The sequence below is a fragment of the Miscanthus floridulus genome, chromosome 1, assembly GCF_019320115.1.
Source record: "Miscanthus floridulus cultivar M001 chromosome 1, ASM1932011v1, whole genome shotgun sequence".
Lineage (NCBI taxonomy): Eukaryota > Viridiplantae > Streptophyta > Magnoliopsida > Poales > Poaceae > Miscanthus > Miscanthus floridulus.
The window spans coordinates 75,299,244-75,368,462 of NC_089580.1; the positions used below are offsets into that span (position 1 = coordinate 75,299,244).

General features: G+C 45.8%; 3 protein-coding genes across 3 annotated transcripts; 1 reads left to right on the forward strand and 2 right to left on the reverse strand.

The window, feature by feature from the left end:
- Positions 1-36,354: 36,354 nt before the first annotated feature.
- LOC136536295 (long-chain-alcohol oxidase FAO1-like) lies at positions 36,355-44,876 on the forward strand. The gene is made up of 3 exons (XM_066528641.1): positions 36,355-36,783; positions 36,975-37,250; positions 42,900-44,876. Exons 1-3 carry the CDS (start codon positions 36,502-36,504, stop codon positions 44,670-44,672), a joined length of 2,331 nt encoding a protein of 776 aa, XP_066384738.1. The 5' UTR covers positions 36,355-36,501; the 3' UTR covers positions 44,673-44,876.
- Positions 38,294-40,113, reverse strand: LOC136510371 (uncharacterized). Its single transcript, XM_066504847.1, has 3 exons — positions 38,952-40,113; positions 38,627-38,875; positions 38,294-38,545 (listed from the first exon to the last, which is right to left on the reverse strand). Exons 1-3 carry the CDS (start codon positions 39,063-39,065, stop codon positions 38,294-38,296), a joined length of 615 nt encoding a protein of 204 aa, XP_066360944.1. The 5' UTR covers positions 39,066-40,113.
- A 5,208-nt stretch (positions 44,877-50,084) lies between the features above and the next one.
- LOC136487305 (glutamate--tRNA ligase, cytoplasmic-like) lies at positions 50,085-57,889 on the reverse strand. Its single transcript, XM_066484468.1, has 7 exons — positions 57,766-57,889; positions 57,231-57,372; positions 56,717-56,813; positions 56,468-56,621; positions 55,307-56,382; positions 54,765-55,229; positions 50,085-50,552 (listed from the first exon to the last, which is right to left on the reverse strand). The coding sequence occupies exons 2-7, from the start codon at positions 57,365-57,367 to the stop codon at positions 50,334-50,336; spliced, it is 2,148 nt and encodes a 715-aa protein (XP_066340565.1). The 5' UTR covers positions 57,368-57,372; positions 57,766-57,889; the 3' UTR covers positions 50,085-50,333.
- Between the last annotated feature and the right edge of the window lie 11,330 nt (positions 57,890-69,219).

Below are 69,219 nucleotides of genomic sequence, written 5' to 3' on the forward strand. Positions count from 1 at the left end.
GGGTTTTCTAGTTTTTGTGAATGTCTAGTTACTAATGGTGCTAAGCATGGTGTATATTGGCAACTCCGATTGGTATCACGCTTTAAAGGTCCATTCTTTACACCTTAGCATCATTTGGTAGCTATTACTCTCCCAAACTTCTAATCCATGCATATGTGCAAGCTTTCAAATCCAAACTCTTAGCACATATGTAGGGGGAGCTAATACTACCAAATTGGGTTGATAAAACTTGTCCATAATCTTTGCACATGGTAATATGATTGGGAAAGCAACATGAATCCAAGAAAATTACATTGAAAATCTTTGTAAATAGGTTGTCATCAAATACCAAAAAGGGGGAGATTGAAAGCCCCTGTTTTGTTTTGGATAATTGATGAAACCTAGCACCAACCTTTGTCATGAGCGATGATATGAGCTAGGTTGGTGCAATCCAAGTGATTGAGCAAAATGAGGTCCATGGTGATGGAGGTGGACATGAGATGATGATGATCAAGCTCAACATGGAAAAGAAGAAAGAGAAAAACAAAAACCAAGAAGATCAAGGCAAAGGTATAAGATAGGTTTTTGTTTTGCACTCAAGACACCATAGAGGGTGTGATTGACTTAGGATCGATAGCCGTACTATAAAGAGGGGAAATCTTTGGCTAAATGGTTTATCGAGTGCCACTAGGTGACATGATTCTTGCATATACATTTAGGAACCTAGTGTGCTAACCTTGACCCTTGTAAAATGCTTTGAAAAATGCTAACACACGTGCACACAAGTTTTACACTTTGTAGTTAGCAAGTTAGAAGCAAGAGTGAAGCGGTTGTGGACTTAGAAAAAGAAAAGGAGGAGACTGTCCACGACCGAATGCTGGCCGTGGGGTGACCGGACTCACCCCGACACATCTGGTCAATTATAGGCGACGGTGCTACACTGGCCGAGAGGGTCGCAGAGCGACCGGATGTAGGGACCGGCGCGTCCAGTCACTTCTTCGGGCGAGCGGACGCAGGGTTTAGCGTGCGACTGGATGCGTAGGTGTTGTGTCAGGTCATGGCCGATGTATACTGGCGTCAGCAGCAAGAGCACACGGTGAAGAACGTTGCGCTGACTGGACTCACCGGCGCATCCGTTCATCCTTGACTTGACGCATTCGGTCACCTTTTCTGTGCTCTGGGAGCTCTCTGTTGTTGACCGTACTCTGCGTGGCCAGAGTCAGGTCGATTTCAACGTCGAGTCCAGTCAAACATTAACTTTGCGACCTGATCATTTTGACCGTTGGAGATCGATGGGTAGAATTCAAAGGCGCGACACGTGGATGGCCAGGGCCAATCGGACAAAGTCGACCGAACGCTGGGTGCATCCGATCAAGCGAGTTCGGTCGCGCCTACGTAGAGCCAACAGCTCTATTCGTTTAGGGATGTCTATAAATAGTGTTTGGTCACCTCCAAGGTATATCTCTATTGGCATTTTGACATACTTGACATCCTTGTGAGCCAAGTGAGATTGGGAGTGATTCTAAGTGCATTCGCTTGAGTGATTGTATCTAGTGGCACCAGGGGATCGTTGTGGCTATGGATTTCTTGTTTCTCTTGGTGATTGCCGCCACCTAGACGGCTTGGAGCAGTGGAGGAGTTTCAGCATGAGTTGGTGACTATTCGTGGCCAGCTCCGGTGATTATGAGGGGTCTTGTGCCTTCCCCGGTGAAGAGCCAAAAGGTAACTCTAGTGGATTGCTCATGTCATTGAGTTACCTCACTTGTGGATAAGTTCTTGTTGTGTCCAATTGTGTGGATGAGGTTTGTGCAACACATCTTAGCCACCGAACCACCAAGTGTTGGTCGACACAACGGGGACTAGTGTGTCGGCAAGCACGTGAACCTTAGGAGAGAAATAGGTTGTCTCTTGCCCCTTGGTATTCTCCCGGTGATTGAATTGGTATTCATCTTGTGATTGGTTCACTCCTCTATGCGGTGGTATAATCACCTTACTTACTCATTTACATTCTCGCAAACTAGTTGTAGCAAGCTCTTTAGTGTAGCTAGAATTGAGAGCTTGCTTTGTAGCTTAAGTTCATCTAGTGTAGCAAGTTTGAGAGCTCTTAGTGAGTAGCAACTTAGCTCTTGTGTGTGCCTAGTGATTATAGCAACTAGAATTGTTTGGATAGATGGCTTGCAACCCTAGTAGAGCTAGAGCAAAATTGCATTACGCCACTTGTTATACTAATCAAATTGCTCTAGTGATCTTGTAGATTTTTAAATAGGCTATTCACCCCCTCTAGCCATATTAGGACCTTTCAAAGAGGTATACCTCCTTTCGACAGGATGTGATCTCCAACTAGGAGGTCATAGGGTGGTATTTTCTTGTTCAAATGCAAGTGTTAATTGCCCTGGCAAGGCAATAGGGTCATACTCTTTCTGATAGGGTACTACCTCCTTGGTCAACAAGGTGGTACAATAAGCGGATCGAGAAAACTCTTCGGAGGACAACACAATAAGCCAATAGAAATCCCCTCCACGTTAGATCTTTCTCTCACCCTAGGTTTTTCTCTCTCTCTAGGTTTCCCTCTCTAGCTTACTCAAATCTTGGGGACGAGATTCTTCTAAGTGGGGTAGATCTATAACACCCGTGTTTTTGCATCATGTTAAAAACCACTAAAAATTGGAACTTTTTAAAACTTTACAACAAACTAAAACCTAATTAGTTTATTTTTTCCAAAACCACTTTTAAAAGAAAAATGCTTTCTGAAAACCCTGCATCAAAATTTCACCATATGCATTTCTATATCTCATAGGATTTAGTTGTAGTGCTTGGAATGTTTCAAATGATTGTTTGCTTGATTGTATGATTGTTTGCTCTAGAATTTATTTTGGCACTAAATTATTCTCCTTGGCAATTTCCCTTGATGTTCTCCACCCAAATAATTCCTGGACCTCTCCCTTTATTTACCAAGTCCACCACATTTCAAATCCCCCTTGAATTCAATTTATATCCCATTCAAATTGTGCTTAGTTCATTTCTAGAATTGAAAAGGGAATTTCAAAAATGGAAAAGGCACCCGGGCTCCCTCTCCCTCTCTTTATGTCCCACACCGTGGCCCACTCACCTTCCTTCTCTCCCCTCTGCATTGGGCCACCGTCGTGCCACCAGCCCGGCCTAGTGCAGCACACGCCGATAGCCCACTCCTTCTCCTCAGCTCGCTTTGCTGACGGACGGGACCTGCTGGTCAGCTTCGTCGTCTACCTCGCGACATCGACGGAAATACCGCATCGCCTACCTCCGCTTCGAGCCCATCGTCACTGCCTCTTCCACGGCCAAAAGCGGATAAGCACACACTGTTCCACACCGCCTTTGAGCTCTGGAGCACGTGCGAAGGAATCCAAGGCACGACAAAATATCTCGCCATGGAGAAAAGATCTTAGCGCCGTGAACCGACGTTGGCGACCTATAAATAGGCTCGGCCGGCAAGCCCCCACCTCAATGATCAACACCATAAGCTTTGCCTAGCTTAGGAACACCCTCTCTCCCTCTCGCTTTCCCTTCTCCCTTCCCCTATCAAGCTCTAGCTTGATTCTCCCCAATCCGGCCACCATGGTTGACATGGGAGTCGAGCTCTGAGGTCTCCCTCCCTAGTGCGTCTTAAGTCAATAACCCATTTTCCTGACATTAGAAAGTTCCCAAAAATTCCTAAATAAACTAGGTACACCCCAGATCCTACCCAAACATTTCCATCCCATTTTCATTATTCCAGTTTCCAGAAATAATTCCCAAGTTATATTCCACATATACTTTTCCTATTTAATCTTTGATAAATCATACCTTCTCCACCCTAACTCCAAAATTACATGATTCTTCCACCAAAAATCTTCTAAATTCAAACTCTACTTGTTCATACCCTTTGTTCCATTATTTGGTGCCCATTTAAATTCTAGTTTGATTGCTTTTCCTTCCTATATTTAATTTAAATACTAACCGTAGTAATACCCTTCACCATAGTTGTAGCTGACCCCGCATATTTGCATATGTGCATGTACAATGACACATACTTGAATATATCCACACCCAATCACCTAAAATAATAGGATATCTATATATACATGGATACGCCCGATACCCGGGTATATGCCTATGTATGGCTAACTTTATCTCCCACCTTTTTCCATTCTAATTAATTTGGGCATATACATATGCATGTGCGTATTTGTCACTAACTCGGTGGACCTAGAGATGTCAGACAGGACATCTATGATGTCTTGGTCAGGCTTTCTCTTTCACGTTCACATAATAGTGAAGCCTAATAATAATGTGGTCTGGTTTTCCATCAACAATCCATTCCACACTAACCTAACCCATAGAAGCCCTACCCTTTGGATCAAATCCCTTCATCCAAACCTTACTTCAAATTGACATAATAATGATAACCCTAGATAGCAACCCATCACCCAATAGGAACAACATGTCTAGGATCATTGCCCTTCCCTGATTGCTTATGTTTGTTTTACATGCTTTGCTTGTTATTTTTCTTGTTTGTGTTTTCCTGCTTGCCGACGCTAGACCACGTAGGATAGAAGACATGGAGAGAAACTGACAGAGTCCAAAAGATAGGAGCAGGACACACAGGAATTGGAGTCTTGAAGTATGGATATGATTGTCAGCGAATGGAGGCAAGTCCTAACACCCACCTATCCCTTCCCCCCCCCCCCCACTTTGTCCACCATCCCTTAACTACCTCCCCTTCCACCACCACATCTTGCTAGCCTTCACCATAAACCCTCCACCTTCCATCTCCACTAATTAATAAACTCAACTTATATTACCTAAATTCTCTTTTATGAATTAATGGAATTATAATGGGTCATGAGCTTGATTATGATATTGTGAACATTGATGATGATTATCTTGATATGATATAAGTTTGACTATGGTATTGTGATAAGGTAATGGTTACCTTGATATGTGATGAGCTTTATGAACCTGAGGATAAGAACTATGAACTTAAAACTGGTAAACTGGACTAAACCCCGACAGGGGGCGAGTGGGGGTAATTTATGTGGGGATAAATTATCTTGGCAGGATCGCCTGGTGAGGGTTCCTGTGGGAGATACTCGCCTCGGTCACATAAGGACCGGTTCGTAGTCCCTCTCGCTTAGTGAGATGTTTTGTACAACCACATGTCTGATATGGGCAGACTTGATCTCACACCCTGTTAGATTGAAGTATAATTTCTACTAGGAGGCCGGTGTTGGCAGCGAAATATCAAGAGATGACATGGATGTTATGTGATCTTCCGTGGTCCAGTTGGCATGGTTGCTATGTGATCCTCCAAGTTAAGCCCCCTTGATTTTGGCCATGTTCGAGCCCATATTATTATTGTTTATTTTGATGATTTGGTATCATCAGCACTATTATGTTAGGATGGTTTGGTATCGTCCAAGATTATATGATGGGATGATGTGGCATCATAAGAGATTACGAGATGGGACAATTAGGTATCCTCCCAAGATTAGTGTGTTTTCCAACCCCAGAGAAGCCTTGGTAGAGTTATATGGAAATCTGGGGTAGCACCCAAGCGGGTACGGGGTCTTGTTAGGCCTATCGCACCACTAGCCCTAGTGTCGACTACGCCTATTATGTGGAGAAAGTTGTACACCTCTACAGAGTTTATGGAATGGGTAGATGCTAGGATGGGATACTATGATTAGACTTCTACAACTGTGATAATATGGTAAGATGTATTTTACTAAATTGGTAAACTATAAGTAACCCAGAAACTAGTGAGAATGGTAATACTCTGCCAGGATCCAACCTATAATTATAATTACTTCACCCTACCTCCTTTACCTCAACCCCTTTAACCACCTCCACATATAGCCTTTCCCTGTCCACCTCACCTCCACCCAAAGTTTAGGGAATGCTGAGTACTTTATGTACTCAACCCCCTCCATTCTATGTTTTTAGGAGTAAAGCTACAGGAGCATAAACACGGATGGAACTACTAGAGCAACGCAAGGATAGGACAATATGAGAACGCCTGAAGATGGAGCCATGCGACTACACGAAAGAGCTACGCTAGGACTACGACGACTGGGATATAGGATTGCGCTTAGGGAATAAGTCTAGAGTTACATCCGCACTCCAAGTTGCATGTAGGAATGGAGCCACGTTGACATAGGACCAATGTCTTAGAACTCTGATATATGGTATAAGACCAACGGCCCAAGCTATGTAAATACGAACCTTGTAACATGTTTTCCCCATTAGCAATAAAAGTATAGTTTTTTATATCAGTCTTGTTCGAATTATGCATATCATCTACTGAACTAGGGACTGATACATGATGCACAAAGGACCCTAAAATTAGGGGCCCGACAAGGCCACACCGAGAGCGAGTCTGACATAGGTGCAAGGAGCCATCGCCTCCTTTCCAACAACGAGAGTGCGTGAGTGTCCCCATACCTGGCGCACCAACTATCATTGTTTTATAAACCAACGAGTGATTTTATGAGTGTCACGCTGCTCTAGGAAAATGATGGTATCACTCAAAGACACAAAAAATTATACTGATTTAGGCTGGAGCCCTATGTCTAGTCTCAGAGAGGGTATGGAGTTCGTGTTCCTTGTTTCAAGTGCTCTAAGGTCTTACAATGGGGTGTGTGAGCTTAGGGAATCTAGGTAGGAGGAGTGAGGAGAACAAAAGCCTAAATGGAGCCTTGAGATTTCATCCCCTTTGAAGGGGGCCTGGCCGCCCTTATATAGAGTTCGGAGGCCAGGTTACAGTAGAGAGACGGGTTCTCCTGATCCAAGCGGTTGAGAGCCCAAGGGAGAGAGAGGCGAGGAAACTTGGCTGGCAATCCATCCTATCTTGTCTTGGTGTCATCGCACGTATAGGCATGGTCATCATCATGGTCATCATGATCTTGTTCTCCAACTGTTCTGTGTGGTGTGGTCTCGTTGTGGCCTTCATCATCACCTCCTATTCTCCTGGTGGCATCGTGGTGTCAGTGAGGGAGCAGGTTGCTCCTCCTCAGGTCATCGGTCACCTTCCTGGGTCATGGTGCTATAGGCCTCGACCCTGGGTCACTAGGTCAAGGTCCCTGATGGCCTGGCTGGTCTTATGAAGTCAAGGCCAAGGTCGTGCAACCCATCCCGTAGTGGGTGGGGTTGTACGCCCATCTTGTAAGGCTAAGTTTGGATGGTGTAGTGTTATACCGGTCGTCACTTCCCCGATGTGTTGTCTTGTCTGTGTAGGGGCGCATAGGGATGGCGTCTGCCCTAAGATGGTCATCCTCTCTGTCCTGGCAGAGTGAGCAGAGCGTGCCTATCTCTGTCAGGGTAGGTGTACTTGATGGTGTCTAGCTTCTCCTTGTCCTTTCCAAGGGGTCGAGATGGGGGAGAGGTCGATCATGACTGTGTAGCATGCAGTGGAAAGAGAAGGGTGAGGTCATGGTGGACCGCTTGTCTTGGAGTTTGGCCTAGATCTTCGTGGGTTAAGTTGGGCTGTGGTTGCTTGGCTTTGGCTGGTTGGGCTACCTGATCGGCAATCTATTCGGTGCCGTGAGATACCTGGGGTATCTTGACTCCAACACTATCTCTACCGCAAAAGTGTAATATAGGTTCCAAACCTATCAATTAGCCTATCAACTAAGCTAGGAAAGTGAGCACACAACCAATGTACATAAATTAAGTGCGGAAGGTAAAGAGCAATAGATATGCAAACTCCCGTTGATGACACCGGTATTTTTACTGAGGTATCAAGAATCACACAAGCTTCCCCTAGCCCTCGTTGGAGCCCCTCGCAAGGATGCTCACAAGGGCCAAACTCCCAGTCAGGTAACTCCGTGGATAGCCCCGGGCCTTCCCTACATGCAAGTGGGTCTCTAGAATAGCCTCTCCCAGACCGCTCCTCGCCATCTTCACTATCGAGCTTCCGGCCAAACCGCCACAGACCTCGTTCCCTCCAGTACACGTGGGCGGCCAAATCACAAACGCGGTTAGTGTGGTCTCACAAGACTACAAGCCCCTCTGGTGTATAACAATAGTGCGCGCAAGCACCAAGTAATAAGAGGTATGCAAACCTCACTAAACACTAGGCCTAAACCTAGAGCAAGCACATAAGCGGTGGTCTAACTAGCCTAAGCACTTCACAAAGCACCTTTAACCAATTATAGATAAAAAAAGTATCAACTTTTATGACATCACATAAATACTATTAGATTAATTACGAAATGTATCTTCATAATATATTGATTTGGAGTCATAAATGTGAATACCATTCATTAAAAACTTAATCAAATGTGAATCACTTTAACTAACATGCAAACCATAGTTGCATTCTTTTTTATAGAGGTAGCACTCAGCAGTCCAAAGCTGGCACGTGTGTAGGGGGCACAAGGCTAAAAAAATTGATTTCATCTTGGAGTCCTCATTCTCCCAATGTGCACTTCATATGTTGCCCCACCTTTTCCTCAGGCAAGGCAATAGATCAATGCCTCTGTAAGAGGCTCTATGAGTCTATGGGACTACAATCTTGTACTCCATGAGGGCTTCCTCAACGCTCCACGGTGTCTTGTAACCCCAGCGTCCACGTATGCACACTGGGCATGTTTGTTTGCCTAGACCACGGCCAGTGATAGGCCCATAGCCTGTAGCTGAACTTTGTCTAGACCATGCATGAACCTAGGCAACATGCTTCTTTAAGCAGGCCAGAGCCAGGCCTAGGGAAACAAAAATGGAGTTCATTTTTTCTGGGCCTGGCGCGTGCTCTGTCGCAAGTTTCTTGATGTTGTCACCTCTAAAATTCCTCATTTCTCATCCACGGCTACCTCTATCTTCTCCCATACCAGAGGTGTGCCCCTGACCAGTAGGCACATGCCTAGACCTACCTCTCCATCTTTGGTCCAGACAACGATGGCACTGGTGCCAAGCACAACACACGAGGCACACCACCGCCTACTGGACGACCTTGGCCTCAAAGGTGGTGTCAACCCCCTACAATGACACTTTGAACAAGATCAGCTCTGAGCATGACCTCTTCTCCACCTTCATGGGCATTGAGACGATCTCATCCTCTAGACCCTCATACCATGATCACAACTGTGCCACCAAGACCTCATCTCCGCTGCCCCCCAAGCATCGCCACAACAGCTCCATCGACAGCTAGTGGCATCGCCCGGCCCTGCCGTCTCCCTCTCCGTCTCTAGCCATAGCTCCCTCTCCTAGCCCCCCTCCCCCTCTAACCCCATGGTGGTGGACTTCTCATGCCATGCGAACAATCTCAACCAGCATAATCATGTTTAATTTGTGCCCTTCTTGTCCAGCTCGTATGCAAGGTGTTTGTGAAAATGTCTAAGTAGAATAGTGCTAAGATTCAGGGAAGAAGTTGAGTGACATGGTGTAGTAGTAACTCTACAGACATAAGCTGATGCAAGGTGAGTGGATTAATTTGTCCAGTCTACCAAACACCAGCCATCTCAACCTGGCCCATTTCATACATGAAAAACAAACATGAGCAGTTGCACCCAATTAGCATGGTCCATTTCAACCTGTCTTGCTACCAATACAAGCCACCATGATGTAGGGAAACAAATAGGCCCACCATGTGCACAAATCACACAAAACAGTAGCCCCGCATAGAGCTGCCTATAGAGATCATGAAGGATTGGACTCACAAAATGTGGAAGCTCACATATAGCATGCTTTGGGGTGGATGGGACCCTAGTCTACACAACTTTATTCCTGGTCTGTCAGAGGTAAAAGAAAAAAGTGAAACTGATGTTTGTGATAGGAGCAGAGGCCTCACTACTATAGAAAAATTTTTGCGAGCCATTTGAGAAATAGCCTCGGAGGCGGGCGGGCATTTGAACCACCTCGATTAATGCCTGGGATTAACTGAGGTGGTCATTTTTATTAACCAAGGCGGTCAAAATCAACTGCCTCACAAAATCGATTTATGGAGGTGTAGGGTCGAGATGGCGGACCAGAGGTGGGTGAATAGTCCTTTCAAAAAATTAAACGCACCGGCTAATCGAAACAAATGCGGAATTAAAACTATCGATCTAGCCAAGACTACACCCCTCTATTTAAGTTTTCAAGCACCTTGTAAAAGATCCTAATCAAGCAATTAAGGTGCAGGGCTAGCTAGAGCTCACCAAACCAATTCTAGGAGCAAGGTCTCACAAACCTATGCCACCAGTACTTCAAGCACCGGGGAGCTCCTACACATGCTAGTAGCAAAAGAATAAAGCTCCTAAGCTCACTAGCAATGCTCAATAACAAGGCTACACAAGACAAATTAGAGAGCTCAAATGACTTAGCTACACAAGCTAAGTAAGGCAACTAATTTACTACAAAAGTAAACTAGCTACACAAGAGAGCTACTACTATGCTACACAAGCAAGAAGGTAACTAACAAGCTACACATGCTAACTAATTACAAGAGCAACTACACAAGCACAATATATGAAATGTAAATACAAGCTTGTGTAAAGGGGAATGCAAACCAACAGGAAGACAAGGATGACACGGTGATTTCTATTCTGAGGTTCACTTGGTTGCCACCAAGCTAGTCCCTGTTGTGTCGACCATTCACTTGGTGGTTAGGCGGCTAATTGGCATTACTTGCCAAGCCCACACGTTGGGCATCGCAAGAACCTACCCACAAGTAAGGGTAGCTCAATGACACGCTCTACTAGTGTTGCTCTTCGTGGCTCCCACGGGGCGAGCACGGTACCCCTCACAAATCCTTCTCCGGAGCACAACACAATCTTCTTGTGTGCTTCACGACTGTAGCCCTAAATCAGCCCTCATCAGAACACTGACCGGACTCTATGACTGGACTCACAGGTGCTGACTAGACTCACGTCGGGTCCAGCATCCGGTCATTGAGTGTTCACCACTAAAATGACCATTTTGGAAAGCTTATGTAAGGGCTACACATCCCACATGCATATTTGATCCAAAGCACAATGGATCAATACATAATTCCAATCCAAGAACCATCACTTCTCTTTTTCAACTCAAGTTTCTCCAAAACTTCTTCAATTCCTTCTCCTTTGCAAATGTGCCAACACCACCAAGTGTACACCATCATGTGCAAGTGTGTTAGCATTTTCACAAATATTTTTCAAAGGATTAGTCACTCAATTCACCACGCCACTCGATCCTAACACGTATGCAAACTTAGATCACTCAAGTGGCACTAGATGACCGAGATGCAAACAAGTTTACCCTCTTGATAGTATGGCCATCTATCCTAAACCCGGTCATAAAATTCTCTACACACCTATGATCGGTGAAATAAAATGCCCTATAGGTTATACCTTTGCCTTGCACATTCCATTCCATCTCCTCCAATGTTGATGCAACACATGCACCAAACATATCACAAATGATATGATCCACTAAATATCATCACGTGACCTTATTGGATCATCGATCTTGACTTCCTTGCTCTTCACTGCTGCTTTCATCCATCGGCGCCAAGTCTTGCTCAAGCTTCACCGCCACGCGGTCCATCGCTCCAAAGCCTCCAACTTGCCCTTCACGCTTGCAACCGGTCCATCAAGCCAAGTCTTGTCTTGATCTTCACCACCTTAGTAACATGATTCCATGTCACGTCTCATATGCAATGAGCTCCTTCATCACATGTGTGAGCCTTGCAACAAATCCAAGCCATCTTCACTGTCATGGCATGAGTTGCTCACACAAGTATACCTGTGGATTAATCACCTGTGTATCTTGCATTTAAACACAATAGTCCACCTAGATTATCATTCAATTACCAAAACCAAACTAGGGACCTTTCAATCTCCCCCTTTTTGGTAATTGATGACAACTCTACAAAGATATAGAAAATAAGCGCTTTTGGATTCATGTTGCTTGCCCAAGCAACTTTACCATGTGTAAATGATTTTGGACAAGTACCACAAACCTGAATTGGTAGTATTAGCTCCCCCTACAAATGTGCTAAGAGTTTGGATTGAAAGCTTACACATTTGCATGGATAGGAAATGTGGGAGAGTAATAACTACCAAATGATGCTAAGGTGTAAAGAATAAACCTTTGAACCATGATACAAATCAGAGTTGCACTTTTGTTTCCAAGTGATAGTTAGCTAGATATCACTTGGAAACAAAAATACTAGATACCCCGTGCCATCAACATTAGAAGCAAGGTACTAGTACCACATTCAGACCAATCACAAGTGCTTCATAAAGCCCATCACTAGCGGTTTTCGGTCTCGGTAGTAAGTTGTCGGTGGTGATGACATTCTCATCACAGGTGGTTTGCAACCGACGGTGATAATAGCTTATCATAGTCGGTTCGTATTACCAGCCGACGGTGATTTGAATTTTCAAAATTCCCAAAAATAGGCCAAAAAATAGCAAAAAAATTTATTTCAATCCTGGGAAGCCCCCCACTAGCTCCAGCTTCATGGTACTAGGAAACTACTCTAGCTCCAACTCCATGCTATTTTTCATGGTACGTGGTGCTGGGATTCAAACCTGAGACCTTTGTCCTTTGCTCCTCTAACCACTCCACCCTTAAGTCACTTGTGTATATATAGCATATCCATTCCCCTAGTATTCACTTTTTAGGATTTAAAATAAATATTTAGAACCCTAAACGGCTTCAGATGAAAAAGTCATAAACTACAAATATGTAGTTCTAATCGAGATCTACAACTTTATTTTTGTTGTTTCGCCATCCGAGGTCGTTTAACAAATTTGAATTTCAAAACTTCAAAACTTTAGCCAGACTTTTGGGACCTCGAATGATTTCAAATGAAACACTCATCAACTACAAAGTTGTTCTCATCGAGATCTACAACTTTGGTTTTGGTCAATTTTCCATCCAAGGTTGTTTGAAAATTTTGGTTTTTAAAAATTTAAAACTTCAGATACAAATTTGAGACTATAAATGATTTCTAATGAAATAGTTGTCAACTACAAAGTTTTATATCTCATCGAGATCTACAACTTTGGTTTTGGTCATTTTTCCATCTAAGGTCGTTTGTACAATTCAAAAATTTTGAATTTCAAAATTTGAGTGCTTCAAATAGAATTCTGGGACAGTAAATGGTTTCAAATGAAAAAGTCATCATCTACAAAGTTGTCAATCTCGTCGAGATCTACAACTTTTATTTAAAGTTTGTTTTCATCTGACTTTATTTGAAAAAGTTATGAATTTATTTATACTGCAGCATGGTTATCACCGTCGTATCATACAACAAGTTGGCGGTGAAAATGTCTTCACCGCTGGTTCATATGGCAAGGCATAGTGATGAGGAGCACATTATCACCACCGGTTGCTAGTGCAAAGCAGCTGTGATGATGGATCATGACTGTCGGTTGGTAAGATGAAGTGGTGGTGATAGTTATCAACCCGCACGTTCTTACGAACTGGTAGTGATACTCTCATCACCAACAGTTCGTATTACGAATGATAGGTCAATCTGTAGTAGTGAATACTTTGAAAACAAACCAAGTGTCTAGCTATCATCCTATGCATGCTAGTTTTCATTTCATCAATCAAATTCTACAACTAGCATACACCACACAAGCATGTATATTCAATTTAAAACTTATGCAATGCAAGCAAGCACATGAATATGCACATATCAAATGTAACCGATCAAGTTCATGAGCTTGCTCCCCCTACTTGTGTGCTTCTCTTGTCCAAGAATTTTGATCCTTCTCCATTCTTCAATGTTGCTCCCTCTTTGTCCATGTCCAACTTCTACTTCTCCCCATGATGCATTTACATATCTTTGTTCCAACTTCTCCCCCTTTGTCATCAATTTCCATAAAAGATGTGCTTCTTAATGATACAAAGCATTGTATTAGGGTAGATGGTTGATACTTGAATCTTGCATTTTTTATGGATAATTCTAAGTATTGGAATGACACCACTAGTAGCCCTTGAGATACCTCATGTAGGATCTTTGACCTTGATACCAATCGGTGGGTCACCTCCCCCTATGTCATAGCATGAGTCATCCACTTGATAAACTTGAGCTCTTGTATATGAGGGAATTTTCTTCATTGATGATCACTTAAAGTTGAGGATCACTTGTGGAACCATCATTTGATGTGCTAGATACCACTTGTAGGAATACCACTTGTAACAATGTGATAATCTAGATATACCACGTGTAAGAACTAACATGGAACCACTTGTACGATTTGTCAATTATAACCATTTCTTGAACACTTGCTATCTTCATGAGTACCACTTGTAGGATATCACTTATAAGTTGATCTAGACACCACTTGTAAATACCACTTGAAGAGATCAATTGAGTCTAGATACTACTTGAAATAAACAAACAAGATATCCATTTGCATTGTTGTCTTTTTCTTGTACTCTTATCACTATCATGAGCTTCTAATATGACTTGAACTAAATTGATTTGCTTGAGCTTCCAAGTCCGGTTTGAACCCTTTCTAAGCTTCTTCACACTCATTTGGAGGTTATCTTATCAAGGTTGTACTTGTCACTTGTTGGCAATTCAAAATAAATCAAGTACTTGGGTTCACTAGCTCATGAACAAATTCATATACTTACCACTAGATCAATTAATCATTCAAGCAATAGTGGTAGGCTATAAATTTAAACTTTTCATTTGTTATGCATGATCCTAATAAGCATGTACTATATGCACTAACCGCATACTAGTAATGGATGAAAATGATGATGCACATTACAATAATACCTTTGTTATGTTGGAGAAGAGGATAGTCACATAGATTCCAATTTATTTCTCCAATAGCAATGTGAAGTCCAATTATAAGCTTGGTGAAGACCAATCATCAATATGAAATCCATTCTTCACCCATATGAAATAAAAACCACTTATGATCAAGTGCACTTCTTGTTGTGGTTGGCTTGCTTCAGCATTTATCATTGCTTGCTTGAGAGCACCAAATGTGAGAATACCACTTGAACTATCATGACTTGCTCTCTTTTGGATGTTGCTTGCTTTCTAGATCAACCCTTTTGATTGCTTCAACTAAGCATCTCAAATGTTTCTTAAATCACCACTTCTATTTTAGCCTTCCAAGCCCCATGCTCGGTTTACCTAAAAAGGCGGCAAGTCCCTACACTAGGGAGAAGTGACCCCTCTCCAAAGAACCATTCTTGATACTCACTTGAAATAACTTGAATGATTGATCCGAGTAATGGACTTAATTTGATCAGTAACCTTGAATCCTTCTTTCAGTCCATTTCTTTCTACATGTTTAAGTCATTTTCTTTCTACCAAATGATATCCAATAACCATTAGAACTTACACTCTATCTTCATCTTGAGTTCGATCATGATCTTTCAATTTGAGCATCAAATGTGTGCTAAGTACACTCCACAATCAAATGGCCTTGTACCCTATGCTTTTTCATGCTTCTAGCTCATCTCAAAACCAAACTTAGGTACCTCAAACACTTATAAACATGGTTTCAACTTGAGAACCTTTCAATCAAAGTGACTCTAAATTAACCCAATAATTGTCACTTTTCTAGTAGATTTTGTACCCTTCCGAGAAATATCCATAACTCCCAATTTATAGATCCAAATACCACAAAATTTGGTAGAGATGTGATTTACTAAGTCATCTAGTAACTGTATAAATTTGAGCTTTATTTGACTTCTATATTATTACCAGATTTCATATCTTCCAACATTGTTACATGCTAAAAACTGCTGCACTAAAGCTGACAAGATCCACTCCAAAACTGAACCATTTATTATCCAATTCTCATGAAATTCATACAGAAACTTACATCATAAGTCTAGAGCATGCATACCAAATTTCAAACCAATCCAATAAGATTTGATCATTCAAACATGACTAAGATCTCAGCTAGCTTAGATTTTCAATAATTGACAGATTTCAATACTTGAGCTAAACTTCTTCAAATTGGACTAAACTTGAAATCAATTTATTTGAACACTTTCACAACACATATAACCATTCAATCCACTTACTATAAGTCATCTTGTAAACTTATCCATTCAAACCAACTCAAATTTGATCACTAATTATTTAATCCATTCAATCATCTCATAGCAAACAACATATGCATATATATCCAATTCAATCAACTCATATGCACCCAAATGAATTAGATCAACAAAGAATATACCTTGGTTAGATCATGATCATCCATTAGTAAGCTTCAACTCAAATATTTTCAAGCCACTATATAATCCCAATAAATCACCACAACTTGAATAATAGCACTTGTATGTTGTAGCACATTTAGACTTCACTTGTCTTGACTTGGCATTGGGATAGAATATGCACACTAAGCTTCAATACTTGACTCAATCTTATGATGATCAATATGAATTCAATTGAATCAAGCCTCCAATGCCGATGGTATCTACAAATAATCATCCACTTTTTGATGGTACCCAAACTAGTTTGGGTCCTCTCAAGTTAGGAGCAACATACTTAGGCATAGCCTTAGTATGAGTAGCGGGATATTTTGCAATTGCAACCAATGAGGTACCATTACCATCCTTTCTAAGTACAATATTATCATCAATTGAAATAGGCTTAGAGTTATTACCTAGGGGACATGGATGAGCCATGTGTCCCCTTTCCTGGTATAAGTAGCAATTTCTCTTAGTTAGAGCCTTCTCTTCCTTGCTCTTGTAATGCTTCTCATTGCCTTGCCTCTCATGAGTTGCTTGAGCCTTCTTCTCAAGCTTGGTATGACACTTAGAGACAAAGTGTCACATATCTTCACACTTGAAGCACTTGATGTGAGCATATACCTTCTTCTTATCTTGAGTCTTGCTCACCATCTTGGCATCTTGATCAAGCATTGGATGCATTGCTCTTTCACCCCTTCTTATCTTCTTCTTCATTATCCCCGAATTACCACCATCTTCATGGTTGGTCTTGTCCTATACTTGGGGCTTCTCTTCTTGCTCAACGTATGGCTTTGGTTGAGGCTTCACTTGTTGCTTCACCAATTGCTTGGTTGGGCACATAGAGGTGAGATGACCCCATGTGCGGCAATTGAAGCTCTTGACATGCTTTAGCCTCTCTTCTTCTTTAATCAACTTGAGATTCTCTTTGTTTGGGCAACTATTTGCAAGATGTCCCACTTCATGGCACCGATAGCACATGAAATGAGAAAGCTTCTCTTTTTCTTGCTTCTTCATCTTTCTTTCCTTTTTTCTTTCGCCCTTTGTCATCTTCTTGTTGAAACCAAGGCCACACTTGTCACCATAGCTTTTTTGAGTCTTCAACATATGCTCAAAGATAACTTTGGAGTTGTATCACCTCTCTAACTTGTTGCTCAATTTCTTCACTTCTCTTTTGAGCTTATTGTTCTCCTTCAAAAGGTTAGTCTCACAAGACATAGAAGTAGAACAAGCATCTAAATGTGAAGAGTATGGCATAGCTAATAAATCATCACAAGAGGTGGATACATGCTTCTTCCCTAAATCACACGAGTTAGTCACATGTTGCAATTGATCACTTGACTCATGTGATAAACTCTCATTATTTTTAATTTTCTTAGAAAACATTTTAATGGGAGAACCATGTTGTTCTAATAATTCTTCATGAGATACAAGAAGTCCCTCGTGAGTTAATTTTAGCTCATCATGTGAAGCTTTAAGAACATCAAGTAAGTGCTTATGTTCTTCACATGAATTCTTTAGAAATGAGTTTTCTTTTTCCAATTTTATTGTTTTAGCTTTCTCATTTTCTAAAGACATGGTCATGCTAGCAAGTCTACTAACAACCTCATCATATAAATCAACATAATAAACCACATTAGCATTAGATACATTGGTGTCACCTTGTGACATGAAGCAATGTGGTGTAGTGGATGGGCTTGTAGTAGCATCACAATCATGGCCCGAGCATTGACCATCATCATCATCATCAACGCCACCACCACCACCACCACCACCACCAAGTGTGCTTGAGGTAGAATAATCATTTGCATCACTTGGAGCATCACAATCCATCTTGTCAAAGTGATCTTAAGGTAGAATCATCATCATAATCACTTGACCATGAGGTGGAGCAATCTTCCACAATCACCAAATTATGGTCATGCTCGACACACTCATGTGCCTCCTCCTTGGGATCATCCTCCTTGACTTTGCCATCATCATCACAAGTGGAGGAATCACCATAGAGGCGGTTGATTGCCTCCCACAACTCATGTGTGGTTCCTTTGCAATCCACCCTATAAAGCACCTCCAAACCAAAGCATCCATTATAAAGCAATAAGCATGTGCATCGAGTTCAAAGCAAACCTTTGAGCTTTGGTGAGATTTTTATGATCTAGCACATGAGAAATGCCATTCATAACCATCCACCAAAACTTGGGTCCCTTTGCACGAAAATGATCAAGCATGTGATTTCTCCACCGTGCAAAGTTTGTGCCATAAAAATGTGCGAGTGACAATCATCAATCCCACTAAACGCCATCCTCTCGGGTCGGTGAAGACCACAAATGAGAGACCAAACTCTGATACCACTTGTAGGGTCAAGATGGTGGATTAGAGGGGGGTGAATAGTCCTTTCTAAAAATTAAACGCACCGGCTAACCGAAACAAATGCGGAATTAAAAGTATCGGTCTAACCAAGACTATACCCCCTCTATCCAAGTTCTCAAGCACCTTATAAAAGATCCTAATCAAGCAACTAAGGTGCCAAGCTAGCTAGAGCTCACCTAACCAATTCTAGGAGCAAGGTCGCACAAATATATGCCACTAGTACATCAAGCACCAGGGAGCTCCTACACATGCTACCAACGGGAAGACAAGAATGACACGGTGATTTTTATCTAAGAGGTTCACTTGGTTGCCACCAAGCTAGAACCCGTTGTGTCGACCATTCACTTGGTGGTTCGGCGGATAATTGGCATCACTCGCCAAGCCCACACATTGGGCGCCGCAAAAACCTACCCACAAGTGAGGGTAGCTCAATTACACGCGCTACTAGTGTTGCTCTTCATGGCTCTCGCGGGGTGAGCACGGTACCCCTCACAAATCCTTCTCCGGAGCACAACACAATCTTCTTGCATGCTTTATGACAAAGAACTTGCCACCAAGCCATCTAGGAGGTGGCAACCTTCAAGAGTAACAAGCACCACTGGCTTGCAACTCGAACACCTAGTGCCACTCGATGTAATCTCACAATGCAGTCGCACTAGAATCACTCACTTGCAATTGATTCGCACTCTTGCAAGCACAAGTGGGTTAGAGACTCTCCTGGCACTCCACAAGCATGGATACTAAGTCCCAAGGGTGCCAAGGCCGGCCACACACTCCTTTTATAGCCCCAAGGGCTAAAATAGCCGTTACCCCTTCACTGGGCTATCTGCGCACTGACCGTACCCGCTGCTCAGTGACTAGACGCGTAGGTGCAGAGTCCAGTCCAGAGTCCGGTCATGCTGTACTCGCCACATGTACTGGCTGTTTGAATATTACCGTTGGGGGCCAACTGCTCCCAACATGCGCAAACTAAGTCCGCGTCCGGTTGATCGACCGGACTCACTATCACCTAGCATCTGGTCGTGAATCAAGAAGCACCAGAGAGGTTTTTCATTGACCAGACACGTCCGTTCAACACTGACCGGACTTGCTGCGGCGTCCGATCGCTCTCCCTCAGCATTTTCAGGCCCAGAACAGTGACACAAGCGTGTCTGGTCACACCCCAGAGCCTGCGTTCGACTGTAGCCCCAAATAAGCCCTCATCGGAACACTGACCGAACTCTGTTACTGGACTCACAGGTGCTGACCGGACTCGCGTCCGGTCCAGCATCTGGTCACTGAGTGTTCACCGCTAAAATGACCAAAACTCTTAGCTCCGAAGTCCGATTTCAATGATCTTAGACATTTTGGAAAGCTTATGTAAGGGCTACACATCCCACATGCATATTTGATCCAAAGCACAATGGATCAATACAGAATTCCAATCCAAGAACCATCACTTCTCTTTTTCAACTCAAGTTTCTCCAAAACTTCTCCAACTCCTTCTCCTTTGCAAATGTGCCAACACTACCAAGTGTACACCATTATCTGCAAGTGTGTTAGCATTTTCACAAACATTTTTCAAAGGATTAGTCACTCAATTCACCACGCCACTCGATCCTAACATGTATGCAAAGTTAGATCGCTCAAGTGGCACTAGATGACTGAGATGTAAACAAGTTTGCCCCTCTTGATAGTACGGTCATCTATCCTAAACCCAGTCATAAAATTCTCTACACACCTATGATCGGTGAAATGAAATGTCCTATAGATTATACCTTTGCCTTGCACATTCCATTCCATCTCCTCCAATGTTGATGAAACACATGCACCAACCATATCACAAATGATATGATCCACTTCATATCATCACGTGGCCTTATTGGTTCATCGATCTTGACTTCACTTGCTCTTCACCGTTGCTTTCGTTCATTGGCGCCAAGTCTTGCTCAAGCTTCACCGCCACACAGTCCATCGCTCTAAAGCCTCCAACTTGCCCTTCACGCTTGCAACCGGTCCATCAAGCCAAGTCTTTTCTTAATCTTCTCCACCTTAGTCACATGACTCCATGTCATGTCTCATATGCAATGAGCTCCTTCATCACATGTGTGAGCCTTGCAACAAATTCAAGCCATCTTCACTGTCATGGCATGAGTTGCTCACACAAGTGTACCTGTGGACTAATCACCTATGTATCTCACATTTAAACACATTAGTCCACATAAACTGTCACTCAATTACCAAAACCAAACTAGGAACCTTTCATGAGGCTCCTAAAATCCATTAACGAAGGCCCGCCTCCAAAAATACCCCCCATTTTTAGTAAGGCCCGCCTCGGTTAATATTCCAGAGGCCCAGCCAAAGCCCAATCCAACTCTCTATCGGGCTTATTTAAATTGAGGAGTTAGGGTTTCTCCACCAGCCCCACACTCTCTTAGCTCTCTCTCATGGCACCAAAGCAGCGGCTTACGGCGCGACTCCCTCCGCCCTTGGTCGCACGGCGCGAGACCCTCCCTCCACTCTCTCCCTCTCTGTCCCTCCCTCCACTCTCTCTCTCTTTCCCTCCCTCGTCGGCGCTCGCCCTGAGCAGCTCGCCTCTCCCGGCGGCGCCACCCGTCCCCTCCCCTTCCCTCCCTCTAGCTCCCTCTCCCTCACCGGGAAGATCTGGAGGCCGGAAGAAAGAGCTCGCGGGCGCGGCGGCCTGGCCGTCCGGCGGCCCGGCCTCGCCCCTCCTCCCCTGCTGTTGGAGGCGCGGCTGGCCCTCTCCTTCTCTGGGCGGCTCCTCCGGAACCGGTAGTAGCAGCTCCTCTGGATCTAGCGAGGACGAGCCCTCCTCCGGCGGCAGCAGCAGCAACTCCTCCGAATCCGGTGAGGACGAGTCCGGATCCAGCGAGAAGGAGCTCAGATCCAGCGCTGCTAGTGCGGCGGCGGCGGATCCGGTGAGCGGCCCCTCCGGCAGCGGCACGGGGCGCTCCGGCGAGCGTTCTGGCGCGCAGAGCAGCGGCCCATGGGTGAGCTCGCTGGGCTTGTCCACGGGTTTTTATTTTTTTTATTTTTTTATTTGATTAGCCGAGGCGGGCAACCAACCGCTCCCGTTAAGGCCAAATTAATCGTGACCTTTCGACGGAGACGAGTGGGATGTCCGCCTCGGTTAATCATTTTTGTCGGTCTTAGTTAAGTTTTATGTAGTAGTGTATGCGTTGAGAGATTGTTAGCTTCCTTTCTTCTTGAAGCATGTGGCGTGTAACTTTTTATCCGAGGCATACGATTTCAGGAGCTGCGTTGTGGCTGTCCTGACAGAGATCACCAATGCCACCATGGAGTCTGGGACAGCACGCCTTGTGCACGGTGTCGCGTTGGGCATGGCCTTACCTCCTCACAGCTGACGACATGGTGTCATGTTAGACAAAACCTTCCGTCTAAAACTGCCTAGAGAGAGATGGGACAAAAATCGAGTTCTGTATGTGAGGAGGAAAATTGGAGATTATGAAAAGTTGAACGGAGTAGAAGACTTTTTCCTACTACTAGTAGCTAGCAATAATAATCTATACCACCCGACCTGGCATGCAGGACGTAGCGACGGCGACGCGAGAGCATGATGATCTCACAATAAACTCGATCATGCCGCGTCCGCCAAATCACAAACATCTCAACTTCCACCCGATCGGAGTGGATAGCATCTTTACACACACAGGTCAAAATGTCAAATAATCCTATTTGTGGCCCTTGAAAATCGGACGGATGTCTGATCGAGCTGGTGAGTTTCTCAGATCTGAAAGCAACGTGCCGGTACTGCTACTTGCTTTTGCGTGCCGGCGCACCGTCTTTGACACGACGCTGGCCGGGCCGCCGGTGCGAGACCAATCAGTGGCCAGTTCGATCTGACACATCAGTATATATATATATATATATATATATATATATATATATATATATATATATATATATATATATATATATATATATATATATATATATATATATATATATAGGGAGAGGCTATTCAGTAGCCGGCTACAAAATAAGTTATTCTGTAGCCACCTCCATTTACTATAATTTTATATACTAATTTACGATAATGTCAATACATATTTACGATAGTTGGGTTACTATAACACATGGGGATATTTACCGTAACGTTATATTAAACAACTTAGTAAGGAGTTACTATAATCTCGTGAATTAACATAGTAATTATCGTAACTCAAAGTGGCTACAGAATAAGTTATTCTACAGCCAGCTACAGGACAGTAGTTCTATATATATATATATATATATATATATATATATATATATATATATATATATATATATATATATATATATATATATATATATATATATATATATATATATATATATTTCCAAACGGTCTATGGGAACTTTATTTCATGACCAGTCCAGTTGGGACTTGGGAATGAAGTTAAAACATGCATGTGTTTGCATTTGCATCACATCATCAGAATTGTTTTGTATCTCTATAAGCCGAATATAATATGTCTCTTCTATTCCCAACTGATTCCGCTATACGTCCAAATATTCATGACCCTCAGGTTGGAGTCTAGCACTAATGCGGTTCGTATCTTGGCCAACTAAACAACTCTAGCAAAATCTTTCCTGATCACGTATAGATTGAGATCCCAACGGCGGTCATGTGCAAGACTCTTGCACATCATGTGTCCAGCGCTAGCATCCCTGTTCCTTAAGACGACCACCATGTTCTTTCCTGCCGGTCTCTTTGCTGGTTGCATTGACTAGCTAATAGATTAATACAAAATACTTTAGCAGCCCAATTAACTTGTTGTTCACAAATAAATAAACCAGCCAATGAAAATATTTCAGGCTTTCATCAACTAACAAACAAATAAGGTATTGCTAAAGCGAAATTTACCAATAAATCCGGCCAGCCAAATTATAGCATCCCCCGTTTCTTGCCCACCCCCTTCTTCTCCAGCGACAGAGGTGTGCCTACGTACAGCTAGCCAGCAGGCACGTGCCCGGACCTGCCAATTCTCTCTGGTCCCGTCACCGATGGCGCCGGCATATGGCGCACCACCGCCTGCTGGACGACCTCGGCCTCAGCGGCGCCGCCGGCCCTGACGGTGATGCATTCGACGATATCAGCTCTGAGGACGACTTCTTCATTTATCAGTCGACTTATCAGCTAGAATTTATAGTATTTTTCTCTCACAACTACCAGCCGAACAGGCCCGTTGACCGCGACCGCGACTCATCCTCCGGGCCCTCAGACCACGACCGCGACTGTGGCACCGAGACCTCATCTCCGCTGTGCCCCAAGCACTACCACAACAACTTCGTCGACGGTGCGGCTCTACGACGACCCCGCCGCGGCGGCAAGTGAAAATGTCTAAGTAGAATAGTGCTGAGACTAAGGGGAAAAGAGAGACATGGTGTAGTGGTAACTCTACACATAAGCTGATGCGAGGTGAGTGGATTCATTTGTTCAGGCTACCAAACACTAGCCATCTCAACCTGGCCCACTTCATACATCTACTGTCATTAAGCCGGTTTGTTTTGGCCGTCAGGAACAGCGTCCACGTCACCCGAATTGTTTCCAGCCGTCCGATCCTCCATCGTGTGGCCTAGATTGCTTGTATCCGCTTATGTTCGAATCTGTTTCTGCCGGCTCCTCATCGCTCTGGGTTCATTTTGCTAGCTTCTGCGGCTTCTCATGCGAATCCCGTGGAACAGATATATACTCCAGCTCCTGATTCTTCTTCAGGAAACTTCTCATCACCTCCCTAGTCTGTTGTACGCTCCCTCCCTCGCTCCCGACTCGCGACGCGACCGGCGACGGCGCGGGGCGGCCTCGGCGGTGGCCGGCCCTCCGTGCGGCGGCGGCCTCCCTCCTCCTCCTCCTCCACCACCACCACCACGCCACCTCCTCCTCGCGACGCCAGGCAGCGGGTCACGCGGCCTAGGGTTTGGCCCCTCCGTCGCCGGTCGTCCTTCCTCAGCCTCCCCACCGCATCACCACCAACCCCCCTCTACCTCTCCCTTTCAGAAATTCCCACGCTACTCTCCCGTCTCCCCTCCCCAAACCCCCACCCCGGACGCCTAGATCTACCCCTCCCCATTTACAGCTTCCTCTCCGGCCCTGCGTGATGCGCGTGCCATGCTGCTCGTTATGCAGCGTCAGATATGACGAGGAGGAGCGGACGCCGCTGCTCCTCCACTGCGAACATGGATTCTGCCTCTCGTGCCTCTCCTGCATGCTAGCGGCATCCCCTGGAGCCACGCTGGTGTGCCCGCGATGTCGCCATCCGACCGCCGTAGGCAACTCAGTCTCTGCGCTGCGGAAGAACTTCCCCATTCTCTCGCTCCTCTCCGCATCCCCCTCATCCCCGTCTTTCCTCCACTCCGACTCGGGGTCATCCTCCGACGGCTCCGAAGATGAGGACGACTTCTTCGTGCGCCCCAGTCGCCGCCCCGCGCCCGCGCCCGCCGCCGTGCCGCCGGGATGCAGCTCCTTTGACCTCGCCTCGCACCCGGACCTCAAGCTCGCCCGCCGCATCGGGAGCGGCCCGCCCGGGCCCACCGGGCAGGAGGTGTGGGCCCGCACGCTGTCTCATGGCGGTGGCGGCGGCGGGATCAATCGGTGCAAGCAGTGAAGAGGGTTCCCCTAGCCGCAGGGGACGGCCTCAAGGTTGTTCAAGAGGAGGTGGAGCGGCTGAGGCGCGCCTCCACATGGTGTCGAAACGTGTGCACATTCCATGGTGCTGTGAGGGTCGGCGGCCACCTCTGTTTCGTGATGGATCGCTATGTCGGGTCTGTGCAGGCGGAGATGCGGAAGAATGGTGGACGCCTCACGCTGGAGCAGATTCTCAGGTGTGGCATTGCATCTAAACGTCAGTACTTAGTAATATTGAGTAGCTATTCTTTCTGCTTTTGTCTTGCCAATTATCGCTGCAAACATATCGCATTGCAACATAGCGCTCACTTTTATTGTTACTCAGTAGTCAGTAAGAACTAAGAAGCATGCCTAGCTAGAACCTTCACTAAAGGTGGCAAATTGTGTAGTATGATAGCTTGCTTTGAGAGGTGTGAAGTGGTTGCCTTGTTAATGGCGTTATGCGTTTTGATTTTGTTGGTGCTGCTAGCTGTTTTGTTTGCTTATCTTCTATTGTTGTAAGGAAGGTAAACTTGGTCACAATTAATGCTCATCATGTCGCTTGCCATTTCTGCGCAATGCCGTGATATATTTTGTGAATATCATAACTTTGGCTTGCAATTTGCTCGCTGAGTCAATTACCATCAAGTTACCAAACTGTGGAGCTTCATATTTTTTTTATCTATTATCAGCTTACAGTGTGACTAACACTAATACATATATGCTGAAATCGTTAAAGTTCCTATGACATGCATATGTGTGAGTAAAATTTCTACGAGAATTAATATCACTGCAAGAAATTTATGAAGTGCTGTGGTTTTCCTAGCAGTATTAGGCACTGGCACATTTAACATTTCTCTGCAAGACCCATGTGGTCTTTAGAATGGAGGTTCCGGAGCAATATTCCAAACAGGTTGATCGTTTGTTGCTGTCTGCAATGATATAATCATTGTCAGCTCTAACTTTGGCTCAAAGGTTCTATGCTATATTTCGTTGCAGACGAGGCTGTTTCTGTATTTTTACTGTTGTTGGATATCTTACTATATATTAGCAAAGGCGATTCAGTCAGCAAGTTAAATATATTGCTTGTTTTAGCTGGAACCAAATCAACAGCAGTTCATATTCCAAGATTTTCTATACAGCTAACTGTTTATCAGTACATTATAGTTTAGTTTGGTCAATGCTTAATTGCATGTCATTATATGCCCATTCATTACCTTCCCCAAAATTTTCACTTTCTTAGGTATGGGATTTCATTGTAACGCTTTGAACGTTTTCCTATTCAGAGCACAGTTCAAACTGTGGAATCGACCAGCTTTCATGATCACCATTAAAGTGTGGTAGCGATTTATTGAAACTCATTGCACCATATCCACACTGACAAACATTGTAGAACATAAGTGAATGTCCTACGCTAGTTGTGTTAGCTTTCCTGACAATTTGTCCCAAAAACCTATGGAGGTGGAACAAAAAAAACAACAGTAAAACCTTTTAAACACAAGCAAGTTGTGGTAGGCTAAAAAAGAAATCCCTATGATGCTGTTTTATGGTAACCAAAACTATCTTGGGTTCAACTTCATTCTTATAATAATGTCTCCGGTGACGGATGGCCGGATCCGTCAGCTGCATGGTTGGATTTCTCCGCTCCCCATTCAATCTATGCAGTGAATCGGGGGCCCCAAAAATCCCCTTTATCTCCTTTCCTACCTTGCCGGCGCGCGTGATGAACTAGTGGAAAACAAACAATGAGCAGTTGCAACCGATTAGCATGGTCTATTTCAACCTTTCTCTGGCTATCCATACGAGCCGGGAAACAAATAGGCCCACCGTATACAGATCACACAAAACAGCAACCCCACAGTATGTCAATGCTGCCTTCGGAGGTCACAAAGGCTTGGAGCAACAAAATGTAGAAGCTCCCATATAGCACGCATTGGGGTGGATGAGACCCTAGTCTACACAGCTTTATTCCTGGTCTGTCAGAGGTAAAATAAAAAAAGTGAAACGTGTTTGTGACAGGAGGAGAGGCCTACGTTGAGAGATTGTTAGGGCTTCCCTAACGCGCCACGGTGGATGGGAGTTCTAGCGTCCGTATGTCTGATTCAATCCTCCGTGTCATGTTTGGTTGTAGCTCTGCAGTGAGCCAAAGAAGCTTGCAGAGGTAGTAGTGTCTCCACCTGACAAAAGCTGTAGGCAAACACCAGGATTGGCGTTGAGTGCGGCAAGAATCCTGTGTAACTATGAGCAAAAGCAAAAGTTGTGTTCCCAGGCATAAAAATTGTGGGTCATTGTTAAATGTGCAGCGTTATCTTGGGTTAGGAGTTTTAGGAGCCCAAGGCTCTTCATCCACCTTTTGGTTAAGCCAACATGCTTGTTAGCCTGGGTTGGTGGATCCCTTAGCTTCTTTTCTTCTTCAAGTACGTGGCATGTGACTTTTTATCCGAGGCATACGATTTCAGCAGCTGCGTTGTGGCTGCCTAGACAGAGATCATCAGTGCCAGCGTGGAGTCTTGGGGCAGCGCGCCACGTGCATGGTGTCACGTTGGGCGTGGCCTTACCGCCTTACAGCTGAAGACATGGTGTCACGTTGGACAAAACCTCCGTATAAACTGCCTAGAGATGGGACAAAAATCGAGTTCTGCGTGTGAGGAGGAAAATCGAAGATTATGAAAAGTTGAACGGAGTAGACGAAGTTTTTCCTCAGTGATTCCTCCTCGCAACAGCAGCCGCGACAGCCGTGGCAGCGCTGGGGCTGATGAGCAGCCGAACGGGCCCAATAATAACCTATACCACCCGACCTGGCATGCAGGTAAGGATGGCAATGGATCGGGTTTGGGGCGGATATCTGTGGGTTTCGGGTTCTACGGGTTCGGGTTTGGGGATGGTTTTTCACCCACGGTTTTCTGGTTCGGTGCCCCGAAACCAATCGGGTTCTGTTTCGGGTTTGGTTTTCTACCCGTGGATATCCGAAATAAATCATTTGGAATTAAAACTCATGTTTTATAATATACTAATAATAATTTGTTTACTTAGATTATTAAATTTATTTAAAGTTGACTCATAAAAATATTTATTATTTGTTGCCTCTTGTTTATACATGTGAATATGTGTATTTATATCCGCGGGTTTCGGGTATCCATTCGGGTTTCGGGTATCCGTTCGAGTTTTGGGTATCCGCGGGTTTGGTTTTGGTGATGGATTTCCACCCGAATCGGTTTTCAGGGCGGATTCGGATTTCGATTTCAGGTTTCAGTTTTGGTGCACGAAGACTCCACCCGATCCGAACCCGACCCGTTGCCATCCTTACATACAGGACGTAGCGACGGCGACGTGAGAGCATGATGATCTCTCAATAAACTCATGCCGCGTCCGCCAAATCACGTCTCAACTTCCACCCGATCGGAGTGGATCGGATAGCACGTACCTTTACACACTTACTTGAGGTGCTGTTTGGGTCCTGTGCCCATAGGCCATACACAGGTCATCAGTCCAATTTGAGGCGCTTAAAAATCAAAATCGGATGGAAGTCTGGTCGAGGTGAGTTTTTCAGCTCGGAAAGCGGTGCCCGTACTGCTACTTGCTTTTTTGCGTGCCGGCGGCGCACCGTTGGCCGTCTTTGAGACGACGCTGGCCGGGCCGGTGCGAGACCAAATCAGTGGCCGGCCGGTTCGATCTGACACATCAGGACATATACAGTGGAGGAGCCACCGGGTATGACGGGTGTGCACCGGCGCACCCCGCAAAACCGGCAGCAACCAGTATATTTTTACTATATAATATAGTGTATACGTTGTATTTGTAAAAAAATGAAAATGCATACATAGACACCATCGCTTGATGATGGGAGGCCCATGTAATGCGGCCCACTCGGCAAGTGAACCCATACGGTATGCGCGCTCTGAGTCTCCGACTTTGTACACGATGTTTCAGTTTTCTAATTTGAGTACGGAGCCACGGAGGAACACACCGCCTGCGCCTCACGCCTTGACCGGGTGAATCGAGTCGGTGCCGCCCTGCCGCCCTGGCCCCTGGTGCCTGCCGGCTGCCGCCCTCCACCCTGCTCTAAATTGGAGGATCGCCGTCTATTTCTCGCACGTCTCGTCTGCAATATTTACGGTAATTTAATCTTTGCTCTTCAGGTTTTTATCGAAAATTATTGTTTAGCCTTTTGAACGATTGTCTATCACTTTCATTGAGCGAGATATTTTTTTAAAGTTGATGAAAATGATATAGTCAAGACATTCATGTCCCTTCGTAAGCGTCGAATAAACCAGTGAGAAAAATAGCATTGTAAGTCTCTGGTACTCTTTTATGCCTATATTTGAATTATTTATATTGTATTTAGTGGATGGTCTGAATCTAATCCTTGAATTTATCGAATCACATTATAAAATTTACAATTATTATCGAATTGCTAAAATAGATTTATTAAATTATATATGAAAATTTTTGAGCGGCATACCTGAGCTAAACTCTAGATTCGCCACTGGACATATATACTACTCTACGTAGTAGTAGTATTTCCACCAAACAGTCTATAGGAACTTTTATTTATTTCATATTGTTAGAGTATATTTGGTGTCCAATCTTCCTCTATCGCATATAATAACCAGTCTGTTGGGGTGAAATTTTTGTATTTTGGTCTATTTTGAAAACATTTTTTACAAAAAGACCTACGCCAAAACGTTTGCTGAAAATAGACCATTTTTAGGCGTCTTAGAACATGACGCCGAGGTATAGGGGTCGGCGTCGACTGACACGACGCTGAGGTCTTGCCACGTCACGGACGACCCCGGTCGACGGCGACACGGTGGCGCGTGGGATCCGACACGTCGGCGTCGTGTCAGCCAACGCCACGGGCCCAACCTCGACGCGGTGGGACTACGCGCCGAGCTATTGGCACCATCCGGCGCGTGGCCCAGGCGGCCCAACAACGCATCGTGGCCCAATAGCTCGGCGCGGGGTCACTTAACGCCGAGCCAACAGACTCAGCGCGGCCCGACTCAACGCCGAGGTCTGGTCCCTTGAAGCCGCACCGAGGCCCCCTTCTTCTTCCTCCCTCCATTCTGAAGACTGCCGGCTCTCTGTCTCCCAAATCCCCCCACGGCCCCCACGAAACTCTAACCCCCAAATGCGACCCTAGGTGCCCAGATATCGTCTCCCGAAGCTTCCTCGAGGTAATGATCCCTCCCCTCCTCCAATCTATCCGCGTAGATGTGCTTGCATTGTCTCTAATCATGTGGAATCATGGGTGTATGGTGTTTTGGTATATGTGTGTTTGCATTTGCAAAATGTATGGCTTATGATGATTGAGTGCATTGTTGTTTAACTGTTTTATGTGTTGAACATGTTAGGTTAGTTTGATTTCTAGTTATTTTGGTCATTAGGGTTCTTTGTTTATTATAGGTGTCATTAGGATTAGTTATTTGTTGGTCATTAGGGTTAGTATGTATTTTAGTTATTTGTTGGTCATTACATTTCAATTTTTTATGACTAGAAATGATTATGTTGTTGGGGTTGAAAAAGATAAAATGATATATTTTAGTTTCTACTTATTGGATTGAAACTCGCATGATATATTGATATGTGACACTACTTGTTGTGTGATGGCTGTAGATGGATAAATTAGTGAGGTTGCATCATGGAGGCCGTATTGTTAGGACAAGAGATGATAGTTTGGAATTTCTGGACATGTGTGAGGAGTTGTTGATTTTTTCTGAAACACCATCTTTGACCCAGTTAGTGGAGCGAGTGAAGGTTAAGTTAGGCTGGAATGAAGGAGACGTGCATGTTCAGTTTGAAGGTGTCATAGATGTTGGGTCGTCGAAGGGTCCTTGGATCAAGCGGTTGCTCAAAATTACAAGCAAGTATGAATGGAATGATTACAAGGCAGTTGTATTGGCCTCGGAAGTACGATCTTTGGATTTAGTAGTAAGTAAGGAGTCTGGCTTAGGAAATGATAGCTTCGAAGCATGCCCATATTCCCCCGCTCACATAGGTTATGGTCTTTTGTCTGAAGAAGAAATACTTGTCACACAACTAGGCTACGGTGGAGATGAGAAGGAGAATCCGGTTGCCGATGGTGAGGGCAATCATGATAGTTATGAAGAGGATGATGATTATGTAATTGGTGATGCAGAAGAAGGTTTGGACGACGCTCGCGGAGACTTTTCTATTGAGGATGAGCTTAGCGACGAAGATGATCTTAGTGGTGAAGAAGACTTTGGTGATGCTAGGGCTACGAACCGTTTTGATATGGAGATAGCTGGAGATGATGAATCCTTCATAGGGGAGATAGCCGAAGACTCTGATGACGATCGCCCTATTGGTCGTCTCAATTTTAGGGAAATAGAGATATTGTCTAGGGTTTTGCCTTGGAGAGATCCACTAGTTGGTGATTTCGAGGACCTTAGCCATGGTCATAGGGCAGTAGCTGATGGTGGGCCAAGTGATACAACAGTGCCTGCTGTTAGCGGTTGCCTCATCATACGGAAGGGCATATTGTTTGTTACCATGGATGAGTTGAAAATCATGGTTGCAAGAGTACTCCATTGTACACAACTGACCTTTTAGGGTCATCAATTCATTCAATGAGAAGAGGTACACTGTTGCTTGTGAAGAACAACAGTGTGGTTGGAGAGTATGTGCTAGGAAGACGAAGGCAGGCAAATGGAAGATTACCTCAGTAAAGCAACCACATGTTTGTGCCACTACTGAGGCAGAAGAGAACCATCTGCAGCTCAATTCTAGGTTCATTGCAAGGCAGTTATGCCCCGTGGTGAAGCATATGCCAACCATTACGATGTCCGCGTTGGTTGAGATCATCTTCCAACGGTACAATTACTATGTCAAGTATGGAAAAGCATGGAGGGCAAAGCAGCGTGCACTGGAAATAATATTTGGAAATTGGGAAGAAGCTTATGAGCGCCTCCCTGTAATGTTGAACACAATGAGGGCTGTAAATCCTAAGATGCACTTTGAGTATTTACCTAAGGAGGGTGAAACAAGGAATGGTAGCCAGGTATTTGGAAGGGCCTTTTGGGCGTTCGGGTAGAGCATCGAAGCATTCAAGCATTGCAGGCCCGTCGTCTCAATTGACGGGACCTTTCTTATAGGGAAATTTAAAGGCACAATGCTTATTTGTATTAGGACAGATGCAGAAGACCAGCTTGTGCCATTGGCCTTTGCGATTGTTCGGAAGGAGGACACGGATAGTTGGTGTTGGTTTCTCAGGCTAGTAAGACAAGTGGTAATTGGTTTGGGACGTGATGTTTGTGTAATATCCGATAGGCATGCTGGCATTCTGATTGCCGTAGAACAAGAGATTCCTGGTTACGGCTAAATACATCACCGGTGGTGCACCAGACACCTTGCTCAGAATCTTATAAGGCGTGATCACACAAAGGACAACTTCAAATTATTTGAGGAGGTTTGCAGACAGCAAGAGGTTCAATTATTCAAAGACAAGCTAGATGCCCTGAAGTTAGCCACAAATGTTAATGGCATGCAATTCTTGAGCGAGTTGATGGCGTCGAAGGATAAGTGGTCACTTGCATATGACACCGGTGGTTGGAGATGGGGCTTCATGACTAGTAACATGGCAGAGATGTTCAACAGCCTTCTAAGAGGTTGTCGTGGTCTGCCTGTGACTGCTATTGCCTCATTCACCTTCTACAAGTTGAATTCTTGGTTCGTTTCGAGGAGGAAGCATGCGAGGTCTCTATGGACAGTAGGCAAAGCTTGGCCACTTTTAGCATCTCAGGAACTAGCTTTCTCAAAGAAAAAGTCTAAACAACAGAAGGGTTCATGTTTCGATCCGATCAACCATGGATATGAGATTCTAGAGGGTGGTGGAACTAACATTGGTGGTGAAGACCGGGGTGCTTGAAAACATAAAGTAGTGATCAATGAGAACAAGTGTACGTGTGGAAAACTGACCATATACCATAGGCCTTGCTCCCACATGATTACAGCCTATCGCCTTAGACGTGTTGACGCTGAGGTCCCTCCCCGTATGGCCACGGAGTTCTCTTTGAGGAACCTAATGAGCACCTGGAATCCTCAATTCGAGCCATTTCTTGACGAGAGTCAATGGCCTACTTATGATGGCCCCAAGTATGTGGCTGATCTTGGTTTACTCTGGAAGAGTAGAGGACCTAGGCGGCAGAAGCGGTTCAGGATGGACATGGACCGAGCCACGAAAGGTAGATCAACCACGAGTAAGGTTGGGAGACATTTTGTAGAGGACACCCAAAAGAGCCATTGCTATAGTTGCCATAAGACAGGCCACAATAAGAGAAAATGTCCTGAACTACTTAGACAATAGGTATCCACCAAGCTAGCTACTTGAATTGCTTTGTGTAATAGTACATTGGTTTACTTTTGTTTTTTTATTTTTATGTTACTTCGTACCACATACACATGCTTTAACTTATACTAATGCTTTGGCATTGCTTATGTTGCAGGATGGATCGGTTCCCCCTTCTTGATCCAAGGTTCGATGAGCACCACCGGGCTCGGAGGGTCGAGAACGGAGAGGTATATTCAATAATTCGTATGAAGGCAGGTTCACCATGAATGCTACTTGACAAAAAAACTTGTGTGCGTACTCATTTATTGAATCTGCAAAGGCTAGATGCTTCATCTGAAAAGCCTACAACCATGACTGGTCATTTTATCTGAAAAGGCTACACCTGTGTTTTGTCACTTCATCTAAATGCAGTACATCACTCTGATATTAATTCATTGCGTATACGGATACAATAGTAAACGAATCTAGGCTTTTCAGTGAGTTTTCAAATAGACTTTTCATTGACTGCAATAATACTTGTAGCCCTTTCAGCAACTGCAATAGCACAAGTAGCCTTTTCAGTGATACAAACAATAGCACTACAGTCTAGGATAGTTAACGAAGTACAGGGCATAAGACCATCTGAAATAAAAGCATAGTGCATTACAACATAATAAAAAAAAGTCCAGGGAATAAGTTCATCTGAAATAAAAGCAGAGTGCATTACAACATAGTAAAAAAAGTCCAGGGCTATACGATATCGCTCATGAATAAACCAAATACCTACTGAGTGCAACGAGGCCACTTTCCCTTCCTCTGGGCATCGGGATTCTCCTCCATCGCTGCCTTCGCTCGGCGCACACGCTCAAGCTTCTTCTCCCTCTCCGCCCTGTACGCAGCAACACGCCTCCTTTCCTCCTCTTCCTTATGCTCCTTTTCTATAGCCTCGTGTCTGCGTCTCTGCTCAAACCTCTCCTTAACCTCCGCATCCCACTCCTTTAGGCCTTCTAGATGCTGCTTGTCCGACTCCTTGATCTCAGTGTCAATCCACTGCTCAAAGTCACACAGTGGTGGAACGGTCTACAAGAAAAACAAATTGTTACAAAACAAATAAATAAGCAATACTTAATATCACAAGAAAATTAATTAACACACAATAAAAATTCCTCACAAACGATGCACGGCGTTGTTGCTTTGTAGGTTCCCATGCATAATTCGGACACATCCAGTACCTCTGTCTATATATTTCCTCATCTTCAGAGATGTCTACCTTGCAAGGATCACCACAAAAGCACATTGGTCGAGGAACGCCTTTAGGGAGAGGCTTTAGGTCGTAGGGATTTGCCCTCTGGCGACTATAGCTACAATTGAAAGAATTTAGTCATATTAACGGAGAACCAAACCTAAACCTAGGGTTTTCTATTTGTTGCACAAATAATGAATATACATTGGGATTATCTTGGAATACGAGCTTTACCACGCCTTGGCATCCTAACATTACGTAGAAAAAAAAATCAATCCAAAGTACCTTGCAACGAATGTAAAGCTACTAACACTAAATCACCATACCTCCCAAATAAGCTTTTCATTACAAACCCTAAGCAAATTTGAATCCCAACAAACACAAAATTTAACTCAATGATTATAAACCAGAACATATACAACAACAACAACAACAACAATCAAACATTTGGGTCATTCAATCATTTGAACCACAAAACATTGCACGAATGATATGAACATGAACCAAACCTATAATGCCAAGTTAAAAAACAACCGAATCTAAATGGATGAATTGAAAAAGGGGAAAGAGGAGTACCTAGGCAAAACGCCTTGGTCATAAAAAATTGAAATGTAATGACCAACAAATAACTAAAATACATACTAACCCTAATGACCAACAAATAACTAACCCTAATGACACCTACAATAAACAAAGAACCCTAATGACCAAAATAACTAGAAACCAAACTAACCTAACATGTTCAGCACATAAAACAGTTAAACAACAATGCACTCAATCATCCTAAGCCATACATTTTGCAAATGCAAACACACATATACCAAAACACCATACACCCATGATTCCACATGATTAGAGATAATGCAAGCACATCTACGCGGATAGATTGGAGGAGGGGAGGGACCATTACCTCGAGGAAGCTTCGGGAGACGATATCTGGGCACCTAGGGTCGCATTTGGGGGTTAGAGTTTCGTGGGGGGGGGCGTGGGGGGATTTGGGAGACAGAGAGCCGGCGATCTTCAGAATGGAGGGAGGAAGAAGAAGGGGGCCTCGGCGCGGCTTCAAGAGCCCAGACCTCGGCGTTGAGTCAGGCCGCACGCGAGTCTGGTGGCTCGGTGTTAAGTGACCCCGCGCCGAGCTATTGGGCCACGATGCGTTGTTGGGCCGCCTGGGCCGCGCGCCGGATGGTGCCAATAGCTCGGCGTGTAGTCCCGCCGCGCCGAGGTTGGGCCCGTGGCGTTGGCTGACACGACGCCGACGTGTCGGACCTCACGCGCCACCGTGTCGCCGTCGACTGGGGTCGTCCGTGACGTGGCAAGACCTCGGCGTCGTGTCAGTCGACGTCGACCCCTATACCTCGGCGTCATGTTCTAAGACGCCTAAAAATGGTCTATTTTGGCGTAGATCTTTTTATAAAAAATGTTTTCAAAAGGGACCAAAATACAAAAATTTCACTCTGTTGGGAAGCATGGCAAACATGCATGCGTGTTTGCATCACATCAGAATTCAGAAAGGACGTACGTGACACGTACGCCATGTCGACGGCATGAGTGGCTCGTCCCATGCTAATTGTGTGAGGCATAAGCGCCCTGTTTATTTATTCTTGAAAATGTTGCAAGCGTCTCCTGGCGCTGCGCGTCGCGTTGCTACGTAGCGTGGGTTTGGCATAATGAGATGCATCTTCCCAACTCCCAAGCTAGACCGATGCAACAGCCCTAAGCAGCTCTCGCTCTCAACAACAATCAACAGGACCGGAGCCCTCCTCTCTCTTTCTAGTCTCTACTCTCTATATATACATCGAGGCGAGGCGCCACAGTATATTCATAGAGAGATATACGCACGCCACACAACCCATGTCAGCTGCTATGGCAACGCAAGAGAATAAGCCGCCGCCGGCGGCGGCGGCGGGGAGGAGGGGAAGCCCGCTGCTGCGGAGGTGCAAGCGCGACGGGTACACGCACGGGCTGCGCCCGCCGCAGATGGAGGCGCTCCGGGCCATGTGCGGCGCGCTCATCCCGTCCCTACCCGCCGTGCTCCTGGAGGGGGACGACCAGCAGCCCGGCCGTGGCAAGGGCGACGACGACCTCGAGCGGTTCTACCGCGCATCCGCCGCCGACGGCGTCATCCCTGACGAGGTGAGCTACGACAGACTACGATTATCCATGCCATCATGCATGGTGCCATGCATGGACAGCACAAGCACGCATGGTGTCTGACAAAACTGGAACTACTACCTCTATATTTAAATTTCTCCGCTAATAATAATAAAAATAATAATTCTTTTATTACTTCTGTTCATGATGATGCATGATTGATAAATGAAAAGGTGGCGGAGATGGTGACCCGGTGCGTATGGGAGGCGATGCAGCTTATGAGGGTCATCCTGTGGATGCTGAGCACCAGGGTGGGCACGTTGGCGCTCTGCGGCCGGCTGTGCTTCTCTGGCAACGGCAAGTTCCCGTTCGTCTGCAAGTTCGCGGACATGCCGGTGGAGCGGAGAGAGCAGGTGCTGAAGCGGTGGAGCAAGGCGCGGTGGCTGTTTCCCCTCAAGATCACCTTCCTCATCACCAAGCTCCTCTCCCACTACTCATTCTACACAATGGTATGCACGTTGTTATTACAAAGTTTTTCCTCATACATGCATGTGTTATTCTTGCAAGGGTTGAGATTATTATCGCCTTTAAGTTATTTATTTCATGTAGTGGCGATCACTCTAATAATTCTAGTCTTTGTCGTAGCATATGCATGTTGGCATGCCGTGCTAGTCCGCCTAGTCACTACAGGAAAACGCCTCTTTGCCGACTGCTTGCCCCGGTCGGCAAAGGCATAAACCCAGTCGGCAAAGGCTTTGCCGACCGCAAAGCCACGTGGCAGTCGGCAAAGAGCAGTCGGCAAAGCCTGGGTCGGCAAAGGCGGATTTGCCGACTGCCACGTGGCACACAGTCGGCAAATCCTTTGCCAACTGCCACGCCAGCAGTCGGCATAGCCACGTGGCGCCGTCAGCCCTGACGGCAGGCTTTGCCGACTGCTGGTTCCTCGGCAGTCGGCAAAGAATTTTTTTTTCAAAAATTGTTTGCCGACTGGCTGCCAGCTAGGCAGTCGGCAAAGAAAGAAAATATTTTTTTTTTGAAATGTTCTTTGCCGACTGCTTTCGGAGTTGCAGTCGGCAAAGGTTTGACCTCTTTGCCGACTGCCTCCCATTGCAGTCGGCAAAGACTCTGTCCTGGGGTTTTTTTGCCCAGCTTTGCCGACTGTAAACAGTCGGCAAAGCTGGAATTTTTTATTTTTTTGCTTTTGTTTTCTGTTTTCTCGCATCAAAACCCTGCAAAATCACAAATTATAATCCAATTTCACCAGAAGCACCGGTAGCACCATTTATATCACAATTTCATCACATTTGTCGCCAACATCACCACATATATCACAATAACGCACAACATCACATATACCTCACATATATGTCACAATAACAACCACACAAGTGCATTACAACCATCACATGAAGTCCAACACGTCGAACACCACAAATCGACATCCATCACACGAAGTTCAACATAACAAGTCTAGGTCCATAACGAAGAAAAGAAATACATGACAACAACTTCGACGATACGGTGGATACATGATAACAGAATCGACATGTACCTAGCTCGTCGCGCCGTCCCCGGTCTCGTCGTCCGCTCCGCCCCCAGAGCCCCGAGGGTTTGCCCACGGAAACCCCCTTGGACCAAACTGAGGCGCCTGCGCGTACTGCCACTCTCCGCGCACCGGCGGCCACGAGTACGTCGGAGGAGGACCACGCGGAGTTGGATACGGTGGATAGGGTGCAGGTGGTGGATACGACATCATCTGATGGCCGGGACCTCCAGGAGACGGGTTCGAACCCGTCGACTGTACCTGCACAAGTTAAACGCCAAGTGATGTCATTAGTATCTGCAGCATGGACGCACAAGTTAAAGCAAGAGTCAATATACTCACCGGGGTCCCTCCAGGAGCGACAAGAGCAGGCACAGGAAAAAACTCTGGAGGAGGAGGCGGTGGAGCGAACATTGGAAGAGGAGGCGGTGTAGACGCCCCGGGCGTCTGCATGGACTGGAAGAAGCTGGCCATGTTCTGCATCTGAGTGTTGTAGTGCTGCTGCAGGCTTTGCTGGTAAGCCATCTGTTGCGCCATCATCTGCGCGTGCAACGTGGCGATCCTCTCCTCCATCTTGGCCTCCATCTGGGCCTGCAATATTACATCCGCAGTGTTGATTGTATGTACAGGTGCGAAACGAGTGAACGACGAACGAAACGGCACTTACCTGTGACGCTGACTGCCGCCGGGGCGCTACGGGGATGTCGCTGGAGCTCGTGGGCGTGGATCGAACCTGGGTCAGCGTAGGAACCTGGGACGGGTCGAGGGCGCTGTGGGCCATGTAGTAGCGGCCATGCTGCTTCCCTGGTCCCAACCTCTGCAGGAGGTCTGTGTCCAGGGGCTCGGCGGTGGGGTCGAACGTCTCCCCGTAGCGCTGGCGAGCCGCGACGGTGTACTCGGTGGCCTTCTCGTAGGCGGTGGGGTTGGTGTACGCATCGGGCCCGTCCTCCGGGTTGTAGACGTTGTTCGGATCCGTCGCCTTGCCCTTGTGAGAGAGGAGGTACGCGGTGTACTCGTTGATTTCCTGCCCACCGTGCGTCGCCGTCACATGTGGAGATGTCCAGGTTTTAGCGACCCGACGTCGCCACTTGCTCGAAACTTTCTCAAATTTTTACCACAGCCTCCGCATGCGATGACAAGACACGTCGTCAAGTTTCGTCATTTTCGGACTCCGTTTCGATTTTATAAAATTTAAAAACACTTTTCACGCGCGTGGCTCGGCGTGTTCCGACACCAACACGGTCGAAATTTCACGCGAGGCCCCGCACACGGCCTCAACATGCTCCAAACATCATGAATATCATTTTCTGAATGGCCGGATTCCATTATTTCATGTACCTGCAGTTCAAATCTGGAGCTGTCGGAAAAAATCAAAGAAACAGAAAAAATCTACGGAATATAGCAAAATAAATCAAAATGACCCCAAACTTGGAATATATCATGTAATTACTGTACCAAGCCAACACAAAAAACTGGGATCGAAAATCAAAAAAAATAAAAATTCTTTGCCGACTGCCAGGGAGGATGGCAGTTGGCAAAGCCTGCGCCTTTGCCGACTGCTGACGGAGTGGCAGTCGGCAAAGGTGACGGTGTGGATGGCGTCAATCATGGCCTGCCTTTGCCGACTGCAATTATTTGCCAACTGCCTGGCAGTCGGCAAAGCCATGGCTTTGCCAACTGCCTGGCAGTCGGCAAATCCAGGCAGTCGGCAAATCCTGCTTTGCCGACTGCAGGAAATTCCAGTTGGCAAAGGGACCTCTTTGCCGAGTGTCGAAAAAAAACAGTTGGCAAAGAAAATTGCAGTCGGCAAAGAGCCAGTTTCCTGTAGTGAGTCACATTGATGGCGTGTGTGGTAATCGCCTATACATCGTACGTGTGGAAAAGGCCCTTCGATCGATCGATACCCTCTTGCGTTTTGGCAACTTTACTAGAGGTTTCAAAGAACCCAGCCTAATATAAGACGTGATGACGACATGGACGCGAGAGGCAAAAAAATCTACTATATACCATTGATATTTAGTAAAACTCTGTCAGGGTCACTGTGACTAAATTAACTACCTGATAGATGTACCAGCGCCCGCGCGCACACACAAAAATCACTGTCAGGACTGCAAACAGTTGGCGTTAAATTACCATTATTTCTAGAAAGCATGCATGTATTCGGTAGTGCGTACGTGAGAGGGACTTTTCTTGACTTCTCGGGCGGCAAGAGAATTCATGCAGCAGCCAGCAGACGGGAAGGTTGGAGCATGGAAGCTAGCTGTAGCTATAGCCAGCCAGCCAGTAGCCACGTTATTCCTTATTCAATTCGATCATGTCTGGTTTGCTGCTCCGGGCTCCCACTTGTGATTGGCGACTGGGGCCACAGGGGGGGGGGGGGGGGGGGGGGGGGGGGGGGCGCTACTACCGATGCCAGAGCAGCAGAGCCTCTCTAAAATCCCCATAAATTTTTATGCAAAGTTCTACGATGTAGGTAGGGCTGAGACTCCCTAAAATCCTCATTAATTTTTAAGCAAAGTTCTATAGTGTAGATGGGATTGTTTATCCCATGAATTTTTATGCAAAGTTCTCCAGTGTAGGTAGGGCTGAGACTTCCTGAAATCCTCATTAATTTTTAGGCAAAGTTCTATAGTGTAGATCTGATTGCTCATTAAGGCTACCGATGCTGGAGCAGTGGAGCCTCTCTGAAATCCCCATGAATTTTTATGTAAAGTTCTATGGTGTAGGTGGAGCTGAAACTCCCTGAAATCTTCATTAATTTTTAGACAAAGTTCTATGATGTATTTGAGACTGCTTATTAATTTTTAGACAAAGTTCTATGATGTAGATGAGACTGAGACTTAAAATCAAACAACGCTCAGAGATACGTAAAGAAGCAGCTCCCTAAAATTTTTCCGGATCCGCCGCTGAGGCTCCAGCATATATCATACTAATATTTGGTGCTGTCACTCAGCTCGATGCATGATGGTTTGGTTGGAAGATGGACGTGTAGGGGACGACACACTTCGTGCGATCGACGTGCGTGCATGCTGCACTCCGCACTCGGGTAGCTGGACAGTGCACCACGCACGTACAGTTTCTGGACAGCTAGTACAGAGGGTCATTAACTCATTATATTATTTTGGATATGGTCCAGTTATTATACACTACTACTAGTTAGTCATTACTTATAATAACACAACTACTATATATCGTCTGGCCATTAATTACTACATCTGCGCAAAATGTCAGAAATTATCTATAGCTACAATATTATAGTATCCAGAAGTAGTGTCAGGAAAATGCATGCTTTCATACGCTACTAGGTGATGATATTACAATAAAATATCGCGGTCAAAGTCTCAACAGTTGAATTGTGAAAAGATGAAAAACACCCGTTGTGTTATAACTATCCTTGGGCCCTCCTCACTGAGAACCTAGAGAAGGCTCCTACGGAGTACAGTACTATTTAGTTTTAATCATTTTATCTCGCCGCCACTCCACCCACGTTCCGCTCATCGTGGCATGTCGCCGCTGGACAGCTAACCCTCTCCGACGAGCCCCCATGGTGGATCCACCTCTCCGGCTACAGTGCAACACTATCAGCGTATACTCCCTTATAATTAAAAAAAAGAAAAGGAAGGTACCAATTCAGTTAAATGCACCTCTTCGCTTACCTACTACTCAATCCATCTCAAAATATAGGGTCATAGGATTACAAAAAGTCAAATTCCATTCGTTTTGGCCAATAATTACTAAAATTATATGCATGATTACTACATAATATAAGTTGTCTCAAGAGATTTGCATTCGATTTATATTTTTAATAGAAACTGACTTGGATGCAATATATTGTAACAGTAATTGATGGTGAAAGTATGCTTCTAGAGACCTCCATATCTTATACACCTACTCCATCCGTCCCAAGAAGAAAGACGCTATGAGATGCGAGCCGTTCAAACTTTCTCAAGTTTGACTAGCTTAATAGTAAATATGAGCAACATTTGTACGACTAAATAGATTTTATTATGAAAATGTATTCCGTGATTTATCTAATAATACTAATTATGCATTTTAAATATTATTATTCTTTTATATATAATTGGTCAGCGTTATAAATAATTGACTTCTCGGGAAGTGAAAATAACGGATGGAGTAATTATATAAAATGAACTGAAGGAGTACTACAATATATCAATATGAGATGTGTGGCTAGCTTACATGCCATGCCATGTTAATCCTCAGGTGGAGCTCCTTAAGCTCCTGTTTGCTGGTTGGTTTCTGTGCTGATTTGGGCTGACTGGTGCTGGTTTGTTGTGAGAGAGAAACATTGTTGACTGGCTGGTTTGGGCTGGCTGAAACCAACAAGTGAACAGGCTCGGTGGATGTTAGGATGAGCTGAAAATACTAGTTTGTCTTATCTCCTTATTTTCTATGAAAAACTATTTTACCAAATGTCAACTTTATCGGTGAAGCTGCTCGTAGAACCAAAGCCAAAAGAAGATGCTCAATCAGCTTACCCAGAGTTGTACTCAGCGGGGGCCTAATAATACTCAGAGTTGACGGTTGCAAAGATGTGGCTTTCGATTAATTAATTATGTCATCGTCATGTGGGTGCCATTTTCCCAACGTGCAGGTAAACGAGGACTCGGACAACCCGTCCTGGAAAGCAATAGGATACAGCGTGCCGGAGCCGGACGTTGACAGGCCACGGGAAGAAGGTCGAACGGAAGTAGCGCCGTCGCCGCGGCCACTGGACAGCGGCATCGTGGAGACCAGATCCCTGAATGACGCCACGCTGCTCAGGTCACTCACGGAGCGAGGACTGGCGGTGAAAGCAGACGTGTCGGGCGCGCACCACACTGTGCGATGCGACGTCGTCATCGTCGGTTCAGGCTGCGGAGGCGGCGTGGCCGCCGCCGTGCTGGCGGCTGCGGGGCACAAGGTCATCGTCGTGGAGAAGGGGGACTACTTCACAGCCGAGAGCTACACCTCCGTGGAGGGCCCGTCCATGGAGCGCCTCTACGAGAAGGGAGGCATCTTCTGCACGTCCAACGTGACGACCATCATGTTCACGGGCACCACGGTCGGCGGCGGGTCCGCGATCAACTGGTCGGCCAGTATCCGCACGCCGGAGTGGGTCACGCAGGAGTGGGCGCGCGAGCATGGGCTCCCCATGTTCGGGAGGCCCGAGTACGTGCATGCCATGGACGCGGTCTGCGCCCGGCTCGCGGTGACCGGCGGGTGCCGGGAGGAGGGGTTCCAGAACAAGGTCTTGCGCCGTGGCTGCGAGGCGCTCGGGCTACGCGGCGACGCCGTGCCGCGCAACTCGTCGGAGGGCCACTTCTGCGGCAGCTGCCACCTCGGCTGCCCCACCGGCGAGAAGCGTGGCACCGACACGACGTGGCTCGTCGACGCGGTCGCGCGCGGCGCGGTCATACTGACAGGCTGCAAGGCCGAGCGTTTCATACTCGAGAGCAACCCCGGCGGCGTCGAGAACGGCCGGAGCAAGAAGTGCGTGGGCCTGGTGGCGGCGTGCATGAGCGACGGCATCACCAAGAAGCTGCGCATCGAGGCCAAGGTTTCCGTCTCGGCGTGTGGCGCGCTCATGACGCCACCTCTGCTCCATAACAGCGGCTTCAAGAACAGGCACATCGGCCGCAACCTTCACCTGCACCCGGTGTCTATGGCGTGGGGCTACTTCCCGGACGGCACGCCGGAGGCGGCAGAGCTCAGTGGCAAGTGCTACGAGGGCGGCATCATCACGACCATGCACCGCGTGACCGGCCGCACCATCATCCAGATGCCGGCGCTGGGGCCAGGGTGCTGGGCTTCGCTGATCCCCTGGGAGTCGGGACGCGACATGAAGGAGCGCATGCTCCGGTACGCGCGCACCGCGCACGCCTTCGCCCTGGTCCGCGACCGCGGCGCGGGGCACGTGGACGGCGAGGGCCGCGTGCGCTACGCCCCGAGCCGGGAAGACGTGGAGGAGCTCCGCAACGGGCTGCGCCAGGCGCTGCGCATCCTAGTGGCCGCCGGAGCGGCCGAGGTGGGCACCCACCGCAGCGACGGGCTCCGGCTGCGGTGCGACGGCGGCCTCCGCGACGAGGACCTGGAGGCGTTCCTCAAGGAGGTGACCGTAGGGAAAGGCCCCATGCTCCCGGGGCCTGACACGTGGGCGCTCCACTGCTCGGCGCACCAGATGGGCAGCTGCCGGATGGGGTCCGGCCCGCAAGACGGCGCCGTGGACGGCCGCGGCGAGAGCTGGGAGGCGGAGGGGCTGTACGTGTGCGACGGCAGCCTGCTGCCCACGGCGGTGGGCGTCAACCCCATGATCACCATTCAGTCCACCGCGTACTGCGTCTCCAAGGGCATCGCGGAGTCTCTGGCACGTGACAAGAAACAGTAGTAGCCTGCTGCTTGAGACCGTCGGGTCGTGCTCGCAGAGAAATATGCTTGTGTTGTGTGATTCGAGTCGCATTTGCCGGTGCCTGCGTTTCTGGGCTGTGTGTGCATGTTGGACGTGGTTTGGGCCAGCCAGTGCCCAGTGCGTCTTCATCATCCTTGTAGTTTGTTGCATAAAAGCCTATGGGCTCGTATCATTGGAAAACAAGTTGTCTTCTGTTTTCTGAAACCGGAGTGAGCAGTACACAGTAACAATTTCTGAGGTACAATTACCATGAGGGCTTTAAGAGGGGTATATGCGCAATGAGTGTGTGGTGCACCATAACTTTAAGATGGGACCCAGGAGCAGTGATAGTAGTTAAACCCGAGGACACAATAGTACTCCCTCCGTGGCCTGTTCGCTTGAGCTTATCGGTCAGAATTAATCCTACTTTTTTTAATCATGGAACCATGTTTTTCTCTTCCAATAAATCAATCAGTAATAACAGTAGGAGAAGAAGCAGCAGCAGTACTGGACAGTGCGCGAAAGGTTGTACTGCTAGACAGTGCAGTGCAATCTACTCCTAATTACACTCCGCAGTGCAGCACGTAGCGCACATTGTTGGTTCTTAACGCTGGCATCAGGGAGAAGCAAGCGGCGGTGCAGCCGTGCAGTGCAGCTGTTCGCCTGTTCACGCATCACGCGAGACACCGCACACGGACAGTACGCCGCCAGGACGAGGCGACGACGGCCTTCCGTGCGGCCGTCCCGATGGCTCAGCAGCACCTGCTGCCAGTGCCGGCGGGGCGGGGCCTTGTCTTGTCAACTTCACCGTGCCAGCGGGCCTACTAGCTAGCGAGTACTCCTACCGGTAGAGTAGAGTAGTGGGTAGTCTGCACGGGCGCTGTGAACAGGAGAGTACACCTACTAGCGAGTGTGAGTTGTGGGTGCTCTTGTACGCGCACTGTAATTGTGAACAGGAGAGTTGCAGTACTCCTAGCGACACCCCACCCTCACCGCGGTGGTGGAGCTGGACCCTCATCCCGCTGGCCTCTAGCCCCCCGCATCGGCCATGTCGGGGGGAACGTCCTTCTTTTTGTTGCGAGTAAAAAAAATACGTCTTTGATAAAAGTAGACATCCTGTTCATTTCGGCTCGATTGGCTTATAAGTCATGGCTGAAAGTACTGCTGGCTTGTTTGGTGGGAGAGAAAAATATTGTTCGTTGGCTGATAAGCCAAGGCTTATAAGCCAGATACGAGCTGTCGAACAGGCTGAGAGCCGCTTTACGGGCTCCCTGGCGAAGGTTATTTAACTCTTCACGGGGCCTTGACAATTGAAAGGAACCCTCGCGACACTGGTCACCGCGCCGTTTGGAGGGAGATGGAGAATTGCGGTCCCCACGAACGGAACTCTAGACAGCGTCGAAAGGATAGATGGGGAAGGAGTGAAATGTCCGTAACACCCCAGTACTTGTAAAGAGGGGTGACCGGCCAGCTCCGGATGAGTTGTAATTTCATCGTGTCCCAGGTATGCCCTCCAATAAGCACTACAATAATGGATGATGAATTAATGATCATTTACTCCTAAATTAAATCTATCCTCGTTCAATATAGCACTACCTTCGCTCCCTTCTCTCCTCTCTCCTATGGGACACCCTCGGCCTCCTCCGCACTAGTCCTTAGCGAGGGTAGAGGGCAGAGCGAAGCCCCCACAGTTGGCGTCGTCCATGGAGATCGAACTCATGACCAACCTCCTCCCTCAGCCATTCAAGAAACGCCTTGGCGTTCGGCTCAGGCAACACCCTGCTCTTGGCTGCTCCAGCCTCGGCCAGCATAGATTCCAAGGTCTCCTTCGCCACCGTCATACCATTGCACAGCTCATCAACCATCTAGGCTATGCACGTAGCGCTACCAGCAGCCTGGCCCTCCGCTTCTTGGCCTCCTCGGCAACCGTCCATTCACCCAACGCTTTCCTCAACTCTGTCCGCAGGTCCACGTTCCGGTTCATGATCTCTTGTGCCTCCTCTCGACTTTTCTTCAAAGACTCCTTTTTTTCACGACCTTCTCCGCCATCTCAAGCTTCTTCTTAAACTTCTCGTTCTCCTCCGTGAGATACAAAACCGCTTTCGTCTCCACCTTCACCACCTCCCTCTCCCTCGCCAACTACTCACGAAGGTCCATTTCAATGGTGCCGATCCACCACTTAACGGCCTGGGCGAGCAATAGCGATCGCACGGTGCTCCCCTCCGCGTCGTCAACGAGGTCATCGATGCTTTGCCTTTCCAGCATGACCTCCGCCTCATGAAGGCACGTTCGGCGGAAGGCACCAACCAAAAACCTTCGCTCTTCAGGGTTCACCTCAAGATGGCACGTGCGAAGGTTCAGGCTAGTGAACAGGTCCGTCTGCACATCGCCCATGCCAAAGCATATTGCTCAGGTGGACAAGGGTGCCCCGTCCCGCGTCCCCGTAATAAGCTGTCTTACCACTGCCTTTTTTGGGCTCTTGCTCGCCCTCCAACTCCTCCCCGTCCACCAAGATGTGGATCCCCAACGGCCTTCGACGAGACCCTTCACTTTCACCTTCTCCCGTCGCGGCTGCAGCATGCCGATCCGAGCCAACCTTCCCCGTATCGCCATCGTTGTCGTCATCCCTCGCCGATTCCATAAGCGAGTTGACGGTGGCGGCATCATCTTCATCATTAGAGGAAACGCTCGTCCCGTTCGAGCTCCCAGACCCACCAACGGAGTATTCTGGTGCCAACCTCGTGCTCTCGGGTTGAAAATGCGCAGAAAACAATAATTTACACTTTTCTCCAGTGATCTCTCCGGTGACCACCACCAAACTTTTTTGGTGCGGTCTAGAGAGCTTCTAGACCCACCGGAAAACTTCGGTGATCCTCACCGCAGGATGTTGTAGCCCTTCTCAAAAATTCGTGCTCTTTGGCACCTTCGCCGATCGCCGCCACGTGTCCAGGGGCATTCTCTGGTGCTCCTTCTCCTGTCAGCACTGAAAGAATATGTCCCACTATACATTTCCTAGTTCAATTCAATGAAAGAGCCAATCTCCAGTGCTCCCCTATAGGGCACCAGACGTTTCTGGTGGCCCACCTGCTAGTGAAACGATGATTGGACCAGAGTGAGTTAGGGGCGCCTAAGATCCGGTGAATCGCCAGCACCGAACTTATCCAGTGAGGGCAAAAATCTACACCAGCCCCTTCCCTCAACCTTTTGAAATGTGCTAACTCCATATATGTCCCACAGGACAACTACACCTTTTAGCATTGAGTAACCATTTTCAAAACAATTTTCAATGGATTTTCACTTGCTTCCTCACCACGTCACTAGGTCTCGTTAATCCTCACCTAGTGGCACTAGATAATTGTATTAGCTTAAGAAATCCCCTCTTAATAGTATGCTATCTATCCTAAATCTGGCCTTGCTCTCTACTGCAGCTTAGCTGGCAAAAGCAAAGAACCTATCTTATACCTTGCCTTTAATCCTTTGCTTCCAACTCCTTGTTGAGCACTTACATCTTGTGGTGATCTCCATCTCCACCATCTCCAAGCTTTGCTCAACACCATCTTGTGGCGTAACCTAGCTTAATTATCTCAAGTAAAGCATTAGTCTACTAGTGGTCACTCAATTATCAAAACTATAGGAACTTTTAACATGTACTTGTGTTCATGAATCGTCAAAACCCCAAATCCGAAATTGGGGCCTAGACGCATTCAAATATGTGTCTATCAAACTTTGTTCAACCATAGTTGCATCAAAGTTAGGACCCACTATATGCAATGACAAGCAATGGATAGAAATATGAACTTTCCCACAACTTGTGTCTTTTATCCACCTTCAATTCAAAAGGGGATGTTCAATTGTATAGACTCTCAAGAGGCATTCATGGTGACAGGATAAAACTTCATCTCAAGAACTTATGATAGAAATCTTATTGTAATTGAGCTTAAGCAAAGTTTTGGTACAATCATCATTGAGCCATAGAGCACGATAAAAAAATTCCTTACATGGGTAAACATGCAAAAGTTTACCAGAAAACTAGTAATTACATTTTTGCTACTAAGGCATATATATACATTTTTGTAATAAGTGGTTTGATTCTCTTGGACACAAGAGATGAAGCCAGATTTGTTCCTATGATGTAAAAAATATATAACGTTTCTTGGGTCACGAGACCCCAAAGCTTAATTTTGAGATACTTTAGTACTTTCACAAACGTAATAAGACCACCCAAGCGCATCACTGCAGCACAAAAAAATTCCATGTTGCACAACATCATTATCGGTTCACGGTGCGTAATAGGAGTAATTAGAAAAATGGTTCCATTCAGGAATATATGACATAACAAGAATGAATTACAATGAGATGGGGAAAGTGCATTTAGGCCCTGTAGTGGGTTTTAGTGGTTGGATGACAGAACAATTAAAGAACTAATGAGTTTGATGAGTCTTTGAATACAATGAGATGGGGAAAGTGCATTTAGGCCCTGTAGTGGGTTTTAGTGGTTGGATGACAGAACAATTAAAGAACTAATGAGTTTGATGAGTCTTTGAATAAGTTTCATTGGAAATGATCACAATCTCATGGTATTATTCAAATGAATAAGAAGCAAGCATATTTGATGAGGTAAAATAAGACAAAGAGAAATGAATATGGGTTTGGTATCAATAGTGGCTTGCTTTGCATAAACAAGAAGAGATTGATAGTTGATTGATATTGACCAAGTATTGAAGAATGGGTCAGGAATACATAAGTGAAGGGATGACAACTGACAAGCAAACGTCAAACGACAAAAGAGATAATATATAATGGATATAAAATTGTCTCAATATTGGTTTGCTTGTATGGGCAAAGACTTTGAAAATCACTATACATTGATATTGATCAAGTTAAAAGCATAATAAAGGAAATTATCAAGAGGAATGAAATTATAAGATAGATATTGAAATGAATATTAAAAGTGTCAAGCCAAAAATGAGGAGGATATAAGGAATTGTGATTTGGCTTGACCATATTGATGTTGATTCATATGTCAAGATATATTGCTTTTTTTATGTATCTAGACATAGTGTATATGTAAGTTCATAGAAAGCTTGCATCTAAAAAACCCAAAATGTCTTATAATTTGGAATAAAGGGAGTGCACGTTGCAATTTCTCAGGGTTCATACGTTTCCACTAGGAGCCATTGAAGTATTTGAAGCTTCTCAGATGTTGGTGCCTTCTCCAGTTCAACATTGAAGCATTGCTCAATCAGTCAGTTATGCTAATAATGTTGCAAGCAAAACCTTTTCTAATACATACCCAACCTTTGGTCAGGCTCACCAGCGCACACTTTCAAGTGGTCATCGCACTTGCTTACCAATCCGCAGCAGATTAAGCGCTTGGATGCTTACAGAAAAGATAAGAGTAGCCGAAGCAACTAGCCAACAGAAAAAAAACAGTAAATGCAGGATTCGAACAATTTGCTAGAAAAGTATGGAAATAGAAATAATTTGGTAGCTTCTACTGGTTGTGTGGCAGGATGCACCTGCCCATCTAGCACTGAACAAAAATCCATGGCATGTAAGCCTCGTTGCAGTATCAGGTTAAGTGTCTAATGCGACAACATTGACCATGGAGCTGACAAATCAGTAGTTCCATCATCCATGTGCCCATCAGTGGCACGCCACCTAGTTCAGCGAGGCCTGCTGTCGACCATCTGGGATTGCAAACAGAACTACAGGTTTTGACGACCTTATGAATGGGGCATCACACCTATAGTAGCCTTTCCTCTCGATCTGTATGATCTCTCCACGCTTGAGGTTCCTCATGTTTGCATCTCCGAGGGCCAAGGTCTCTCGTCGAGTGCAAGGGTTAAGATTCTCAAGGAAGTCTTCATCCTCCTCCAGCTGCCAAATGATGACCACATAGTATAATTCAGTGCCAGTTCATTAAACAACAGCTAAACTATTTGAGGAAAAGCTTAACAGGAGGCACATGTTGCATACTGCAATGTCCATTCTAAACCTGTGGCACAGATTCACTTGCAGCGGCTTGCCAAATTTCAAGGGAAAATCGAGCAAGACTTGTGAATGCAACTGCAGTTTGGCTGTTCATTTAGAAGATGGACATCTCTACTCCTATTAAGACGAAGCTACAATCGTCCACACCGTCGCTTCGTTCTGCCCCCGACTTGCGAGTGCCCCTTGACTCCCCGCATTCTCCCCGTGCCGATGGGTGGGACCAGGCTCTCTCTCTTGTCCCCCACTCAACGTGCCTCCCACACCCTCCACGATCCCATGCTCCCACCCGACTCCCCTGCGTCTACGAAAAGCTCCCCTCCCAACTCACCGCGCATCCAAACCCTAGCCACACACCCCTCGCCCTCGCCCCGGAGGCCGCCATACGCCCCTCGCCCTCTCCCCGGAGGCCGGAGCATGTGTCGCCCTCACCCGTGCGCCCCCGACACCGCACGGGGTGCTCCCTTTGCCTCGCCCCCGACGCCAACGCCGCCTCACACCTCTGCCGCCGCCGCCGCCGAGCGGCCCCAACGCGTACGCGCCACAGGAAACGGCGCCCGCCTCTCCGCCTCCTCCTCCTGTTCCTGTGGCGGCGACGGCTGCAGGTACAGCGGCGTGGGCCCCGCCCTACTCGACGGCAGCAACCCAAGCCGCCAAGCCTCCCGACGCCAGCCACCAGCTCCAGACCAAGTTCTCGCATGTAATCGTCCGATCTGGCCATCTTCCCAAGATCAGGTCTGATTGAATCAAGTTTTGTTCTGGAGATTCGTATCATCCCAGTGTACAAAATTATTTGTGGAAGGCAGGGCCATTTGCTAATCGCATATGATGATATGATGCAGCTGCACATAGGTCGGTGAAAACCTAGGTCTTTGCACCTGCATTTATATAGGCAGAAGAAAACCTAAGGTCTATGTACTATGTACTGCCGTACTGGCAAATACTGAATTAGACAATGCCTACTGAATCAGACATTGCCGAGTTCGAATATAGTAGGTTCTGGGTAAAATTTCCATTTTGTGCTAAGGCTGCCCAAAAAGGTACGGGTGAGTGCCTTATTTGCCTTTCATTCACCTTGTTGATTTGGCAGTTCTCTAGATGACATGATCATTTTTCTTTCATTCAGCTTGTTGATTTGGCGCTTCTTTACGTTTGTATTTTTCTTTATCTCATATTTAGGTAGAGCATGGAATTTGTAATATATATTTCTCCAAGCAGTCATGCTGTGATATTCTGAATCTATGCATACTCTATGAATCTTGCTATTTCAAGTTTGCAGAAAATGTATTCAAGCTAAAGATCAGCACAGACTGATCATGACATTGTTGAGAAAATATATGGCACTCTATGTATGGTTTGATGCAATAGTTCTCTTTTTGTACTGTTCTCTGAGAAAATAAGCTTTGAATGATGATTGGCCTCCATTGTCAACCCATGGTGGTAAGAGTCAAGCAGAACTGAGATTGGATCCTTTCTGAATTTAAGTTGGGGAAAAGTTCTACTAAGACGACCACTAATGTCATGTGTTTAGGAGAAACTGATACATACTAATTTAGCATTGAACATTGTAGCAGTGTGTTTTTACTCGGGAGTTAGATGGGCCGATCAATAGTCCAGTGTGGTCTTTTTATTTTTATTTTTTTTAATTTCATCAACCGGTATATGGATTGAGGCTCTAATTTAAAATTATCATTCTTTTACCAAATTCAGTTCTGAAACAATATCATCAAGTGAAGATTATACTATACCAGTTCAATATGCTTGTGCCGATATGTTAAATATCCATGTATGTTTGGTATATTTCTATGATTGTGTACTGTACAGACCAGCATATGGGGTATGGACGGAGACTAAATGATTCAATTAACCTCTGCTTTTCTTTAGTTAACGTGCTGCTGGAAAGACTAAAGTTCCTTGCAATAAAGATGCTGCAATTTGCAATGCACAATTTTTTATTGCTACATTATGTACTAAACTGGCTGTACATTTCTGCGGGTGATTTTCTTGGACCCCTGTAACCGGGGTGGCATACTGGCATAGGAGGCCTACAAGCCACTGTCCATCGAGGTGGTGGAGTTTGCACTGCCCCGGCCATGGAGGTGCGCATCAGGATCCTCTTCACTTCGCTCTACCACACTTACGTTTACTTCTGGGAGGCCATGGTATCTACTGATGACTCATCCCATTTGTAACGAGTCCGTTGAGATGCTTGGTGCAGCAACTTGAGGCTGACTTGCGCCTTATTGGGGACTTAATTTCTTTCTTATAGGGGCAGACTCCCTTGTTCCCTAGGGTCTTCGGTCATGAGGCTACAGGAGATGTTATCTTCCTGGACCCACTTTATTTTCTTGCGGTCTGCAGATGTTTAAATTGAATTTTACAGTCTCCTGCTTCTATTCTTAGTTACCTTATATATCGTTGGTCGTCATTTTTTATTGACACATTAGATGCAGAGCAATCCTGGATTCTAGACAATATGTGGAAATAGCACTAAGAAAAAGTTTGTGTTGTTTGAGACTGCAATCCGAGTGTCCATGCACAGTATGATGACCATGATATCTATGACCGGTAAAGGTAAAGATGATGGACCATGGAGCCTGTGATCTTGGCTGTGATGTCTTCTCTTTGGGGTATGATGCTAGGGTTCACCTAGTCAGTGTTCACAGCTTCAGTTATGAAGATGTATCTCAAGGCACCTTACATGACATGACTGAGCATTATATTATTTATTAATTCGGTGAGCTTGTGTACTGCTGACAGCAAGATCCAATTGAATGAAGGCGAAAAGATAGACTTGAAGAAATCCGTGGGAATTTCGAATGCAAAAATGCACCTTACATGACATGACTGAGCATTATATTATTTATTAGAAAATTTGTAAAAATGCATAGCAGTTTTTGTGAATTCAAAAAATAGATGGCAAAAAGGCATTGGGTAGCTTTTTTTTTACTATATTTATTGAAATCTTGTTATCAAAATATTGAGATGGTTTGGACATGTCCAACGGAGACCTCCAGAGGCACCGGTGCGTAGTGGAATCCTAAGCCATGATAGTAACGTGAAGAGAGACAGAGGAAGACCGAAGTTGACTTGGGTAGAGGCAATAAAAGGAGACTTGAAAGGATGGAATATACCCAAAGACTTAGCCTTAGATATGAGTGCTTGGAAAACAGCTATTCACGTGCCTGAACCTTGATGGCTTCTGCTGGGTTTCAACTCTAGCCTACCCCCAACTTGTTTGGGACTTAAAGGCTTTGTTGTTGTTGTTGTTGTAATTTGAAATAAATATGTGTTATGACGGGCCTCCAGTACAACCGGCGACAGCCAGCCAGTGGCTAAGGAGGCACCGTATCGGCTAGGCTAACAGCCCATATTATCTATCATTTAGCCTATTTATTAGATATATCCCTTACTTGTGAGAGCTATATATATGGCTTATAAGATATTTGGATAATTAAGCAGAAACAAATCTATTGTTTCCGGCTTCCCTGGGAGCCGGGAGTTCCTAACCCTAGCCGCCTCTACTGTTCACGCGTGAACAGTGTCGACGTTACTGTAGCTACGCGAGGGTTAGGGCTACAGCCGCAGCCGCCCATCCTCCACCACGGCGTCCAGCCGCCAGCAGCGAGGTTCCCAGCATGCTCCACCTCCCTCTCACCCCTACAGACTCCGTGATCTACGCGGTAGGATCTGCAATCCTATCAATATGGTTTTTTGCTGCTTTCATCATAGCTGTTGTTTTATATGAGGCCTAATATTGTACCGAGTTACTTGTTAGTTAGTCTTCTAAATCATGGGCTGGTGCTAAATGGTTGAGTCAATTCTTTCTACAAGAGTTGTGTTGTCTGTATATGCAATCAGGCAAAAAGACAAGTTTGTACTAATTTATTTGTCTGTTGATTTCGACTCACTTTTTTTTTTCTTATTCTTATTGAGCTGAAAATTTTGAGGCTCCTGACTACTATTACTGTGTTCAAAATTTTGGGACTCCCGTAGCAACGCACGGGCATCTGCTAGTCATGTGGTTAATTTCAGTGTATTTTAGTCCTATTGCACCATAAAGGAAATAAGATATGAAGGCACTTTGGTCCAAGAACTTACCTTTTTCTTGCAGATAAGATAATCGAATTCCACCAATGAGAGGGGCACTAGCTCCTCCATATCTGCTAACCATGTGATCTTCATTCTTGTTGTCTTCACAGAGCCCTCAAGATGTAGTTCTCCAACTAGTTCAGTAATGACTCCACCCTCCATCTTGATCTCGTTAATGATAGCATTCCCCCAGTCCATTAGGGTTACTTCCTCACCCTTGCTAATGGCAGACGCATCAGCATAATCTAGCCAGATTCTGTTAGTGAAGGTTGTAGCCTTCTTTCCAGCACCCTCACATTTCTTGTGCCTTGGTAAAATTCGAACAAATGGCTTCTCTGGACCATTAGTGAGAGTAAAGATCACACGCTGATCTGTTAGCACTGCAGTATGCCTTGCGCACACTGGGTCAATTATCTTCTTGTTGATTGTCCAGAGTTTATCCCACTCCATAAGATTCAGATTTTTCGAAGCACCCTTCAACAAACAAAAATGGATATGAAATCAGGAACATCCAGTAAATATGAACATAAAGCACAAGCAGATACAGTTACCTGTTGGAGTATAAATTGTATCAATGCCTCAACTTTCAAGCCACGACGTACTATGCCTTGAACAGTGGGAAAACGTGGGTCAGTCCAATCTTCGACTTTCTTGTTTTGTACAAACCAGAGAAGCTTCCTCTTGCTGAGAAGAGTGTAAACCATATTCAATCGGCTGAATTCATAAATTTCCACTCTCCTCAACCCCATATCTTGAAGAATTCGATAATATTGTGCATTCCTGTCATGATATTCACTGGAACGAAGAGCATGTGTCACTCCCTCGAATGCATCGACAAATGGGCAAGCGAAGTCATATGTTGGATAGACCTTATACTTTGAACCCACACGATGGTGAGGATCGGTATTACAGCGGTAGTAAACAGGATCCCTGAGCGACTTGTTAGGATCCTGCATGTCGAGTTTGCCACGCACACAGCACTGCATACCCCTTTCAGTTCCATTAACCATCTCTTTCCATAATGACAGATTTTCTTCAACAGTATTATTTCTGCACCTTGATTCAATACCATCCATCCTCTCTTTCCTCATTTGCTCCTTTGGTGTGTCATCAATATATGCTTTCCCCTGCTTGATCAAACTTTCAGCCATTTCCATTAGCTTTGGGAAATAATCAGATGTGTACGTGACAGCATCGTATTTGATCCCCAATGTCTCAATATCTTTCAGAAGGTTCTCAACAAACTCGTTGCTTTCTTTTGAAGGGTTTGTGTCATCAAATCGAACTATTAGGCGCCCTTGATATCTTTCAGCAAAATATTTGTTCAATAGTGCAGCCTTTGCATGACCAATATGGAGGTACCCACTAGGCTCTGGGGCAAAACGAACACAAACTTGTCCAACTTTTGCACCAGGGAGGTCAACTTCTGGAGCTGATGGGTCCTTTGAATCATGTACCTTTTCCTTAAGGCTTGGTGCAGGAGATTTTCCGATTCCTCGTTTCCCAACATATGCAGCCACAATTTCATTTAGTGTATTTCTATATTCAGCATCAATGCTATTGAACCAGCGGACAAGATTTTGGTATTTCTTTGATTTCCTTAGACTCTCCCACCGTTGACCAATCCCTGAAGAAAAATGACACAATTTGGTAAACGTTACAATGCCTGGAACAAGCCTTAAAGAAGAATGGTAAACAAACCCACAGCTTACCAGCAAGATTCGACCACACTGCAATGTCAGCAACTGTCAGACCATGACCGACCAGAAAGGTCCGGGAAGCCAGGTATCCATCAACGAATGAGCAGGCATTTTCAAATTCAGAGCCTGAAAAGAAAGTGGGGGCATAATCAAGCCATTCAACGACCTGCAAGTTTATTGACAACATCAATTCAGAATTCAGAATAATGAAAAGTCGTGAAAATAAGGTAATTTTCTAATAAGCACTTGATCACAACATACATGTCCAAACTCCATGTTGTTTCTCCCAGAAAAGCTAGAAAAAGATGCACTGCGGGCAATGTAATGGAGAATTGGTTTGACACCATGGAGTGATTCTCTGTACACAGGCAAAAAAGATGAATGCATGAAAAACACATAGTGCTCAATCTTTTGTAAACTTAGAAATTGACACATAAACATCACAAAACTGCCGTTAGCCCGTTACTCAGTTGCAAGCTCACATCAACATAGCAAAGTGAAATCCTAGTTGATATACTCCCAGGGATCATAGTGACCCATTTGAAAGAAAAAAAAAGTTGCTGCAACAATTAGGTGTGTACATTTAACAGTCCAGTGATCATTTTTCGTTTTAACAACTGAAAGCTAACATCAATAGGATCCCCACCCATGACAACTGCTGTCCCAATGCTAAGATATCATACAAAAATTACACAAGAGCTGGAAACAGTTTACCTGAAAGATTTTCTAGAAAAATAAAAAGAACATGTACCAGAGAAGACAAGCAAGAACTTACCCAGAACCAAACTTTAGGATGGGTGCAGAGCCCGTAGCAAGACTAGGATCAACGGTCAGTGGTACATCTGCAACCTTAGCCGCACAAATGATGGAAATTGGTGGGCTTTCTTGGGAGAATGCCAACTTTGCTTCCATTGACCCTGTTTAAAACAGACAAACGTGAAATCAGCATAAATCAACACATTAGCTTGGCAGCAAAAAGTGAAAAAAATGCAGGCTACACCTCTTTAGCTTTTTCCTTTGCATGTTAACACAAGAATAATAGCAAAGGAAAACCACTGATGGCGCAAAGATTAAATATGAAATCAAGCACACAAGATTGATACAAGCAGTTGATACTTTAAATCAGGAGCGGAGCAGACATAGGACATGGGTGTACACATGACATGTGCAACTGATTTTTATTTTTTTTTTGGCAAAAAATCGAAGTAAGTAGGGTCAGATCCGAATATAGATAGCTTCAATTAGGGATTTGGGGGTGCTCGGTTTCGTACATCTGAAAGGGAAGAGAAGAGGGCGGGCGGCGGGCATACCTGGTGGGTTCTCGTCCGCTGCGAATGCCAGTCGAGGGGCGGCGGCGCTCGCCCGGTTCGCCTTAACGCTCAACGAAAGAAAAGAACTGAGGCAGAAATAAGGAGAGGGTGTTTTTCTTTTGTTTCGTCGAAGGCAACGCAGCGACACGCGGGCCGTGGGCAACGGGCCCCCAAGTAAAAACCAAAGGGTGGACACAGGACACTGCCGTTGGTTTTGATCATAAACCGTGTGGAGAAAGTCATTTTAGACGACGAAGGCACCCAGTCGCCCACCGGAATGGAATTGGGCAAAGGCACGTTGGTCATTGGACTCTTTTTCAGACAGCATGGCGCTGGAACCTTGTTCCGAGATGTTTTTGCTGTCCAATAAGAGTTTCCGAGCAGCACAACATCCTTATGCATCTATTTCACATGTCTTTTTTTTTATACTTTCCGGTTCTATCGCTACGAGCCATAAAAAATATTCAAAAAAACAAAAACAAATCCGCGACTTTCCCTCCTATGCTAGTTCCAGTATTGATAAGAATTCGAGCTCTTATTATCACAAGAAAGGATTGATGGTCGAGTCTCCGAGCATGAAGTCAGTGGATTAGAGTGAACTGACCTACTAATAATCCAAAGGATTGAGGCAGCTTACTTGTTCCTTTCTAGTAGGATTTGTTGTCTTTGGTACAATACTCTTAGAACGAATCACTCCATCTCAACAAAGAAAGAACTCAAAATAAATGAAAACAAGATTGCTTGTCCTATTACTCTTTTTGTCAGCCTCGTGGAGCTTTGGAAAGGAGAGAATTTGAATAAAGTAAGGCCTTGTTTAGATGCCACCAAAATTTTAAGTTTTTTCACTCTCTCTCCATCACATCAATTTTTAGCCGCTTGCATGGAGTATTAAATGTAGGTAAAAAAAATAACTAATTACACAGTTTAGTTGAAAATCACGAGATGAATCTTTTGAGCCTAGTTGGTACAATATTTATCAAATAAGACGAAAATGATACTATTCATTGGATTAAAATTTTTTCGCAATCTAAACGAGACCCAAGATAGGGATAAGGCACGACAGTCGCGCATTCGAAAAGCGCGTGGTCCTACCCTGCGCAGTGACTGAGCGGACTGCATGTGGGTGAGCCACGACCCTACCCTGCGCAGTGACTAAGCCTCACGCTCGCGACCAAATCAGCACATGTACCCTACACGGAAATCTAAAAAAGCAAAACGGTTTATTTAAAATGCTACGGCTTTTGAACGTTATATCCGTTTGCGCTGGTATGTCTTACGTGACGAGGTAAACGACCCCACTTACTTATATTTCAAAGAATTTTATTTTAGTAGCAATTTATGTGTAAAAATATCCTAGAGATTTATAAAATAAGTTGCTACCATATAATACTAAACTTGCTACTCAAAAATAAACTAAAGTTTTTACATGTTATGCACATCGATTGTTATCATGCGAATATAATAAATTTGTTATATAATATTTATATAAAGTACTAACCCCTAAAAGACAATAGCGGACCAAAACAAGACAAGATGTAACATAGAATGGCAATTTATTAAAATAAGCATTGCATAAGCTGTAATTAGGGGGCAAGTTATTTTACAGCACATTAAAAAAAGCCAGGAAGCATGACATGCTGCTAACTGGGTGTATTTATTAAAAATAAGGGTAGCGGCACAAAACAAGACAAACTGCAACCTGGGGATAAATTATTAGAACAAGCATGGCAAAAAGCTGTCAACTAGAGGGGCAAGTTATTATAAAGCCCACTGTCGATACAGAAAGTGACCAACACGTAAATATTTATAATTTTGCCGTACGTTGTGATCGGAGGTGGCCTAGCACTTAATGACACAGGGTTTATACTGGTTTAGGCAACGTGCCCTACGTCCAGTTTGAGTCGGCCGGTGACTTTATTCTTGAGCCTAGGTGCTCGAAGTCTGTAGTGGGGTTACAAACGAGAGGGAGAAAGATAGGATGTACGAGAGGTCCGATCGGACTCCAGTCAGAAGGGCCAAGAGCGACAGGAGCTCCGCTACGAGCTAAGTGTTCAAGCGTGTGCTTGAGGTTCGAACCTGTCGGTTCTACGGTTGTGGACTAGTGAACTTGGTCGATCTAATGAATCTAAGGGGACTGAGTTATGTTGGAGGGAGCACATCCCCTTTTATAGATAAAGGGAATGACTTTACAAGTGAGAGGGTGAGGGTACATATGCTACTAAACTTTGTTACCCATGCCGACGTGTACCAGATAATGGTAGGCGCCCACAACACTGTTGATGTCACTGTAGAATGTCAGATTCATGTGGGAGGTTGCGTTGCCTTCTTCAGGTATGGCAGATGTCGGTACCTACAAATACTGTTGATGCCTAGAGGCATGTGAGGAGTTTCATCACGTTCACTCGGTACGGTAAATCCCGACGCCTACAACACTGTCGATGCTCAGAGGCATGTGGGGGTGCCTTACCATATGGGAGTTAATGACGCCTACAATACTGTAGGGAAAAATGTCGGCGCCTACAATGCTGTTTGTGTCAGGGAAGCTGCAGAGTACGGTTTTTGTTTTTGTCAGCGGGTGCGCACGAGCACACCCGCGGGTGTAGCCCCCGAGCCCCCGGGCAGTTCGGGCAGAACTGGCTGGGGGGTGTTTGCCAGCAGACGTGTTGTGCGTGTTTTTCAGTCAAGACGGAGTTTGTCAACCAAGGCGTCGTTGTGCAGCCGAGACGGTTAGTTGTTGGGGATCGGATGAGACGGAGCTCGTGGATCCTAGCATCGGTGCGCGCTGTGGGATCGGGCGATGCAGTTAATTTGTTAGTTTTAGGGATCAGGAGAGGCGACAAGGCAGTGCTCGTGGATCCTGGCCTCGGTGCAGCCTGCGCAGCCGAGGCAGTTAGTTTGTTAGTTTAGGGATCAGGCGAGGCGACAAGGCGGTGCTCATGGATCCTGGCCTCAGTGTAGCCCGCGCAGCCAATGTAGTTAGTTTGTTAGTTTAGGGATTAGGCGAGGCGACAAGGCGGTGCTCGTAGATCTTGATGGGGCGAGTTCGAGATCGCAGACCTAGGCGTTTGGTGTGCAGTCAAAATGTAGCCGGATGGGGTGAGTTCGGGGTTGCAGACCCAGGTTATTTTGGAGCACGGTTGAAGCGTAGCCGGATGGGGCGAGTTCAGGGTCACAGAACCAGGCGTTTTGTGTCTTGAGCCCCTGAGCCCTATTGGGCCTTAGTAGGGTTAGTGTGAGTTTGTGTGCGTTACCCCGTCCTTGGTTCCTCACAACTGGAGGGGCTGAGTTTTGTCGCTTGTCCCGATCGCTCGGGCTCGAGTGACACGCTCGGTGAGTTCGCTAACAGGTATGATCGAGTGGAATCCGGGTCCATCGTTCGTGATAGGGTCGGCATAGCCCTCTTGTGACATTCCACTACTCCTCTACCTGCAACCTAGCAGATGCCTGGGTCGTTTCAGAGATCGACCCAGGTGGTCTAATGGCCTCCCCTTCGATGAAGATTCTATGGGCTTGGCAGAGGCTTAGGATCGAACAAGAAGGTTGAGATGACCCTGTCTGCTAGACTGGGTGAGGGCCGCACGGGGCTCATCTACGTTTTCTCCCCTGGCTCTATTGTTGCTCATGTCGAATGAGGCAACTGCCACTTTGTGACGCAACACGGAGCGTTGTGATGCATTTCGCTGTACGTGCGATGCTCTAGTTCTCGAGCCCCCGGGCGGTTCAGGGCCCAAATCATCCGGGGGGCATGGGCGTATGGAATGAAATGCGCGTATGGATGTATGAAATGATTTATAAAGAAATAGAGGGGGTCGGCAGTGTTACCTTGATGACTCGAGTGATAGGGTTTAGAGAGCTCTAGTCAGAAATGTCTGACCGGGACCCATGCTCGTCGTTCGTGATGGAGTTGGCATGGCCTATATGGGGTGTCCCTTTGCTCCTTACCTGTCTCTCGGTGTTTATCTTGAGCGATTCTGAATAGACCGTGACGCCTAAGAGGGGGGGGGGTGAATTAGGCAACTTAAAATTCTAACTTCAAAAACTGTGGCCTTTTTTTAACCCTAGCAAAACCTATGCAATAGATAAGCTATCTAGATATGCAACTATAGTTTTGCTAGTGTGTTGCTATATCTACCGCAAACGTAGTAAAGTAATCAATGTAAATGCGGAAGCTAAAGAGCAAGGTAGAGATATGCAAACTCCCGTCGATGACTCTGGTATTTTTACTGAGGTATTGAGAAGCGCGCAAGCTTCCCCTTAGTCCTCGTTGGAGCCCCTCGCAAGGAATCCCTCGCAAGGGCCAAGCTTCTGGTCGGGTGACTCTGTGGATAGCCTCGGGCCTTCCCCATGCGCAAGTGGGTCTCCGATGTGCCTCTCGGCAAGCCTCTCCCGGATGCTTCCCGCCGTCTTCACTATCAAGCTTTCGGCCGAAATGCCACGGGCCTTGTTCCCACCGGTACACGGTGGTGGCCACACCACAAACGCGGTTGGTGTGATCTTGCAAGACTTCAAGCCCCTTCGATGTACAACACTTATGCTCGCAAGCACGGGGTGGTAAGAGGTATGCAAACCTCACTAAACACTAGGCATAAACCTAGAGCAAGCGCATAAGCGGTGGTCTAATCAACCTAAGCACTTAGCAAAGCACTTATGCTAATCACCTAATAAAACACTAAGCACTATGCATGTGGAGATCACTGAAATGGTGTATCAACACCCTTGGTATGTTTCCTCAGTTCCACACCCCTCAAATGGCCGGTTGGGGGTTGTATTTATAAGCCCCACTGAGAAAGTAGCCGTTGGGGTCGAATTCCCGTAAAACTGCTACTAACCAGACGCTGAATCGTCCTGACCGGACGCGTCCGGTCGTCCTAACCGTTGAGCCGGCAATACCCTGATCAGACGCTGGCCAGCGTCCAGTCGCCTACCACCGGACGCGTCCGGTCGTAGATGTGCCGCTCTGGAACCTTATTGTAATCGATCGGACGCTACTGTCCTGCGTCCGGTCAGTTGCCGCCAGCGTCCGGTCAGGGATCCGGTCGCCTATCTACCGAGCCACTTGCCCAGCGTCCAGTCGCAGTGTCCGGTCCTACATCCAGTCACCATAGTGAGCTTATTTCTTTACGATCTTGCATACGGCTTGGTTCCAATCTTCGTGCTTGGACTTTGCTTGATATCTTGGGTCTTCTCTTGTGCTTCTAAGGTCTTTCTTAAAGTGTTGATCATCGGATCACCACGTCACCTTCGTCCAAGTCACATCTTGCACCCTTTTGAACTACAAAATAAACACTTGCAAATTCATTAGTCCCATTTGGTTGTGTTGGTCATCAAACACCAAAATCCAAAGTAAATGAGCCAAGGGTCCATTTTCCTTACAATCTCTCCCTTTTTGGTGATTGATGCCAACACAACCAAAGCAAGCAAATAATAAGAATTTGGAAGTTAAAAACTACCTACTTGCTAGGATGCAATGCAAAGGGCAAGGTTATATGATACTAATTGACAGATACCAATTAAAACTTTACTTAAAAGCTTGTCTTGCCCTTGTAAATGTCCCCATGTGATATTATGGATTAAAGCCTAGCTTTCTAAAAAATTCTCCCATTACTTAGACTCCCATAATTCACTTTCCTCCCTTTCTCGGACTATTACTACTTGTAACTAAATGCTTGTCTTTGGTCCTTCAAATTCTCCCTCTTTGGCATCAAACACCAAAAAGGAAGACATTAGTAGCTCAAGGGAGGGTCAAACTTCGTGATCCTTTGTGTAGAGAGTGAAATGAATCACAAATTTTGACTCTCATATTATATAGACTAAGCTCCCCCTAAATATATGCATACATATGATAGAAAGCAAAGCATATGCATAATTAGCAATTTATTGTACAAGAGAGTTTAATCTATATAATGCATGGAGAAAGCATGTAAATATGAAATGAAAACAACAAGATGATGCCAATAGAAGAGTGATGCTTAACTCCGGGGACTCCAATTTCCTTACAATAAGACTACTACACATGTGATAGGTTTGAAAAATTGATACCATTTGAACAAGTGATAGTCTCAAAGCATCCAAGTTGTAGAATTACTCCCCCTAAATATGTGCACACAAGTGTTGAATACTTGTACCATTTGTGCACATTGATTTAAGAATCAAAATACCACTTGAAAGATGATATTTGGGAGAGATTATCCACAATTTGGACTTTGGCACATATTTGATGAATAATTGTAAAGCAAGTTGTGCCGTGCTTCTAAACAATTTTAAACCATGTAGGTTTTCTCCAAGGGTTGATAATGAAACCGAGCAAGCCTATCATATGATATACCTATTGAATGCATGACAAAAAGATTAAGCATGTAAATGCAATCATAGGCAAGAAATATAACTAGATGCTTTAAGAGTATATCAATTGAAAAACAAAACCAATTGAAATGAATACTAATTTGAAAGTAATAACATCTAGTTACCTGACATGGGAAGAGGAATTTGGGTCCATAGTATTCACTAACCTACTTGGCAATGACTTTGTCCATCATGATGCACCCCATGAAATTCACTCAAATTTTGCCAAGTCTCCAAATTCCCCGATTTCCAACGGACTCCTCACTTCCCTTTCGGGATCCAAACCTTCTTGGTGCTCTTCATGTTTGAGATGATCTCCTTTGGCACCCAAAAGCGTTTGACCCCATTGTTGGCTTGCTTATTCACCTTGATGGCCACCACTTTGTCATTTTTCTTCTTCTTCAAGAGATAAGGTGTGGAGATCTTCTTGTCCACCATGTTGGTGTAGGTGTTGGAGAACTTGCTTGTTTGCTTTTTCTCCTTCTTCTTTGCTCCTCCCCCATTCTTCACCTTGCACTCATAGGACTTGTGACCTTCATTGTGGCATACGTAACAAACCACGGTTTGTCCTTCATCAAGCTTCTTCACTCCCTTGATGGTGTTATCTTGATGAAGTTGGGTTTGCTTCGCCTTGCCTTTCACTTGAGTCAAGTCCTTGGTGAGGCAAGCTACTTCTTGCTTGAGTTGCTCATTTTCCTTTGCAACCTCTTGTGTACATGTATCTACAACAACTTTCTCAACACAAACTTGGTTGCACAAAGGTGAGTCTAAACATAAATCATTGCAAGAAGTAGAGACATCCTTTTTAATGATAGAACTTTTCTTTTTAGATGCCTTGGTAGGGGTATTTTTGATGGCTTCAAGATTAGCAACTTTAATAGTTAGCTCATCACAATGTTTGCACATGATTTCCAATTTAGCAAGCAAACTTTGATAATCATTTTGTGAGCTAGCTAACTTTTCTTTTAATTTTTCATTTTTCTTTAAAAGTTGCTCATCATTGATTGTGCATGCATTTGTTGTTGCACTAGCCTCAAGTTGCTCAATTTTAGTAGATAGTTCAACATTGAGATTTGCAAAGTTTTCATATTGTTCAAGCAAATTTTTGTATGCTTCTTGTGAACTACCTAGCTCTTCTTTTAAATTTTTGAGCTTCTTTTGTTGACTAGTGCAAACTTTAGCATATTTAAGATTTTGTTGCACAATTGTATTATAAGAAGGCAAATCATCATCACTATTGCTCTCACTAGAGGATGAGCTTTCATTACCTCATGCCATAAGGCACACACGAGAAGAGCTTGATGATGAGTGCTTGCGCCCTTGCCTCTTGTGATAATCTTCTTTACTTGAAGAATCATCCCATGACCTTATTGTTGTGAGGGCTTTGTTCTTGCATGCCTTCTTCTTTGCCTTGGGTGTGGGCTTGTTTGGACAAACTTCCACAAAGTGCCCCAACTCGCCGCATCCATAGCATCCTCTCTTTCTTTGCTCGTTTCTTTGATTTGTGAAAATGAGGTCTTGAATTTGGATGGGCACACCCTTGACATTGAGCCTAACGATCATCTTCTCCACCTTTTTGATAAGTTTGATTGATTCTTCATCAAGGTCGGAGGTGGACGAGGAAGATTGATCATCATCACTTGATTCTTGTTCGTCATCATCATCATCCTCATCTTCTTCTTCTTCACTTGAGGAGCTTAAGCTTGAGCTTAACTCAACTTTCTTGCCCTTCATCTTTTTCTTTTCGCTACAAGCAAGAGCTTTGCCTTTGCTTGATGAAGATGCTTCTCCTTGACCCATCTTATGTGATATTTCAAATGCCACTAGCTTGCCAATGACAATGCCCGGGGTCATGGTGCTCAAGTTCTCCATGTTGTGAAGGATGGTGATGATGCTTGCATATTTCTTTTATGGTAGAACAGAGATGATCTTCCTCACGATGTCCGCATCATCTAGCTTTAATAATCCTATTGAATGGAGCTCATTGATAATTAGATTCAATCAAGAATACATATCATGAACAAGCTCATCATCATTCATAGCAAAGGAATCATAATGTTGCTTAGCTAGACAATGTTTTTGCTCACGGACATTACTTGTGCCGTCATGGAGCTCTTGGAGTTTTAACCAAATTTCATGTGCCGTATTTAAGGTGAACACTTGGTTAAACACATTCATGCTAAATGATTCAAACAAGCAATTCTTAGCTCTAGCATTAAAATGCATTTCTTTTTCGTCACTCTTTATGGGCTTTTTGGGATTCTTAATGGGTTTCATCCCGTCATGAGTGACTCTCCATACACCTAAATCAACCACCTTAAGGTGGCAAGCCATTCTAGCCTTATAGTAGAGGAAGTTAGTGCCATCAAATTGTGGTGGCCTAGCGGTATCCATCCCAACCACTCTACAATAGCGTCGGCTCAACGGCGGTTAAGCCAAAGGTCCAAATATGAGCCAACCGGCTCTGATACCAATTGAACGGACCGTGATGCCTAAGAGGGGGGGGGGGGGGTGAATTAGGCAACTTAAAATTCTAACTTCTAAAACTATGGCCTTTTTTTTTAACCCTAGCAAAACCTATGCAATAGATAAGCTATCTAGATGTGCAACTATAGTTTTGCTAGTGTGTTGCTATCTCTACCACAAACGTAGTAAAGTAATCAATGTAAATGTGGAAGCTAAAGAGCAAGGTAGAGATATGCAAACTCCCGTCGACAACTCCGGTATTTTTACTGAGGTATCGAGAAGCGCGCAAGCTTCCCCCTAGTCCTCATTGGAGCCCCTCGCAAGGAATCCCTCGCAAGGGCCAAGCTCTCGGTTGGGTGACTCCGTGGATAGCCTCGAGCCTTCCCCACGCGCAAGTGGGTCTCCGATGTGCCTCTCGGCAAGCCTCTCCCGGATGCTTCCCGCCGTCTTCACTATCAAGCTTTCGGCCAAAACGCCACGGGCCTTGTTCTCTCCGGTACACGGTGGCAGCCACACCACAAACGCGGTTAGTGTGATCTCGCAAGACTTCAAGCCCCTCCAATGTACAACACTTGTGCTCGCAAGCATGGGGTGGCAAGAGGTATGCAAACCTCACTAAATACTAGGCATAAACCTAGAGCAAGCGTATAAGCGGTGGTCTAATCAACCTAAGCACTTCGCAAAGCACTTATGCTAATCACCTAATAAAACACTAAGCACTATGCATGTGGAGATCACTGAAATGGTGTATCAACACCCTTGGTATGTTTCCTCAGTTCCACACCCCTCAAATGGCTGGTTGGGGGTTGTATTTATAAGCCCCACTGAGAAAGTAGCCGTTGGGGTCGAATTCCCACGAAACTGCTACTGACCGGATGCTGAATCGTCCTGACCGGACGCGTCCGGTCGTCTCGACCGTTTAGCTGGCAATACTCTGATCGAACACTGGCCAGCGTCCGATCGCCTACCACCGGACGTGTCCGGTCTCAGATGTGCCGCTCTGGAACCTTACTGTAATCGATCGAACGCTGCTGTCCTGCGTCCGGTCGGTTGCCGCCAGCATCCGATCAAGGATCCAGTCGCCTGTCTACCGAGCCACTTGCCCAGCATCCAGTCACAGCGTCCGGTTGCTTATCCAGTGTCCGGTCCTGCATCCAGTCACCACAGTGAGCTCATTTCTTCGTGATCTTGCGTATGGCTTGGTTCCAATCTTCGTGCTTGGACTTTGCTTGATATCTTGGGTCTTCTCTTGTGCTTCTAAGGTCTTTCTTAAAGTGTTGATCATCGGATCACCACGTCGCCTTCGTCCAAGTCACATCTTGCACCCTTTTGAACTACAAAATGAACACTTGCAAATTCATTAGTCCAATTTGGTTGTGTTGGTCATCAAACACCAAAATCCAAAGTAAATGGGCCAAGGGTCCATTTTCCTTACAGATTCGATCGACTCAGGGGGTCCGATGGTCTCTCCTGGTGGAGATCCCATTTTTAGGTTTTTCCAGGTCTGGCCTGGGGAAGCGGAGAGCCACTCGCGTGCGGTGGCGCTTTGGTTCTCGTGCCCAGCATGTGATAGTGGTTGGTCATGCGGTAGTGGTGGGCCATGCCTAGGCCACATCCCATCCGATCAGGAGCCATTCCATCGAGCAGGGCACGTCTCATCGGTCAGGGTGCGTCTCATCGGTCAGGGCGCGTCTCATCGGTCAGGGCACGTCTCATCTGCATTAAATGGGAAAGAGAGAGTGTTTTTTGCTCCGCCATTTCGCCTTCCCCGATTAGCGCACCCTTTCCTAACTGTTGTTCCCTTTTCCTTATGTAGGAGAAGGGAGAAGGTTTTCGCCCCATTCTTTTGCCTGTTCCTCATCTGCCGCCTCCTTCCCTTTTCCTCCTTGCCGAGAGCGTTCTTGAGAGCCATGGTGGTTACTAGGAAAGAAAAGGGAGAGAGCGAGGGAGAAGAGAAAAACTCACAAATCCTTTTGTGATCCCAGAGTGAAATGTCGGACTGGAGGTCGTCCGCCGTGAGGGAGTTAGTGTTGAAGGCCTTTGTCATGAAGGGGTTTCTACCACTGAAGGAGGTGGCACACTGGAGGGCTCCCAAGAGGGAGGAGTTCCCGCAACCTTAGCCCATCGAGGTGGTTTCCTTTCTTACCTTCCATGAGCGTGGGTTAGGATACCCCGCGCACTGGTTCCTACGCGGGCTCCTCAATGAGTGGGGTCTGGAGCTGTAGCACCTTAATCCGATGGGGGTGCTACACATCACCGGCTTCGTCACCATCTGCGAGGCTTTCCTCGAGATGGAGCCGCACGCGGACTTCTTCTGGCGACTATTCTCTGGGAGAGCTCTAACGGCATTGAATTCGTCCAAGGTTGCACCGGTGGGGGGTTTCGCCCTGTAGAGGAAACCGAGCATGGGAGGCTTGTATCCCACGTACAACCCCTACGACTCCAACTGGGGGTGGCATGGGGAGTGGTTTTACATCAGGAATCTGGTGGAGGCGCCGTTCCCGACGTTCACCGATGAGAGGCCATAGAAGCAGGAAAGTTGGTCGTGGGGTTGCGCCCGTAAGAAGAGGAAGAAGGTGGAGGTCATCAAGGAGGAGCTCCGGAAGCTTGTGTGGTGCGGTCTTGATAGGATGCGAGTGTTCCACA

Excerpts from the sequence above, each read along its gene's own strand:
- LOC136536295 (XM_066528641.1), top strand. The coding sequence starts at position 36,502 with ATGTCAGCTGCTATGGCAACGCAAGAGAATAAGCCGCCGCCGGCGGCG. Across the intron at positions 36,784-36,974 it reads ACGGCGTCATCCCTGACGAG|GTGGCGGAGATGGTGACCCG; the intron begins GTGAGCTACGAC and ends ATAAATGAAAAG. Across the intron at positions 37,251-42,899 it reads ACTACTCATTCTACACAATG|GTAAACGAGGACTCGGACAA; the intron begins GTATGCACGTTG and ends CCCAACGTGCAG.
- LOC136510371 (XM_066504847.1), bottom strand. The coding sequence starts at position 39,065 with ATGGCCCACAGCGCCCTCGACCCGTCCCAGGTTCCTACGCTGACCCAG. Across the intron at positions 38,876-38,951 it reads GGCGGCAGTCAGCGTCACAG|GCCCAGATGGAGGCCAAGAT; the intron begins GTAAGTGCCGTT and ends GTAATATTGCAG. Across the intron at positions 38,546-38,626 it reads TCGCTCCTGGAGGGACCCCG|GTACAGTCGACGGGTTCGAA; the intron begins GTGAGTATATTG and ends TAACTTGTGCAG.
- LOC136487305 (XM_066484468.1), bottom strand. The coding sequence starts at position 57,367 with ATGGAAGCAAAGTTGGCATTCTCCCAAGAAAGCCCACCAATTTCCATC. Across the intron at positions 56,622-56,716 it reads ACAACATGGAGTTTGGACAT|GTCGTTGAATGGCTTGATTA; the intron begins GTATGTTGTGAT and ends ATAAACTTGCAG. Across the intron at positions 56,383-56,467 it reads AGTGTGGTCGAATCTTGCTG|GGATTGGTCAACGGTGGGAG; the intron begins GTAAGCTGTGGG and ends ATTTTTCTTCAG.